General features: G+C 40.9%; 1 long non-coding RNA gene and 1 pseudogene across 1 annotated transcript, besides 4 other annotated features; both read right to left on the bottom strand.

The window, feature by feature from the left end:
• Window positions 1-18,369: 18,369 nt before the first annotated feature.
• Window positions 18,370-27,611, bottom strand: LOC105376080 (uncharacterized). Its single transcript, XR_929925.3, has 3 exons — window positions 27,295-27,611; window positions 26,253-26,425; window positions 18,370-21,572 (listed from the first exon to the last, which is right to left on the bottom strand). It is a non-coding gene; the product is annotated as an uncharacterized LOC105376080 (long non-coding RNA).
• Window positions 28,332-28,626: an enhancer, noted in NCBI's record as "tiled region #9116; K562 Activating DNase unmatched - State 8:EnhW". NCBI's record gives its function as "activates a minimal TATA promoter and a strong SV40 promoter by Sharpr-MPRA in K562 cells {active_cell/tissue: K562}" and the evidence as "EXISTENCE:reporter gene assay evidence [ECO:0000049][PMID:27701403]".
• Window positions 31,972-32,071: an enhancer, noted in NCBI's record as "active region_28459". NCBI's record gives its function as "activates an Ori minimal core promoter by ATAC-STARR-seq in GM12878 lymphoblastoid cells {active_cell/tissue: GM12878}" and the evidence as "EXISTENCE:reporter gene assay evidence [ECO:0000049][PMID:35858748]".
• LOC100289351 (ribosomal protein S12 pseudogene) lies at window positions 34,581-35,396 on the bottom strand (annotated as a pseudogene).
• Window positions 50,096-50,867: an enhancer, noted in NCBI's record as "OCT4-NANOG hESC enhancer chr9:75069728-75070499 (GRCh37/hg19 assembly coordinates)". NCBI's record gives its function as "activates a minimal SCP1, AML or CMV promoter by ChIP-STARR-seq in naive H9 embryonic stem cells {active_cell/tissue: H9 hESC(naive)}" and the evidence as "EXISTENCE:reporter gene assay evidence [ECO:0000049][PMID:30033119]".
• Window positions 61,227-61,486: an enhancer, noted in NCBI's record as "active region_28458". NCBI's record gives its function as "activates an Ori minimal core promoter by ATAC-STARR-seq in GM12878 lymphoblastoid cells {active_cell/tissue: GM12878}" and the evidence as "EXISTENCE:reporter gene assay evidence [ECO:0000049][PMID:35858748]".

Below are 72,089 nucleotides of genomic sequence, written 5' to 3'. Positions count from 1 at the left end.
ACTTTATGAGAAGTTCAGTCTCTTTGGGTTCAAACTCATAAAAATATCAATGTCGTCTGATGTTACTTCCTGGGCTAGAGAGATTCCTGATATGAGAAATTTTGATCACTCATAACTAAACAAAATTCCTAGATTTTTAAGATTTCCCCATTTATACTTAGACCCAATTTATAGTCAACAAACATTTATGAAGCACTAATTACTGCCATACCCTGTGCTTGAAACTAGAGGATACAGTAACATCATTTCTACTTTCAAAGAACTCAGTCCAGAGTAGGAAATGAATAAATAAACAAATGACTTTAATATAATATATTCAGATTATGATGAGGATAAGCAGAGTGTTATGGGGACCCAGTGAAAAGGCAAGTTGGTAGGTTTGGGGCACAGGGCTTAGAAAAGGCTTCTAACAGATTCACTGATAAAGCCAGAAGCAGGATTGATTTCTGACCATATGCAGCATCAAAGGAGAGTGCCCACATCTCAAAACCCAAAATCACTACAGAAGCAAAAACAAAACACACCAGCAAGACAAATGCTAGGTATTTTTCATTCAATAGGTACCCTGGGAATAGAACCAAGTTTATTGATGTTAAGCTATTTGATTAAACATACATCAACTCAATAACGCCAGTTTATTCAATATCACTTTAAAACATGTCCAGAGAGGGTTTGCAAAGGTGCTGGCAAGGAGGTGCTGTGGCAACAGGAGGTGAGAGGGGACTTTTTGGGTACACAGCTCTTCGTCAGTCGAAGGTCTGCTTCTCCACCCCTTTGTTTTTTTTCTGTATGCAAAACATGGAGCTCTTGTCCCCCTCTGATTTCCTCACAGGTACATATAGCCCTGTTGAGCTTTTGGGGTGCTACATCAAATCTTGGGTTCCCTCTTCAGCTTTATGCTCCAGTCATGGATTAGCCCATACCCACATGATTCAGGCTACTCCATTTCTTCCTTGATCACTCACACACTAGGAGCACAGGACAAAAGAGTGCTGCCCAGCTTCTCCCATCTCACCCTTACCCCACTCCTGCTCACAGGCCCCACAAGGCCACCTCGGGACATCAGATCCCAGCTGATGCCAAGTGGCCACAGATCATGTGTAACTGGGCATTTTACTCACAATCTCACACTTGAGAAATGCATCAATTTCTCAAATACTTCTGTGTGCATAGGAACATAACAACAAGTTGTTATCTACCAAGGTATTTCAAAGGAAGAAAATTTAAAACAGGCTTATAGGCAAACCCCTATGCTGAGAACAATATCTTGGATGTAGTACCTCCCTTAAAATGTTTCTTATTGATTTATGCAGACAAACAGTATCCTGCACAGTTTCTGGGCAACATAGACATGTTGACTACTTACAGACTTTTTTGTGCATAAATTTGGGTAGTTAAATTACAAAAAAGCATTGGGGAAGGCAGGCCACTGAGAATGAGAGTGGGAAATAGCGCACTGCTAGATGTGTTTTACATATATTCCTTCCATGCTGTTTTTCTCTGATTATTACAAGCAGGGAAAAATTAAATCTGTCACACTAGGTGCTTCGTTACCCAAGGGCAGAAAAGAGGTCTATGCATATTTGTCCAATACAAAATATGTTCCCAGGAACCTTCTATTTATTCATTCATGGACTTAGCAAGCATGTTCTCAACACCTCAGGTATATATTTGATACTAATTTGTTATTTCCAAGTTCCAAGAAAAAAAAAACAAGTTGCTTCAAAGAGAAGGAATAACTAATTAAATAACTATCAGTAATGACCGCAGACTTAATTACATAATATCTAAAAACTGCCATGCAAAATCAGAGCTCAATTTTAAAATAAGCATTATGAATCACATTGATGATTGGCATTAGAGAAACAATCACTCAGAGAAGTAGGGAAATCAGCTCTTCTCTTGGACTCGGGTTCAACCTGAATCCATGTTTACCAAGGCATTGACAAAAGTGAGGGATGATTTAATTTTTTTTTTTTTTTGAGACGGAGTCTTGCTCTGTTGCCCAGGCTAGAGTGCCGTAGCACAATCTCAGCTCACTGCAACCTCTGCCTCCCGAATTCAAGCAATTCTTCTGCCTCAGCCTCCCAAGTAGCTGGGATTACAGGCGCCCGCCACCGCACCCAGCTAATTTTTGTATTTTTAGTAGGGATGGGGTTTCACCATCCTGACCTCGTGATCCACCTGCCTCAGCCTCCCAAAGTGCTGGGATTACAGGCACGAGCCACCACGCCCAGCTAAAATATTTAATATTTTTAATGGAGGTTTCTGCTCAGTTTTTAGGATACATACACATGGTGGTGCACATACTGTAAACTGAGTGAAGCAAACAGAAGAACTATTCCATCTGGATAAATTAAGATGGGATAAGCCAGGTACAGTGGCTCATGCCTGTAATCCCATGACTTTGGGAGGCCAAAGCTGGCGGATCACTTGAGGTCAAGAGTTCGAGACCAGGCTGGCCAACATGGTTTAACCACATCTCTACTAAAAGTACAAAACTTAACAGGGCCTGGTGGCATGCACCTGTGGTCCCAGCTACTCAGGAAGTTGAGGCACGAGAATTGCTTGAACCCAGGAGACAGAGATTGCAGTGAGCCGAGATCAAGATTGTGTCACTCTACTCCAGCCTGGGTGACAGAGTGAGACTCCATCTCAAAAAAAAAAAAAGACAGAAAGAAAGAAAGGATAGGCAGGTGCTAGTAGCCTAAGAAGCTACATCCCTAAGATGATGAGAGGGTAAACACCACAGAAAAGGCCTGATTCGTAACACGAAGTCTGACCAAAAGTAAAAGGACTCGCCTTACCTTTCCATCAGCAAAGCAAAAGCTGCAGCCATAACAGGTGCAATGGGTACTTCCCAATCACTTGTCCCAGTTTTCCCTGTCTGGAGAAAGAATCAACCTCTTGTTTTTTGTTGAAGAGAGTAGTATTTCTACACTTGAAGTCTAATTTTGCTGTCAGCAAGAAGGGATGTGACTATTTTATAGTCAGAAATAATATCTCAGAGTTTATGGGTACTCTGTTAAGGGGGTAGATTCATGAAGAGCTCCTGGGATGAAGTCAGATGATACTTAGTTAATATCAAGTCTGACATAGCTGGGAGAATACAAATAATCTCCTTTACTTCTCTGAGCCTCAGTTTCCTCCTCTCTGTAAGAAGGCATTTAAATAACAGAATAATAAAGATGTTTAGCTGTGGAGTCAGACAGATCTAGGTCCTAGCCCTGGTTCTGCCACTTGCTAGTCGGATATTCTTGGATGAGTTATTTAACCTCCCTGAGTCTTATTTTACTGATATGTATCATAGGGACAAAAATTAAAGCACCCTCTTCAAAGTATCTTTCAATAAGAAAGGCATTATTGGCTGGGCACGGTGGCTCACACCTGTAATCCCAGGAATTTGGGAGGCCAAGGCGGGTGGATCACGTGAGGTCAGAAGTTCGAGACCAACCTGGCCAACATGGCACAACCCTGTCTCTACTAAAAATACAAAAAATTATCTGGGTATGGTGGCACATGCCTGTAATACCAGCTACTTGGGAGGCTGAGGCAGAAGAATTGCTTGAACCAGGAGACGGAGGTTGCAGTAAGCTGAGATCGCGCCACTGCACTCCAGCATGGGCAACAAGAGTGAAACTGTCTCAAAAAAGAAAGAAAGAAAGAGAGAGAGAGAGAAAGAAAGAAAGAATGAAAGATAGATTACTATTGTAAGCATTAAGCATTATAAATCTACATATGACGCTTAGTATAGCGCCAGGCTCAGAATCAGCAAGATAGGCCAGGTGTGGTGGCTCGCGCCTGTAATCCCAGCAGTTTGGGAGGCCAAGGTGGGTGGATCACCTGAGGTCGGGAGTTCAAAACCAGCCTGGCCAGCAAGGTGAAACCCCCTCTCTACGAAAAACACAAAAATTAGCCGGGCGCGGTGGCAGGTGCCTGTAATCCCAGCTACTTGGGAAGCTGAGGCAGGAGAATTGCTTGAACCTGGGAGGTTGAGGTTGCAGTGAGCTGAGATCGCACCATTGCACTCCAGCCTGGACAACACAGAGAGACCCTGTCTCAAAAAAAAAATAAGAATCAGCAAGATAATTATCCTTCCTGCTCCCACAACACTACTGCTATCTTACTACACTTCTACTCCTACCTTACGTCACTACTACCACCTTCTCACACTAATATTACCATACTACACTACTGCTACCTTACTACACCTCTACTACTCTTACTATACTTACACTACCTCCTACTATACCACTACTATTATCTTATGACATAACTACTGTCATGCCCACTACTACTACCTTACTACACTAATACTCCCTTACTACACTTCTACTAGCTTACTTCATGACTATTACTTCCTTATCACACTACTACTATCATACCACATGACTACTACCATGCTACATTTTTACTTTTTTTTTTTTTTTGAGACAGAGTCTCGCTCTGTCGCTCAGGCTGGAGTACACTGGCATTATTTCAGCAACCTCCATCTCCTGGGTTCAAGTGATTCTCCTGCCTCAGCCTCCCGAGTAGCTGATATTAGAGGTACGCCCCACCATGCCCAGCTAATTTTCATATTTTTAGTAGAGACGGGGTTTCACCATGTTGGCCAGGCTGGTCTTGAACTCCTGACCTCAAGCAATCCACCCACCTCGGCTGGGATTACAGGTGTGAGCCACCGCGCCAGTCCCATTTTTACTATTCTTAATACACTTCTACTACTACCTAACTACCCTATTGCTATTATCCTGTAACACTACTACTACCATACCACACTGCTACTACCTCACTACATCTTTATTACTGTTTTACCAGACTTCCACTGCTACCTTACTACATTACTACCTTAAGATACTACAGCCATAGCTACAGTGCTACCTACTGTAACCACCGTATTATGCAAAATGTGTATTAGTTTTCCAGGGCTGCCGCAACAAAATATCACAGATTGGGTGGCTTAAACAACAGAAGTTTATTTTCTCACAGTTCTGGAAGCTGCCTGAGATCAAGGTATAAGCAGGTTTGGTTTCTTCTCCCATCTCCTTGGCTTGATGATGGTTGTCTTCTCACTGTGTCCTCACTTGGTCAGGATCCTCCAGAGAAATAGAGCCAATAGGATGAGCATATATACAGAAAGAGATTTATTTAAAGGAATTGGCTCATGCAGTTGTGGAGGCTTGGCAAGTCCAAAATCTAATGGTGAAGGCCAGCAGCCTGGAGACTCAGGAAAGAGTTGCATTTCTAGTCCAAAGGCAGTCTGCTGATGAACCAAGAAGAGTTAATGTTGCAGTTGAAATCCAAAGGCAGTTGGCTGGCAGAATTTCTTCTTGCTTGGGAAAAGTCAGCTTTTTGTTCCTTTTATTTTTATTTTTATTTTTTTGAGACCAAGTCTCGCTCTGTCACCCAGGCTAGAGTGCAGTCACAATCTGAGCTCACTGCAACCTTCACCTCCCGGGTTCATGCCAGTATCCTGCCTCCACCTCCCAAGTAGCTGGGATTACAGGCATGTGCCACCACACAGGGCTAACCTTTGTATTTTTAGTAGAGATGGGGTTTCACCGTGTTGGCCAGGATGGTCTCGAACTCCCGACCTCAGGTGATCCACCTGCCTCAGCCTCCCAAAGTGCTGGGATTACAGGCATGAGCCACTGTGCCCGGCCAGCATTTTGTTCTATTCAGGCCTTCAACTGATTGAATGAGGCCCACCCATGTTATGGAGGGTAATCTGCTTAACTCAAAATTCACCCATTTGAATGTAAATCTCATCTAAAAATATTCTCACAGAAAAACCCAGATGAATATTTCACCAAATATCTGGGCATCATGGCTCAGCCAAATTGACTGATAAAATTAGCCATCACACATGGTCTTTCCTCTGTACACCTGCATCCTGGTGTCTCTCTGTGTGTCCACATTTTCTTTTTTTCTTTTTTTTTGAGATGGAGTTTCGCTCTTTCACACAGGCTGGAGTGCAGTGGCTCAATCTCAGCTCACTGCAACCTCTGCCTTCCGTTTTCAAGAGAGTCTCCTGCCTCAGCCTCCTGAGTTGCTGGGATTACAGGTGCCCGCCACCATGCCCATTTAATTTTTGTATTTTTAGTAGAGACGGGGTTTCACCATGTTGGCCAGACTGGTCTCAAACTCCTGACCTTGTGATCTGCTGGCCTCAGCCTCCCAAAGTGCTGGGACTACAGGCGTGAGCCACCGCACCTGGCCAAATTTTCTCTTTTTATAAGGAAACCAGTCAGATTGGATTAGAGCCCACTCTAACGGCCTCATTTTAACTTAGTCACCCTTAAAGGCCTTTTCTCCAAATACAATCACATACTGAGGCATTAGGGCTACAACATATGAATTTTGGGAGGAAATAATGGAACCCATAACACTGACTTCTACTACACTCTACTAGCACTACTTTCTCACTACTACCATTGCACTGTACTACCGTTACTACTACTACTCATCATCTTTCTATTACTAATACTTCCATAAAGTTCCTTCAAGTTGCAATTTCCTGTGTTTCTACAAAATAGATTGTATACAGTTGGCACCATAAAGCTCGGAGTTTCTTTTTTTATTTCTTTTATTATTTTTAAAATATTTATTTATTTATTTATTTTTGTTAAGACAGAGTTTCGTTCTTCTTGCCTAGGCTGGAGTGCAATGGCGTGAACTTGGCTCACTGCCACCTCTGCCTCTCAGGTTCAAGCAATTCTCCTGCCTCAGACTCCCGAGTAGCTGGGATTACAGGCACCCACCACCACATCTAGCTAATTTTTTGTATTTTTAGTAGAGACGGGGTTTCACCATGTTGGTCAGGCTGGTCTCCAACTCCTGACCTCAGGTGAACCACCTACCTCAGCCTCCCAAAGTGCTGGGATTACAGGCGTGAGCCACCTCGCCTGTCCAAAGCTCGGAGTTTCTACCAAGATTGAATGCAGGTTCAGCCAGAGAGTTAGTTCATGGAACACAATTTAGATCACCATTGGACAATATTTCAGGATACAGGAATTTTGGTCAAGGAGGAAATGCCCAACTATAAAGAACTTAGGCCAGGAGGATGGAAAAACTAAGACAACCTACCTAAGAGGAGTTTCAATCTGTAAATGGTTACCAATAAGTGACTTTTCTTGGCCATAGAGCTCAAACATTCTGGAACAAAAGACTCAGCGGCAGTTTTGGTTAGATGTCACGAGGGGTTCATCACTTGAGTGGCTGGTCTGGTTTTCCTCAATAGTAAGAACCTAAGGAATGTTTACCTTTTATTCCTCTTCCAAGCATTAATTATATACTTTTATTTATCAATTTTATGGTAATCCCCAGACAATAATTGAGAAATATTGCCAATGAAGGACTAAGTGGTGAATGAGTGGAAAATACTCTACACATACATACACATTTATACTCATAGGGATTAACAGGCCAGCAAATGATGGCTTTTCTCAGTTTCTTTTTATATTCCATGCAAGTTAAAGTGTACAAAGACAATGAAATTCCCAAAGATGGTGGCGGAGTCATTCTTAAATTTGTGGTTCTCACTGTGCCTTTTTCAGTGCCTTTTACATCATCTTTGTTCAGGAAATATTTGCTGAGTTTAGTAAAGGGCAGATTCCCCAAATTCTGACGATACTAGCTGCACTGCTGCTCTGTTTCTCATTCAAATATATGTATCAAGTTCAGCTACCCTGCCAGCCATCGAACAAAACAAACTCACAACGTGTATGTACCTGAAGACTGAGAGTCTGTAACACGGTGTAAGCAGTTCAAGTAAATCTGACAGTCATTTATTCAGCCTACACTATGTGTAAAGCGCTGCAGGGCTGCTCATCCATTAAGGCAGACAGAGTGTGTACATAAATATCCATAATTCAAGGCAATTTTCTCTATTAATAGAGAAATAAATAATGTACTGGGATGTGGAACATGGCAGAGACAAGGCAGGAAACTGAAACTAGTGCCAGATTGTGGAGCAGTTTGAAGGCTGGGCACCACCCTAATCGCCACTGATAAATCCTTCTGTCGCCATTCGTAAAGGTTGGAAAAATATGGAGACACAAAGCCTGAACGGCCTCATTACCCTAATGGGCACAGCATGGAGTAGCTTGATAGAACTGACACCACTTCCAGGAATAACACCATGTTCGTGATAAAATGCCCAACCTTACTCTCTCCAGAACATTCAGTTATGAACAGTTATACACCAATTACTTTGTATTTTAATCAAAATATAATTGAAACAAGCCAGATTTAAAACTCTTTGATGCCACAGGCAACAAGATAAAAATTATGAAAGTTGAAATAGTTACATAATCCCCCTAAGGCCACCATTCTGTAATTCCAAGGCCAACTCACTTCTCCCTTTCATCTCTTAGACTGACACAAAAAGAGGGGGAAAAAATCAAATGAAAAGAGTTAAAGTGACTCACAAAGAGCTGTGAGAGAGAGAGGAGGAAAGAGAGAAAGTAGAAGCCACACAGGCTTAGGGGAGGGAGGGTTTGGGAGGTGAGTGGATTGGTATGAAGTAGGGGACAGTTGTGCATAAGAAAGTATGGAAGTTGGGCACAGTGGCTCACGACTGTAATCCCAGCACTTTGGGAGGCCGAGGCAGGCGGATCACCTAAGGTCAGGAATTCAAGACCAGCCTGGCCAATATGGTGAAACCCCATCTGTACTAAAAGTACAAAAATTAGCTGGGCATGGTGGCGGGTGCCTGTAGTCCCAGCTACATGGGAGACTGAAGCAGGAGAATCACTTGAACCCGGGAGGCAGAGGTTGCAGTGAGCCAAGATCGTGCCACTGCACTCCAGCCTGAGTGACAGGGCGAGACCCAAAAAAAAAAGAGTGTGGAAGTATTGGGGAAAGGGGAGAAAAGGACATGATGGTTATGATTTGGATCCCTGCTAACGTCCTTTGAGAGATACAAGTAAAGAACAGATTTCTCTTTTAATTTAGGGGAAGAAATGAGATTGGCTATTTCACTGTGCTTCTTGAATGCCAAACTGAAACCTTTGGGACCCCAATTTATTAGGGTTGCAATGAAATCTAAAATATTTTGGTTGATGTGAAATGCAATTAATTTATGCTGGGCATTTCCTAACTATGCAATTAAATTCTGATTTAACCCAGAAAACTATTTTCTTAACCTAGTGATACAATTTCAAGACAATGGATATGAAAATGAAACATTAAGGGGTTTTAATTAGGACAAGGGCTGTGGTTGTTGTCTAACTACCTATTATTTTTCCCAGAAGCAAGCTACTTGAAATATCTAGGTCAGAAATTAAAACCTCTCAGTACCAACTGAATTGTAAATGCAAGCAGTTAATGAAAGCTTCATTCCTTTACAATCTATGGACTGCATTAGCCAGTTAATGTTGATCTTTTAGAGTGCCATTTAAAAATTTTATAGCGAAAAGATATGTGTATGCATGTGTCTATTCATACCAAATAAGTGACTTAAGCTGTCATATGTATCAAATTAATTTAAACATTTAATAACCACAATGTCACTAAAAAACCTGGCTTGCAATTTGTTTATTGTTAATATCTGATATCAGAATTTCTTGGAATCTTGAAGCTATAGCTCAAATAATTTAATCACACACACACACACACACACACACACACACACACACACACAATTATGGCTCAGTGTTCCAGAAAATGTGTACCTTCTCACCTAGTACCAAGTAGAAAATTAAAACTTTCCAAATTAGCTGGGCATGGTGGTGCATGCCTGTAGTCCCAACCACTCAGGAGACTGAGGCAGGAGAATCACTTGAACCCGGGAGGCGGAGGTTGCAGTGAGCCAAGATCGGGCCGCTGCACTACAGCCTAGCAACAGAGCCAGACTTCGTCTCAAAAAAAAACAAAAACAAAAAAACTTCCCTTCCCCCAAAGCAAGCTAAAAGATTAAACACAGGTTGTTAATACTTACAGGTACTAAATATTTGCATCCAGACCCAAGATAGCTCTAAAATAAGCAACTGGTTAAGTGGAAGTATCACACTATCTGCAATAGTAAATACAAGTCCAGAGCCACTGACATCCATAAGATCAATGTGGGAAGGGGAATCTAAAACAGAGGGACAATGGCTCCTAAAAGAAAAAAACCCTGTGTGTAAATTGCTTATCATCATGGCTTATAACATACTAATAGTCATTAGCATGACAACCAGGTAGCAGTTGCTCACTAAGAACGTACCTTCAGATTTATATGCACTTAATGGATATACATATATGGTAAACGTAAGACTGTGGTGTAAAGTCCTTTGCAGGTTTGCTTAAAGGAAGAATTTTATTTTTCAGTTGTATAAAAGCTAAACATAGTTCTAAACACAAGTTCTCTCTATTCTCTGAGGGTTGTGAAATGCACACAGCTCTCTTCTTTTGATAAATATCAATGAAAGTGAAAGAGGTTGAACAGCAATCCCTGATCTTCCTTCCTTATCTCCAGTATATTTCAGTCCCAAGCCACATCCCAAGAAAAGAGAAAGTAGGGGTGGAATGAGGAGAAAAAAAATAGGTCCAGAATCACTCTAGGGCAAAGGTTGATCCTGGCAACACACAGATATATTATTTGGCCCACCTATGTTTTCAGATGGAGAAAATTTACATTTAAATATATCCAGATTTCTGGCCAGATGCAGTGGCTCGCGCCTGTAATCCCAGCACTTTGGGAGGCCGAGGCGGGTGGATCACCTTAGGTCAGGAGTTCGAGACCAGCCTGGCCAACATGGCAATACCCTGTCTCTACTAAAAATACAAAAATTAGCTGGGCGTGGTAGCGGGTGCCTGTAATCCTAGCTACTCGGGAGGCAGAGGCAGGAGAATCGCTTGAACCTGGGAGGTGGAGGTTGCAGTGAGCTGAGACTGTGCTATTGTACTCCAGCCTGGGTGACAGAACAAGACTCTGTCTCAAATAAATAAATAAATAAATAAAAATAACAGAATATCTAAATTCCTTTGCTCACTTCAGCTAGAGTTGAGTACCTCTTGCTACCCATAAATAGGACAGCTGTTCTCTAGTTCACCACAATCTTGAGTTGATCCACTTTAGTCATGTCTGTTACCTGCCAGACCCTATAGGCATGCAGGTTTACCACTCAGGTAATCTCATAAATTACTATATCGCATAAAAGCCTCAGATAAAACTATCTGGAACTTCATGTATTTACAAAAGATGCCTTAAATTCCACAGTTTTCTTTCAGGTATTTTCTGGGGTGGATTGCAAGACATGGAAATTTTTCTTATTTATATTTTTCTCTCTCATAGTTCATACAGCACCTGTCACATAAAAGGCACTCAATAAATGTTGATTGTTACAAACTAAAGGGAGAATGGACCATAATAACACTCACAGAGCTAATCTGCTTTGGACATCTTTGATTTACTCAGAGCCAAATCCATGGATCCAGGATTAGCCTTAAATTGAAAAGGGCCTGGAATGTAAGGGGATTACAGAGGTTGTGTTGCTGTGAAGGTCAAAAGTCAGACCAGTTCTCTGGGAGCAAATTTGTCTACAGTGAAGAAAGGACTTGCCTCAGCATTAGGAGTCCTGGATGCATTGATTACATAAATAAATTCTATTTATTGTCTACTATGTGCTAAGGGCTATGGATAGAAATATGAACATAACAAGGTCCTTTAAGGAGTTCAGAAATCAAATACATAGTTTCCATGAAAGCCATGTGAATGCATGTCATTTGACCTTTTCAAACTCACTAGCAAAAAAAAGGGGGTGGCAAATCTGTTTGTTGGGGCTTACTTCATGATACAGTAAGAAACAACTGAAACAATGGGATTGTAAACCTTGTGAACCGTAAAACATTGGCAACAAGATGGTAGAACTGGATTCTTCCTGCTTTTGTTTCTTAGGATGCTAATATTGCAGTCAAAAAAGTAAGCATGAGACACAACCTGCCCCAAATACAAAGAAAATGTTGCAGTTTTATAGAAAAATGACCTCTGAGAACCTTTTGCATGCCAGTTGGGTTCCTCAAGCAGACAAATGATTTTTTTTTTTAAATCAGGGTTAAGAGGAGAGAGGTGCCGGCATGCTCAAGGTCGCCAACCCCCACCTGTCCATCTCTCCCATATTTTTCTCACCTCAAGCTTAGAGAGGTGAGCATAATTCCAAATATGTTTCCTATAGTTGGGAGTAACACAAGACCGTTGCCTGACTCCCACCAGAGGCATTTAAGGTAGAGAGTGGATGGTCCACCTGGGGAAATCTGGAAGTAAGAGATGGCCTGAGCAGTCACTTTCGTGGTAGATCTAAGGGGAAGCTACTGTATTGGGACTACATTGCTCACTCCAAATTTGCCTGCACAAGAGATACGGGATGTTTCCTGTTGACTAGAGTAAGCTACCTGAGAGAGAGATTGGCCTCTGTTACTCCTGTGTCCTATCAATTCGGGCCACATGGAGGTGTGAGGTGACCTCAGTAGAAAGAGGCTGGGTTCCAGCCAGACTCAGTAGCTCATGCCTGCAGTCCCAGCACTTTAGGAGGCTGAGGTGGGCAGATCACGAGGTCAGGAGTTCGAGACCAGCCTGACCAACCTGGTGAAACCCCGTCTCTACTAAAAACACAAAAATTAGTTGGGTGTGGTGGCTCGCACCTATAATCCCAGCTACTCAGGAGGCTGAGGCAGGAAAATTGCTTGAACCCAGGAGGTGGAGGTTGCAGTGAGCCTAGATCATGCCACTGCACTCCAGCCTGGGTGACAGAGTGAGACTCCATCAAAAAGAAAAAAGGAAGGAAGGAAGGAAGGAGGGAGGGAGGGAGGGAGGAAGGAAAGGAAGGTAGGGAGGGAGGAAGGAAGGAAGGAAGGAAAGAAAGAAAAGAAAGAAAAAGAAAGAAAAGAAAGAAAGAAGGAAAGAAAGAAAGAAAGAAAGAAAGAAAGAAAGAAAGAAAGAAAGAAAGAAAGAAAGAAAGAAAGAGAAAGGGAAAGAAAGAAAGAAGGAAGGAAAGAAAGAAGCCGGGTGCGATGGCTCACGCCTGTAATCCTAGCACTTTGGGAGGCCGAGGCGGGTGGATCACGAGGTCAGAAGATCGAGACCATCCTGCCTAACACGGTGAAACCCCGTCTCTACTAAAAATACAAAAAATTAGCCTGGCGTGATAGCGGGCGCCTGTAGTCCCAGCTACTCGGGAGGCTGAGACAGGAGAATGGAGTGATCCCAGGAGGCGGAGCTTGCAGTGAGCCGAGATCGCGCCACTGCACTCCAGCCTGGGTGACAGAGCGAGACTCCGTCTCAAAAAAAACAAACAAAAAAAAAAAAAGAAAGAAAGAAAAGAAACGAAAGAAGGAAGGAAGGAGAGACAGAAAGCAAAGAAGGAGGGGAGGGGAAGGGAGGGGAGGGAAGGGGAGGGGAGGGAACGGAAGGGAAGGGAAGGGAAGGGAAAAATTTTCCCTGGAGGTAAAAATGAACTACGGGAGAGAGAAGTCCAGCAAGGGAAGAGCCCCTGAAACTGCCACATAGGAGAGAGTCCATTTTTCTTCCATGTCTTTGCAGCCAGGATCTCTAAGGGGGACTGTCTTTAACCATCTGCCAGGTCAGAGAGCCAAAGTTACCTCACCAAGTGACAATGGTTCTATCCCTTTATTTCTCCTCTCCCAACCCTGCTTTTGAGCCTAGGAAAGTGGTGAGCAGGAAGCGAGAAGGAGGAAGAAGAGACAAACTCACCTCTTCTTCTACTGCAGGCTTCAGACTAAAACAGGACATAGCTAGGCGGGGAGAATTGATATCAAGTTGTATTTGGAGTTCTGACCTTGCATGGAGCTGGACAGTGTTAAGACTGAATTAGGTCTGTGTCTGTGACTTAAAATGATTGTAGGACTGCTTTTTACCTGACTAAACAGAAAAGACATGAGAATAGCCCAGATATTCACCCAAGGTCAGGTGAATATTACCTTCCCAACCCCAACTAATACAAAATTAAGGGAGGGTAGAAAGCATACACAAAGATGCATTTGATCAAAATCCACACATCGTGCACCATATTTGCACCATATAAACAAGAGTTATTCTGGTATGAAGTAGTGTTATTTTCTCTTCCTGAAAAGTAGCTTTCATAGCGAACTATTGCTAAAGTTGCCATAATCGTCTTTTTCAACTTTCTTATTTTTAAGATGAAATATAGGTAAAGCCTACTGATAGAATGATAATGTTTATGGATCATGGTGAAGGTCCTGAAGTTGAAGTGAAATCATTTTTGAAGAATTATAAGTAATGAGAGAGATCTAACATGACTGACTCCATCTTGCTTCTAGACTGACTCCATCTTATTTGTAACCTCACAGACTAATCTTTTTTTTTTTTTTTTTGCTTATTCTAGCACTGAAGCCAAGATAAATTTAGTTTATTAAACTTAAACTTAGAGACATAGGAAACTGAACATCTCCTTGTTCACAGATTGAAGCTGCATTTGTAAGACAAGTTTAGAATTATGGGAAGAACTTGAACTTTGCTAAAGAATAGGCATAAACAATGACCTGCCATTGCTTAGCTTGCTTTTCTATTAGTTGCTTACCACTCCAGAGTCACGTAATCAGGGGTTGTAAGATTTATAATTTCCCCAACTACTCCTATAGATAACATCAATATTGTGAAACCTACAGAACTGGTCTTTGAGATCTTTTCCAAATTTAGCATTTTGGTAGACCAAGTGATGCCATCTGGTCCTCAGACCCCCTCTTGGGAACTAACTCAACTACACAAAGGCAGTTTTAAACACCCCCGTGATTTCTTCCCCAGATAATCAATTGTTTCAGTTTCCCAGCCCCTGCTTACCAAAGTACCCTTTAAAAAAAAACCCTAGCCTTGGCTGGGCATGGTGGCTCATGCCTGTAATCCCAACACTTTGGGAGGCCAAGGTGGGTGGATCACTTGAGGTCTGGAGTTCAAGACCAGCCTGGCCAACATGTTGAAACCCTGTCTCTACTCAAAAAAATTAAAAAATTAGCCAATGGTGGCAGGTGCCTGTAATCCCAGCTACATGGGAGGCTCAGGCAGGAGAATCACTTGAACCCAGGAAGCAGAGGTTGCAGTGAGCCAAGATCACACCACTGTACTGCAGCCTAGGCAATAGAGCTAGACTCTGAAAAGAAAAAAACTAGCTTTTTAATTCTCAGGGAAGCAGATTTGAGAAATACCTCCTGTCCTTCCACTTGGCTGGCCCTGCAAATTAAACTCTCTTTGCTGCAATACCTGCCGTTCTTAGTGCATTGGTATTTCTGGGAAGCAGGCAAAAAGAACCTGTCAGGCTGTGACATATGTCAGCTGAAGAGGAGCCTTGAAAACACTTTCATTAGGAAGTTTTGTACCTCCCTAGTAATATTAATTCAGCTGCTCCCCTTGAAATTTTAGGGCTTCTTTCACATTTTGGAAACAAGAGTGGTCGCCCTATCATGCCTCATGCCTCAGTGGTCAAGTTTCTGTGATCTGTCAGTCAAGAGGAATCCTTAGAAGCACCAACTGGCCCTACTTGGCAATGAAATTGAGTGTAGATAGGATAATTATGCTATGCACCTGTGCCTCTCTGCTATCCTAATAAAATCTCAGAAATAATGTCCCCATTTTCCCCACACTACCTTACTCAAGAAATTTCTCACTACCTTACTCAAGAAATTTAAAACTCATATAAGGAAAATGTAAAAGAAAAAGATCTGTGCTTCAAACAAGAATTACTCTCAAGATTCTGCCATTTGGATTATTCCTCATAAATTTCTAATCTGCCCAGCCTGTGATTCATATAGTAGCTGAAATTGAAATCTGTGAAAGAAATTAGGATTACTCCCTTACTTCAGCCTTGAAAAAAATATAGCCTAAAGGAGTTTTGGATGTAGATTTTGTATAGAAAACAGGCATTTAAAAAAAAAAAAAAAAAAGGCCAAGCGCAGTGGCTCACGCCTGTAATCACAGCACTTTGGGAGGCCGAGGCAGGCAGATCAGGAGGTCAGGAGTTCGAGACCAGCCTGACTAACATGGTGAAACCCTATCTCTACTAAAAATACAAAAGTTAGCCACGCGTGGTGGCGTGCGCTTGTAAACCCAGATACATGGGAGGCTGAGGCAGGAGAATCGCTTGAACCCAGAAGGTGGAGGTTGCAGTGAGCTGAGACTGCACCACCGCATTCCAGCCTGGGTGACAGAGTGAGACTGTCTCAAAAACAACAACAACAAAACAAAACTGAGGATTATAAAAGTGGAAAAGGAGAAGGAAATATCCTCCTTCTCTCCAAAGGTGCATTTCTACACTTACAACTCTGATTCCTTTGTTTCTACCTTTCCATTTCCATGCTCCCATACTTCTTTGTAGAACAGCCTAAATGTTGCGGAAAGCACCTTTCTTAGCTTCTGCTGTGTTACCTTGAAGCCACAGTGCTTACCTTTTAGACAGTTATTGCCGCCTTCTTCACCGTGGCTAATTGTCAGGGACAGAGATGTTTAAAAAACAATCACTTTAGTATCATGAAGATCACTGCTAATTAAATTCAACCAGAGTATTTACTGTTTGTTGTCTATTCTTTATCATGCATTTTCTAAGATCTTCTTATCCCTGAGTGAATTATACCAAAAGGCAGCAGATTGTCTGAGCCTCAGGGGAGATTTTTCCCAGTTTGCATTTTTGTTGTTGTTCTTATAGCATTACTCTTGATCATTTGTTAAAGAAAATATTTTTTAAAAAAAATTTACAATGGAAATTTTAAATTTTGAGAGAGTTGATATTTAATTAACACTTACCAAATGGTATTAAGTAAATATATATGCATAAATATGTTATTCATGTCACTGTAGAGACATATTGCATTTAGCCATGCAGGTATACCAACAGGCTTAGAAGAAACTGGGACAATAAATTGAAACAAGCACTTTATCAGAACATTTGAGCAGCTGTTTACATAATATTATATGCTTAAAAGAAACATTAAAGCATGGGCCATGCTCCTAGAAACCATAACATTTAGTTGAATAGATCTGAATATTTTGGATCTCATGGACCAATAGTTTTTTGGGAAAGGAAGAATGGGAGGGACAGACAAAACAAAGAATGTCAATTTTTTATTGTTTTACTAAATAATAAAAATGGTTAACTGTATTAGTCAGGATTCTCTTAGAGAGTCAGAACTAATAGGCTATAGATACATATATATATATATATATATGAGATATATATATATATGAGATATATATATATATATGAGATATATATATATAAAAAGAGGAGTTTATTAAGTATTAATTTACATGATCACAAGGTCCCACAATAGGCTGTCTGCAAGCTGAGGAGCAAGGAGAGCCAGTCCAAGTCTCAAAACTGAAGAACTTGGCATCCAATGTTCGAGGGCAGGAAGCATCCAGCACAGGGGAACGATGTAGCCTGGGAAGCTAGACCCATCTCTCCTTTTCACATTTTTCTGCCTGCTTTATATTCACTGGCAGCTGATTAGATTGTGTCCACCAGATTAAGGATGGGTCTGCCTTCCCCAGCTCACTGACTCAAATGTTAATCTCTTGGCAACACCCTCACAGACACACCCAGGATCAATACTTTGTATCCTTCAATCAAGTTGACACTTAGTATTAAACAACACAAGTCTACCCCTTGTCAACTTGAACCCATACAAATCTCCTGAGATCATACATAATCTTCAAATAAAGACAATAATGAGCGAGCTCATAATTACACCTAACATAATACAACTGTCCTTTGTACAACCAGAAATGCACCAATCCCAAACCCAAAATACTATTACATAAAGTTAGCAATACTTAAATGCTGATATGAAGTCAATAAGTCTTATGTCACGTGATAAAGGAAAAGGAAATAAAATGAAGATATTTTCTTAGTGCAAGTGTGTACATGCACAAACATGTTTTTAACAAAAGAAGGAGGAAATACTCATGACAATTACCGTCCTCGTTTCTGCAGCTGGTCACATGGTCATAGCTAGTATTGATGCCTACCTTCTTCTACTACCCATCCTGTATTCCCTTTGCCTTCAGCAAGCACCTCAGCAGGTAGTGGCTTTTTTCCTGGTGGAGTGACCCGAACCTTCATTCCTGAGGGGTCTAGGTCATTTGTAGTCCTGCCTGGATTGGACTGTTGTAGTGTCTCATTGACATTAATCACAAGGCATAGCAATACTAAGAGATGCCATAATGGATCTTTTGTATTCCATGTGTACTCTTCTTTACCTCTGTTGTGGAGTAGTAGACTGATTTCATCTTGGTAGTAAGGGTCAATCACCCCAGCCAACACTGTAACTCCCTTCTTAGCCTGTTGACTTAAAGGTAGGAGGAGCCCAAAGTGTCCAGGTGGCAATCTTAACTTCTGGTTTAATGGAATCGTTGTTGTGTCTCCTGGTGGCAGCGTTCTTTCCTCTGGAACTAAGACCTCTAGGCCAGCAGAACATAATGTCATGGGAACAGGTAGCAAAAATTTTGCTGGTGGATAACTAGGGGTGATGTTGAGTGGTGCCACCTCCACTTCCATCCCCTGATTCCTGGACCTGTGAATCCTGGCTATGGGAGAAACAGTACCATATATTGGACACTAATTCAGAGCATACATGGCCTTCTGGATAACTTTGCCCCCACTCTGCAAAGTATTGTCACCTAGTTGGCATTGTAATGGTGACTTCAAAAAGCCATTCCACCATTCTATCAATCCAGCTGCTTCAGGATGATGGGGAACATGGTAAGATCAGTGAATTCCATGAACATGAGCCAAAAAAAAACCCAAACAATCTTCATTCAGCCAATTTAAGGGGGTGGAGGTAAGAGAAGAGTGAGCACAAAGAATGAGGACACAGAAAAAAAAAAAAAAACGAAGAGACATAGAGAAAGAGGCTGCAGCTGTTCTGGCATATTAACAGAAAAGTTCCCAAATACACCAGGACATCAGACTGCCCTTGGGCTCACAAATCTTCAGGGTCAAAAAGACAGACACATAATGCCATAATGAACAATGTGAGCAGTCATTGCTCCTAAGAAGCTTCCATTCTAGTGGTAGAAAATGTAGGTCAAAATCAGGCAGGGAAGTTCCTTGAATTTCAAGCTTAGAAATTTTGACATTATATTCTGGCTAATGAGCAATCAGCAGTGTTTTACTACATGTTACTCGAAGTTTCTTAGTAGACTCACAGAGGGGTATTTATTCATTGGCTCCCAGGTTTGAAATAAACCAACCATAACTCTCAGGTTAGTAATGGTGCTTCTGTGAATAGGAGGGGAAAAAAAATCCCCCATCCAATGAATACAAAGGGGCAGTCCAGGGTAATGTGTATTTATTTCCTTTTCCAAGAACTCAAGGCACATTTTCAGCCCTCAGCTCAGTTTAGTTTTCCCAGTCTGGTCAGTAACATGATATCAAGGTGTTTGTGTGTGTGTGTGTGTGTGTGTGTGTGTTTGAGACAGAGAGAGAGAGAGAGATTGGGAAAGGGGCAGGGTGAGAAGAAAGTACAGTTCAGTGGTTACTAATGGATCACTAAATTTTTCCCCCATGTAAAGATTTTTTAGCCTCTCTTTCTTGTATCTTATGTCATGTCTTGGCATTCAGTCAGCACTCCCAGAGGCAGGCCCATTAACTCTTTCAAGCCTCTAGAGTACTATTCATACCATTCAGTGCATTCCGGTACTGCACTAAGCATACCATGCAAGAATGCTATTTAGTTCAATGCACTCGTGATACATAAAGCAATTCCCTGAAGGCCTGAAAGAGTTAACCTACATCTCTCTCTGAACATTTGGCTTAGTGCAAGGGATTGACTGAGAAACTGGGGACAATAGAGCCCAGTGTCTCATTAACTGGCATAGAATTCCATTGACATAAGAAGAAATAGACAATATCATCTTTAATACAAGTGGAAAAACTGAGAACCCCAAGAAGTTTTTGCCTACAGTCACACAATAAGCTGGTCTCACAGGCAAGACCATTTCCAGGTCTCCAAATGTTCTGCCTGGAGCTCTGCCTAGGTTTCCTTTAAACCCAAACTCATGCAGGGATGGAGCAGATGAAAGTGTGTGAGAGGGCAGAGGTTAACACAAGAGTCCTGTGGGCCCATGTCTTACAAACGCAAATGCTGGATTATTCTGTTATAAATCCTTCTTGGGAGGAAATTTATTATTATTATTATTATTACTCTGTTGCCCAGGCTGGAGTGCAGTAGCACAATCTCAGCTCACTATAACCTCTGCCTCCCAGGTTCAAGCGATTCTCCTGCCTCAGCCTTCCGAGTAGCTAGGACCACAGGCACGCACCACCAGTCCTGGTTAATGTTTGTATTTTTAGTAGAGACGGGTTTTCACTATGTTGGCCAGGCTGGTCTCGAACTCCTGACCTCAAGTGATCTGCCTACTTTGGTCTCCCAAAATGCTAAGATTACAGGCGCGAGCCACCGCGCCCGGCCAGAAATGAAATTTTAAGTAAAACCTGTAAAATCATCCCTTCCAGATTTCCTTCGGACAGTGGTATAGTCACCTCCAACCACACCAGACCCAGCAACCTTTCTGCATTTTACCTCAATTCCCATCAACATGTTTGCAACTTCCCATAGTTTGTTTTCATCTCTTTCTAGTAGGGGTTGAAAAAGTATCTTGAGAATGGAGAGATGGGGCCAGAGCATACACTCTCCTGATAGCTCAACAGAAAGCATTGCATGAGGCTGGGCAAGCCTGCTTGGGGTGCCCCTGGGATGCTGCACAGCTAATTTGCACAGTGGCACTGCATTTAGATTCCTTATGAGGCGAGTCTCAAGTTTAAAGCGCTCTGTGGCTGGAGAAGGGGCTGGAAATAAAGAAGGTGGTGATATTTCCAGGATTTTGCAATAGAACTGTGACCAAACCCTTTCATGCTAAAGTTCAAAATAATATGCATTGGAGCTGGAAGTGAACTTAGATATCACCTGGTCAAACCCTCATCTTGTCACCAAGAAAACCGAGGTAGACAAGGGAAGTGACCTATCTCGGGCCACACAAGTCATTAATAGCACAGTTGGTGGGTAAGGTATTTTAAGCCATAAGGAATGAAAGAGAAGTTCATGGTTACATCAGATAATAAGGATTGATTTTAAGGACACACAGGGGTAGCAGATGTCAGCGGTAACATGACCAAACCTCACCAAGCACTAAACACTGCAGGCACATAAGGTGAATTTATACCCAATCTACTTCTTTTGCTCTGGCAGATACTCCTTAAATGTAGGTATCTGTCTGCCTGCTTCAGTCCTTTGCTGTTATGGGCACTAACTACTTTCTGCCTTGCTTTTACTGCTATTGTTTACATGCATTCATATGTTTCCACTTTCCTTTTCTCTGTTTCTTAATTCCTGCTTGCCAGAGCTTCTGCTTCCTGTGGATGCTTTCTGGCTTATTTTCTGTGTGTCTTTTCCCTTCTGTCCATCTTCCAAGGGTTGACTTCTCTTGAATGGATTTACATTCGAGTTCCTGGAGGGAGGATCTGATGGGTTCATGTAGCAACTCTGCAGTAGTGCTACAGAGCTCTTCCTCCAGATCTCAGCGTTATTACAGATGATGGCTTTATTCAGGGAGGTGTCTATCCCTGGTCAAACAGAATAGGACAGACAGATAAAGTTGAATGTCATCTTTCCTCAGAATGGGGCTTTGAGCATGGAAACCACGTTAAGCATAATAGATTTCTCCCCAGATTAGTACTTTGGACTAGATCCCACATCTCCTCAGTTCTAGTATAGCATACAGTAGTGAGTAAGAAAATATTTCTGAAGCACAAATGACTGGGTTTTAATCATATGACCATTACTTCTAGCAAGTTATGCTTTAGATTATGCTCTGAGATAGCAAGTTATACAACTGAACATTCCTTATCTATAACATAGATTATCATATCACCTGTCGTATAGAGTAAGGGAGGACTGGGATTATTTACATAAAGTGTTTAGGAGAGTATCTGACCCATAAGTACCCCATAAATGTTAGATGTTTTATTATATTGTTTTCTTTGCACAGCACCTGTGATGATTTTAAAGTATGTCTAAAAATTCTTTGATATTTTTCCCATAAACGATGCAGTCTAATTCTCCTGCTTTGAGTATGGCCCACATTAGTGACTTGCTTCTTACAAGCAAAATACAACAAAAGTTATGCTGTATGACTTTTAAGGCTAGGTCAGACAAGATGATATTGCTTCTGCATTGTTGGGATTCTTGCCTTTGGAACCCAGACACCATGATGTGAGGAAGCTCAAAACCCATGGAGAGGCCACATATAGGTGTTCTGACCAACAGCCCTAGCTAAGGTCTCAGCCAACAACCAGCATCAATCACTAGCTATGAAGCAATGAGCCTTCAGATAATCCCAGCCCCAGGCTTCAAGTTTTCCAACTGACGTTCCAGATGTCATGGTGCAGACCCACTCCAAACTTTGTTTGAAATCCTGACCCACAGGATCTGTGAACAATTACTGACGGTTGATTTACACCATTTAATTTGGGGGGAATTTAGGCAGCCATGGCCTTTTATTTCTTCATCCGTATGAGAGTACTGTTTGTGGGGACCTTGACAGGATTCAGGAAACATCAGATTTTCTCTAAAGCTTGGCTTCTACACTGCAGTGTTTCTTCACTAGTGTGTTAGGCCGTTCTTGCATTGCTATAGAGAAATACCTAAGACTAGGCAATTTATAACAAAAGAGGTTTAATTGACTCATGGTTTGGCAGGCTGTACAGGAGGCATAGTGACATCTGCTTCTGGGAAGGCCTCAGGAAGCTTCCAATCATGGTGGAAGTCAAAGAGGGAGCAAGACACATCGCATGGCGAAGGCAGGAGCAAGGGAGGGAGAGAACAAGGTGCCACACACTTTTAAACAAGCAGATCTTGGGAGAATTCACTCACTATCATGACGACAATACCAACGGGATGTTGCTAAACCATTCACAAGAAATCTGCCCCTATGACCCAAATACCTCCCACCAGGCCCCACCTCCAACGCTGGCGATTACATTTCGATTTGAGATTCAGATAGGGACAGATATACAATCTATATCAACTAGGGAGTGGATTATAATGCCCAGGACTTTTAAAAATGCATAGCCCCCAGACATGCTGGCTTAGCACCAATTCTATGGGACTTATACATGTATAATTTGAAAATGTTCATTATTTAACTTCAACAAATCTTCACTGGGAGAGATCATTTACATACCTAGTCCTTACGCTGAATTTGGAGGGCAAGAGCTGATGACTTTCATTCACATTCATTAGTGCTCTATAAGAATCTATGTATGCCTGGCTTTCCTGCCAGGTGTCCTTTTGGGAAGACCATACTTCCTGTCTGTGAATGAATTAGAAGGATATTTGGTATTTCTGGTGTGTAGGCATCTTCTGATGGAATCCAGGTTAGGAATGGCAGACACCAAGCTATGATCTTCAACAGTGAATTCTCAATATATTAAGAAAAACCCATTTAAGTTTTCCCTTCAAAATCTGGAGAGCCGGTAACAAGACAAGGTTGTTCACTCTCATCATTTCTACAAGGTACTGGATGGTCGAGCCAGGGCAGTTAGGCAAGAAAAAGAAATAAAAAGCATTCAGATTGGAAAGAAAGTAAAACTATCTCTATTTGCAGATGACATAAACTTACATATAAAATTCAGAGAGTTTTGCAAGGCATCTTTTGGGCCCAGAAAACCAAAAAGAATTTCTATCTCCCTCCCACACTCACTAGAACAGAGATTCTCAAACTTTGCTATACAAGAGAGCTGTTAATCTTCCAACTATGCCCAGCTTCCAGAGACTGTGTTATCTGATGTACTGGGCTGCGAAATTTCATTTTAAGAAGCACCCCTAAGAAATCCAATGCAGGTGAATTTTAGATAACTTTGTAAAATGCAAAACAAAATCTTTCAAAATTGTTTAGCTCAATGATTTAGAGTATAATGCCTAGAACTTTATTGCCTGGGTTTGATTCTTGACTCTTCTACTTGCTAGCTGTGTGACCTTGAGCGCGGCACTTACCTTTACTGTGCCTCAGTTTCTCCAAATGTAGAATGGGGTTAATGATAGTGCACCTGCCTCACAGGTTTACTGCATGCGTTAAATACAATAATGTCTGTGAAACAGTTAGACTAAAAATTGTTCTAATTGTTCTTACTGTCACTTATTTGCTGTAGGGGAACTACCTGGTTATCCCTGGAAGCTATACCTTGCCTGTAGACACTATAGCAAAATGCAATGACTCTAATAAATGTAGGAAAACCACATGAACTCTGTTCATGCTCTTCTCTACTGACGTTCACATGCCCTCTCTGAAAAGCTATGGCAAAGAGACACATTCTGTTAGAAATCAAATGAAAACATGGGTCAGCCGATCCTTCCACAGTTCAAATCCCTCTCTGCCTTAATGATCATGGCTAATCTGCAGTGTGATTATCATATTTGGCATATTACCAGAGGTTTCTTTTTTCCATTATTTTGATTTATGCCATTAGTGAATCTGGTTTTCCATGCTCTGTTTTGTTTTACAGTACATTTCACCAAGAGTTCACTTCCAAATGCAAACATGAGGACTAATGCTCCATTTATGACTCATAAAATGTACTACTCCATTCCCCCCATTCACTAGCATGATAGCAAATCTTTAACAGATTGCCTTGCGCATAGGGAGGCAGCTCCCAGTGCTCACATAAATAATTTATTCTGATCAACACTTGCTCAAATTAATGGAAATGATAATGTACAGAAAGTGTTTTCCTGTGTTTCCAAGTCTATTCCCCAAGGCAACATTATTTGTATTCCTAGATATGCAGGAAACTGACCTGACGGTTCCCAGTTCAAAAATCACAGGTAGAGGCCTTGTTTTCGGAATTTCCTTACTCAGCTAAGAACAGAGTTTTCTTACAGTGTAAGGTCTATTACATACTAGATACTACGAAGTGACAGCGTGCTGGCAGCCCTCGCAGCCCTCCCTCGCTCTTGGCGCCTCTTTGGCCTCAGTGCCCACTCTGCCACGCTGGAAGAGCCCTTCAGCCCACCACTGCACTGTGGGAGCCCCTTTCTGGGCTGGCCAAGGCCGGAGCCGGCTCCCTCAGCTTGCCGGGAGGTGTGGAGGGAAAGGCGCGGGCGGGAACTGGGGCTGTGCGTGGAACTTGCGGGCCAGCGCGAGTTCCGGGTGGGCGTGGGCTCGGCAGGCCCCACACTGGGAGTGGCCAGCCGGCCCCGCTGGCCCCGGGCAGTGAGGGGCTTAGCACCTGGGCCAGCAGCTGCTGTGCTCAACTTCTCCCCGGGCCTTAGCTGCCTCCCCGAGGGGCAGGGCTCGGGACCTGCAGCCCGCCATGCCTGAGCCTTCCCCGCCCCCTACTCCATGGGCTCCTGTGCAGCCTGAGCCTCCCTGATGAGTGCCGCCCCCTGCTCCACGGCGCCCAGTCCCATCGACCACCCAAGGGCTGAGGAGTGCGGGCGCAGGGCGCGGGACTGGCAGGCAGCTCCACCTGCAGCCCTGGTGCGGGATCCACTGGGTGAAACCAGCTGGGCTCCTGACTCTGGTGGGCACTTGGAGAAACTTTATGTCTAGCTAAGGGATTGTAAATACACCAGTCGGCACTCTGTATCTAGCTCAAGGTTTGTAAACACACCAATCAGCACCCTGTGTCTAGCTCAGGGTTTGTGAATGCACCAATCGACACTCTGTATCTAGCTACTCTGGTGGGGACTTGGAGAACCTTTGTGTGGACACTCTGCATCTAGCTAATCTAGCTGGGACGTGGAGAACCTTTGTGTCTAGCTCAGGGATTGTAAACGCACCAATCAGCACCCTGTCAAAACAGACCACTTGGCTCTCTGTAAAATGGACCAATCAGCAGGGTGTGGGTGGGGGCAGATAAAAGAATAAAAGCAGGCCGCCCAGCCAACGTGGCAACCCACTCGGGTCCCCTTCCACAAGGTGGAAGCTTTGTTCTTTTGCTCTTTGCAATAAATCTTGCTGCTGCTCACTCGTTGGATCCACACTGCCTTTATGAGCTGTAACACTCACCAGGAAGGTCTGCAGCTTCACTCCTGAAGCCAGCGAGACCATGAACCCACCGGGAGGAACGAACAACTCCAGACGCGCCGCCTTAAGAGCTGTAACACTCAGGGCGAAAGTCCACAGCTTCACTCCTGAGCCAGCGAGACCACGAACCCCACCAGAAGGAAGAAACTCCGAACACATCCGAACATCAGAAGGAACAAACTCCGGACGTGCCGCTTTTAAGAACTGTAACACTCACCGCAAGGGTCCGCGGCTTCATTCTTGAAGTCAGTGAGACCAAGAACCCACCAATTCCGGACGCAATATTGTTATACTTTAGTGACAAGAGGGCAGAAATAGCTCTTATTGTATAATGCTGCTGTAATTTTTCTAAATCAGCCAACAACTATGGTTTCCTGAAGTAGCAAAAACCTGAAAAACAAAAAAAAAAAAGATGAAGCATTTCAGAGAGAATGAATCGGAGTGGGCTGGTGATTCATGCATCCTCAGGAAGAGAGTTGGACAGGACCTCTTAAACATCTTTCAACCCTGTATTTTGTTTTTCTACAATTCTACTCAAACACCAATTTATACTCAAATATTAGTTGCACCTCAGAAAGAAACAAGTTGTTTTACCCTCTCCTGCCCCCACAATTCCCCAGTGTTTTGGCTTTAAACTTTCCTCTAGAAAACTGATCAAACATGAACACAAGTTAAATTTAAGCCACTTTATTCATGTAATTCTTTGAAGCCCATAACAGTTATAGAGTGCGTTTGGGTAGCATTAAAGAAAAACTCCTCCGGCTGGGTGCGGTGGCTCACGCCTGTAATCACAGCACTTTGGGCGGCCGAGGTTTGGTGGATCACAAGGTCAGGAGATCGAGACCATCCTGGCTAACACAGTAAAACCCCGTCTCTACTAATAATACAAAAAAAAATTAGCCGGACGTGGTGGCGGGTGCCTGTAATCCCAGCTACTCGGGAGGCTGAGGCAGGAGAAAGGTGTGAACCCTGGAGGCAGAGCTTGCAGTGAGCTGAGATCGCGCCACTGCACTCCACCCTGGGCGACAGAGCGAGACTCAGTCTCAAAAAAAAAAAAGAAAGAAAAACTCCAAAGCAAATATATCTCTGGAGTTCAAGTCAGCATTTCACCTAGAGTGTAAGACAACACTATTTATTCTTTGGAGTGACAAGAAAGGATATATCTTTGACCTTAAATGACCTATTCTTGATCCCTGGTAAACATGAAAGGCTGGCAGCTAGGTATTTGTGTACTAAACTCCACCCCCTCATCCACATACCTTGTTTGGAGGAACTCAGAAGCACTTCCTGTTTGGGATCATGACTCAGGGCCAGAAATTGCTCCTTAGGCAGAGTTAGAGCAACAATATCTGCTAGTGGGACTGGCTCCTCCTAAAAGTCTTCTTTGAATCCCTCCACCCCCATTCTTCAAAGCCCAGATACTTAGAAACAAAACCTAGGAAGAGAGCAGCAGGAAAGCTGAGGGTCATCGTCAGAGGCAAAGCTCTTCCGTGTACCATGTATTGCCATTCCAGTTCACCTCCCTGCAGACCATTTCTGGGTTCCTGGCTTCCCTTCTCTCGCACAGATAATGTCCTGGGGGCAGGAGGAGTGTATCAAACACAGGATTACAGTTCTTTGAAGTAGTGACATCCGTTACAGATCTAAAGTCAAGTTTACAGGGCTGTCAGTAAGGGAAAAGGAACTTTGTGAGCTGAACTTTCTAAAATTAATCCACTTAAAAGCTACATAGCAATAGAGGCATAAGCAGGAGATACCCACTCCATCTCGAAGGAGACTTTTCCCAGTTGCAGAATTACCTGGTTAATTAATTCAGGCACCATAATAATTGAACTAATTTAAAGCCAGAATATCCATCATGGAACAGAAATAGATCTGCTGTTTTTATCAAGGTGATTACCAGGACAATTGCCAGACCTCTTAGTTTTGCTCCATGAAAGCCAAGCCAAGCCTGCTGGTTTACATACACTTTTACATATACACATGCCTTTGTATTAATAAATGAGAGTCCTCTGAGGACAATATTCACAGTCAGAAACTTCCCTCCCAGAAGTAAGAATAGGAAAGAAAGCAAAGGCTGTGTTCTCAATCCAGGCCATGGATTTTGTATAAATGAATGGAAACCTAATTTAAAAATCTATGTCCTTTTTGTGCCTACCTTCAGTGAGTTTCTAGAAATTATAATAAAACCCATTTATTGTCAAATAACAAAACAGTACATTGATGAGTGAAAGTTAAGACAGTTGTACAATTTCAAGCTGCTTCCAAGGAGGATGGAAGTTTGGCACATTCCCTCAGGATTTGTGAAGCTGTTCTTGCCTCTTCCAATATGACTCTTCATCCACATGAGCCTGAAGGGGTGGGGCTATTAGAGCTCCTTAACAGGCAGCCTTCTTTTACACCTGGCTGGTGAGCTGGCCTGAGACACCTCCAATATGTCTCTACTGTGAGTCACTATCCATAAAATCAGTGAGTCATCGACCACTTTAGAAAGAAATCCCACAGAGTTTTCTTCAAAGCAAGGGCCTCAAACTCAAATATCTACAGGGGCCAGGTAGGTAATGCATAGCAATGAGGATGAATGAGATAATTGGAAATCATGAACACTGGTTACTTCTGCAGTCTCTCCGTAACTCCAGCCAATCTTTGCATTGAGAGTTTAAGGGTCCCATTTTGCCACATTTTCTCATTTCTAAGAGATTACAGAATTCTGCTTTCTTGTTGTTTGCTGATTTATAAATGTTTGCAATAAATTTGATTTTGCAACATACTATGCTAGGAGGTCAAAACATATCTGTGAGAATAATCACCAATTTGTCATCTGTGGTTTTTAGTATCATCTCTGCACACATAAACACACATGTGTGCATACCCACCCACACACAAACAACCATCAGCCTCAAAAATGATGGATTCTGGGAGTTGAATTTGTCAAACTTCAATCATCCTTGGAAGTAGCTTGAAATATTCCTCATTCCTTTATCAATTTGCTATTTTGTAGATATTTTCCAGTAAAAAGATTTTATTATAATTTGTAGAAACTCATGGTAATAGGAATATAGGACACACATTTTTAAATGAGATTTTTCTTTCATTTACTAAAATATAAAATCCAATAGAGAAAATTCTATGTAAAGACTAAAAATCATACATATACCAAAAAATCGACATATTTCACCAAAAAGTGAATAATTAATGTTTTCTCCTCCAAAATTTTGTTTATTCTCCATAATTGCTAGAGTCAGAGAGTTTGAGTAATAGAGCCAGAAATGACACGCAGAGAGGTCATTTTCCTCACCTGTGTGAGATAAGCAGTAGCAGCAAACAGTTGCCAGGGTGTGTTATCATAGCTCACTGCAGCCACAATCTCCTGGGCTCAAGTGATCCTCCTGCCTCAGCCTCATAAGTATCTGGAACTACAGGCATGTGCCACCAAACCCAGCTAATTTGTTTTTGATTTTAGTAGAGACAGGGTCTTGCTATATTGCCCAGGCTGCTCTCAAACTGCTGAGCTCAAGCAGTCCACCTGCCTTAGCCTCCCGAAGTGTTGGGATTACAGGTGTAAGCCACCACACCCAGTCCAGTTAAAGCCACCACACCCAGTCCAGTTTGGTTTTTTTTTTTTGTTTTTTGTTTTTTTTTTGAGACAGAGTCTCGCTCTTTTCACCCAGGACGGAGTGCAGTGGCGCAATCCCGGCTCACTGCAACCTCTGCCTCCCGGGTTCAAGAGATTCTCCTGCCTCAGCCTCCCATGTAGCTGGGATTACAGGCACCCGCCACCATGCTCAGCTAATTTTTGTGTTATTAGTAGAGATGGGATTTCGCCATGTTGGCCAGGCTGGTCTCAAACTCCTGACCTCGTGATCCACACGCCTTGGCCTCCAAAGTGCTGGGATTACAGACGTGAGCCACTGCACCTGGCCGGCCTAGTTATTTATTTATTTATTTTTTAAAGGTATAGGCCAGGTGTGGTAGCTTATGCCTGTAATCCCAGCACTTTGGGAGGTCGAGGCGGGTGGATCACCTGAGGTCAAGAGTTTGAGACCAGCCTGGCCAACATGGTGAAACCTCGTCTCTACTAATAACACAAAAATTAGCCGAGCATGATGACGGGCGCCTGTAATCCCAGCTACTCGGGAGGCTGAAGCAGGAGAATCTCTTGAACCCAGGAGGCAGAGGTTGCAGTGAGCTGAGATCGTGCCACTGGAGGGAAAAAAAAAAGTATAAATGAGGAAAGAGTAGATGAGTTGGCATATTAAATTAAAACTTTTATGTCATACATTAAAAAAACTGTCAAACCAAAAGAAGTTTTCAATCAAAAAAGCTGTTACTGAACCAGATTATGAAAAAGGGATACTTAAGGTAAAACAGGGACTTCTGAGAACAGGCAAGTAGATTCTGTTCTGATGTTTAATCAGACATAAATATCTACAGAAAATTGTTCTTTAGAAAGAAAAATACATCTACTGTTCAAATACATATTTATTGTGGATTAAGAATGTGTCATACACATACAGGAGATATTCCCTGATGTGTTTATTGTAGAGTTGGGCAGTCACTGTGCGATGATGGTATCTTGTTCCCTGTCTCACCAACAGCAGACTTTATTTTCCTCTGGAGTTTGTTGAAAGGTTTTTCAGTGTTCTGAGAATTGGGAGTCATTATGGAATGCACACTGAAAATACTTGCTTATTCAGAATAAGCTGAAAGTAAAGGGCTATTATTTCCCGTCTGAATCGTTCTAATGGGATGGGTCATCAGTTTCTTTCCAAAATGTTTATATTTAAAATGTTTTCCTTTTTCTCTCACTGAAAACTTCTGTTGCTTAAGAGCAGAGTAACTGTGTTTGCAAACTCCTGATGACCCTGTGTAAGCACCATGATTACAAACTCAAGGCTAGACTTCAATGCTGTATGTTATATCACAAAATAGCTGCTAAAAATCAGACTCTGTTCAGAGTGATTTGGGGAGAGGTCGTTTTGTTTCCAAATTTACCGTTATTATTATTCTATGCATATCCACAAATCAGTTGGCCTTTCCAATTGTGAAGTAGTTACTATTAGCTGTATTTAGAGAATTGAGAACGCACCTCTACTATATGGAGGTGGGCTTTGGAATCTGAAAGACTTGGAATCATGTCCTGCTTCTGCTCCTTAGTAGCTGAATGATCTTTAGCAAATCCTATAACCTCTGTGGGCCTTTGTTTTCCTGTCTTCAAAATGGCATTCAGATCTGCTCTTCAGGGTTGTTGTGAGATTAAAAGAGAAAATTACTGTAAAGCATTAAGCACAGTGGTGAAAATTTAATAATAAATATGTTAGGACAAAAGCAGTTTCAGTTTGTCAGGATGTAAGCCACAGAAACAACTTTCCAAGAGAAGTCAACGAGTAACCTTCAGAGGAAATTATTGAGTTTTTAAAGCTGGTCATTTCCATTTGCTTATGAAAAAATTGTTTGTGCTTACTAGGTTCAAGGAGAATATGTATGAGCAGGGAGGGAAAAGAGAAGGAAGATAGGTCTGGGTAGCTGAATTAGTTCCTTAAAGAATTTAAACTGGTAGTAAACAAGAAGATAAGACTTGCCAGTAAAAGGCCATAAATCAGAACTGAAAGTTATACCTGCTGTAACAGAGATGCAGTCAAAGAGGAATGGCACCTGGGAAGAAGAAGAGATTATTTTGCCTCTGACTTCATTTTTCTTTCATAGTCATGACTCTGAAAACCATAGCAAAGCCCATCCTATAAAATTATCTTTCTCAATTCACATGATTTAGAGAATTTTAGAATTCAAATATATTTTTAAGAGTTTGTGTTTAGAACTTCTACATTTTACAGGTGAAGAAACAAGATGAAGTCAAGTAATCAAGTTAGAGTAAGACCAAACCATGAAGTCATTTATTATGTTCTTCCTGCTTCACATGACCCATGAGTTCTCTTTCTCTGAGTCAACTGGAAATACCCTTTATACATTGCATGTCTCTTCTACCAGAAGAAAACTTGCAAATTGCAAATGAAAAATCTCTACAATAGTTTGGGCTTTAGGCTTTTCCATGGCCTTTTTCCTTCTGCTCTTTTCCACTCTATTTTTTCCTCCAGAGGTTTTCATTTCTACCTAGACTACATGGCTTTCTTCACCTGTTAATCTATTGCCTAATAAACAAACCCAGTTGACCCTGAGCCAGTGGCTTTTTTCTTTCCTTCCTTTCTTCCACCCTTTCTTCCTTCTGTCCTTCTTCCTTCCGTATTTCCATGTGGTTTCCTAAGACACTAGACTTAGACCTAGTATTCCTAGATTGACCAAAGATCCCTGGTGTCCAATTGTGGAAAACGTCGGAAGGAGTTCTAGGCATGGTAGGCATCTCAGCAGGACTTGATGTAGACAGAGACCAGTGAGTAGCAGGATTTGCCTAGTGCCTCAGTTAAAGATTCTGCACCCTTGGTGTAAAACTGAAGAAGGTGGGGAATCCCAAGAATCATTGAGATTGAAACTCCCAACAGTCTATATTGGAGTCAAAATTAAATAGAAAGAAAAAAATAGAGGGGAAGGTAGGAAGGAAAAAAGGAATAAAGGAAGGCAATATTTCTTACATACTTAAGCTATGGGCTGACATTCATGAACACTAAGCTTTATTGACACAGTGATGTAGTAATGATATTTTCTTTATACATCATAAGAAAGATAGTTTTCATTCATAGCTACAGAGTAATCAGAGTAATTATTCTCAGACCAAGTAAAAATTTGATAGCTACCATTACTGAGCATCCACTAGGAACTTTATCTATATCTATATCTGTCTATCTATCTATCTATCTATCTATATATATATATATATATATTTTTTTTTTTTTTTTTTTTTTTTGAGATGGAGTCTCACTCTGTAGCCCAGGCTGGAGCACAGTGGCACGATGTCAGCTCACTGCAACCTCCAGCTCCCGGGTTCACGCCATTCTCCTGCCTCAGCCTCCCAAGTAGCTGGGACTACAGGCGCCTGCCACCATGCCCAGCTAATTTTTTTGTATTTTTAGTAGAGATGGGGTTTCACCATGTTAGCCAGGATAGTCTCGATCTCCTGACCTCGTGATCTGCCTGCTTCAGCCTCCCAAAGTGCTGGGATTACAGGCGTGAGCCACCGCGCCCAGCCTATCTACATTATTTTATTTTATCTCATCATCACGATGACTTTATAATCTTGGTTTTGTTATCTTTATTCTAGAGATGAAAACAACGGGCTCAGAAAGTTCAAGTAATTTGCCCAAGATTACACAGAAAGTAAGTGGCAGAACCGGGATTAGGAACCATGTGTCAAATGCCACACCTATGTTCTGTCTCCTAATCTGCCCTGTGGCCTGGGACTGTGCACTAGTCAAGACACAGTGACTAGAAATCTTATCGGAAGTTGGGATATTTCGGTTTAACTCAATACTTATTCTCATTGTTCTCCTGGCTTTCCCAAAGATTGACTTTCATGCACCTTTTATTCACATTTGTGTCTCCTATTGAGCAAATTCACTATCTAACCTTGGCCACAATCCCCTTTCAGCTCTTGGCCTCCTGTCAACACACTTCTATCATTTGACACCCCCATCTTCACATCCCTCATCCTCATCCATCCCCATCCCCTACTCTGACCATCCTGGGTCTGCTTTTGTTATGCCTGTCTGACACTGAGTTGATAGGGCCACTGTGTGACTCAAAGGAAATAGTAAGTGTCGAGGCAGCCATTCAGAGATTAAGATGGCTACAGGCTGCAGTAACCTGGGAAAGTTTCTGGAGAAGGAAGTTTGATGGGAAGAGATCATTAGATTAAGTGGAAAAGAGGAAGAAGACCATTATTTTTGGAAAGAAGTGGGTGAAAAACACTGGAAAATAAAAATGCAGACATTAAGTAGTCTACACTGGGAGAAGAAGATAATTGATCTTGATTATAGCAGGAGATTACTTTGGAAAAGTTAGTGGATGGCTTGATTTTTTTTTTTTTTTTTTTTTTTTTTTTGAGACAGAGTCTCCAACTGCCGCCTGGGCTGGAGTGCAACGGCGTGATCTTGGCTCACTGCAACCTCAGCCTCCTGGGGCTTGAATGTTTTAAAAGTTAAATTTACCTCAAATGTTGTATAGTATGTTTAGGAATAGAAAAGAATGAAGGCAAAAAATAATAATAATAATAATTGTCACTGCAAAATAGACAGGATCCAAAATGACCCCGTGGATCTAAGCTATAATAACTAAGACAATGACAATAACCACTAAAAGACACAGGAAATTCAAGAGGCAGACACTGGTTACAGACAAAGAACATGACTTTTCATTTAGCCATGATGTGCCTGGGGTAATTTGGTAATGTTCCAGTGAAACCACCATGCAAGAAGTTAGAACTGCATGACCAGAATTGGTAAAATTGGTCTAGGTGAAATTATCCATACAAAGGCGAGCTTTATTTCCATAAAAACAGATGAACTACCCAAAGGAATAGCAAAGACAAGATCAGAATTTATCAACACAACTATGGCTGCATTTATAGCCACAACAATTTGTGTGTGTGTATGTGTGAGAGCCAAAGTTTTATGTGTTCATTTATTGCATTTGAAGGACCCTTCGATAACATCCTTGGCTGAGACTCCTTGCCATAGTCCTTAACTACTACACAATTGCAACCAACCACTTTAAGGGGCTTCTTCTCTCTGTCAATTTTACAGAGGCCTACCCATTCCCCTAGTTTCTTATCTTTTCTTTCTTTCTTTTTTTTTTTTTTTTGAGACAGCATCTTGCTCTGTTGCCAGGCCGGAGTGCAGTGGCACAATCTCGGTTCACTGCAACCTCCGCCTTCCGGGTTCAAGTGATTCCGCTGCCTTAGCCTCCTGAGTAGCTGGCACTACAGGCATGCATGACCACGCCTGGCTAATTTTTTGTATTTTAGTAAAGACGGGGTTTCACCATGTTGGCCAGGTTGGTCTCAATCTCCTGACCTCATGATCCGCCTGCCTCAGCCTCCCAAAGTGCTGGGATTACAGGCGTGAGCCACTGCGCCCGGCATTCCCCTAGTTTCTTATTGTCATCAGCCTTAATTGGGTTCATTTGCTGTTCAGCACAAAGGGCATCCACCAACTTGACATGCACAGACTCATCACAGTTGGATGTAAGCAGACAAAGATGGGCTTGGCACTTGTGTAAGGCTTTGGCAGCTTCATGAATTCCACATGCTAGGCCACCATGGATGAGGGCGGTTTTCAGCACCTCTTGAAAAGCAGTATTAATGTCCATTACACCTCCAGCAATCCACAGCTATGGCGGTGGATTACAGGTGAAGTCAAATCTTGAATGCACTGCAGCCTCCACCTCCATGTGACTCAGTGGCAAGGTAAGAAGCCATGATTATTTATTGATGATTTATATATTCCAGAGATCAGAGTAGATAAAATTAATGTTTTCATTTCTAGAACAGACAAGCACACTTGGTTATTTTTTTAAAAAGTTAAAAAAATTATTAATTGTGGTAAAATGCACATATAAAATTTGCCATCTTAACCATTTTTAAGTGCACACTTCAGTGGTATAAAGTACATACAAACATCACCAACATCCATCTCCGGGAGGCAATTCATCTTGCAAAATTGAAACTCTATACCAATTAAATAACTCTCCATTCCTTCCTCACATCCCTCCATCCATAGCAACCCCCATTCTATTTTTTCTTTCTTTCTCTTTCTTTCTTTTTTTTTTTTTTTTGAGATGGAGATTCCCTCTATCGCCCATGCTGGAGTGCAGTGGCTCGATCATGGCTCACTGCAACCTCTGCCTCCTGGGTTCAAGCAATTGTCCTGCCTCAGCCTCCCAAATAGCTGGGATTACAGGCGTGTGCCACCATGCCTGGCTGACTTTTTGTATTTTTAATAGAGACGAGGTTTCGCCATGTTGGCCAGGCTGGTCTTGAACTCCTGACCTCAGGTGATCCACCCGCTTCGGCCTCCCACAGTGCTGGGATTACAGGCGTGAGCCACTGTGCCTGGCCCCACAATCCAGTTTTAGAACATGTTCATCACCTCAAAAATATAACTTTGTCAGTTTATGGTCATCCCTTGCTACCATCCCCAGCCCCAGGTCATAACTGATCTGTCTACTTCTCTATAGATTTGCCTGCACTCGATCAAATTTTACAAGTTATTTTTAAACTATCTTTTTAAAAAACTAGTATTTCATAGAATTATAGGGGGAAAAGTATGTCTTATAATCTCCTGTCAGTTTTTGTGTGTTTTTAACAAATCTCTGTTCACAGATCCATCATTTCAGCATCATGTTTTGTTTTTATTTTAGTCTTTGTCAAAAGAAAATTTGAAAACTGATCTTGTTGGTAAATGACACACTTAAATATGTTATTAGAATGTTATTTATTCCTTAGAGTTGTATCTCTTATCACTGACTAATTTCCTTCTAAAATAAGGCATGACATTTCCACTAAGGCACCCAGGTGAGTTATGTGCCTGTCCTAATCAACAGCCACCTGTCATGATCTAAACAGGTTTCCAGGTTGTTTATATTCTCTCTTCCTCCCTCCCTAACCCAGCACTGAACCTCTTACTGTTCAGTGCTGATCACATGTACTCCACACACACTACCACCTGTACTGAGTGGAATTCAGAAGCCTCAACTGAGCCTTAAATACACTGTAAGTGAATTCCTTAAGGCTTTGGCATGTGGAGGCCCACACCCATGGTTTCACACTGGGTTCCTTCCAAAGCAAGGTTTAAAAAAGAACAATGTGAAAGGTAAAATACACACACACACACACACACACACACACACACACACACAGAAATTTTAAAAAATAAGAAAGTGTTTTGTTAGGTCTTGATAAACAAATAATGTCTCTGATACCCAAGTACCTGAAACAATATAAAGACAGATTTTATCCCTGATTTTCTGAGGTGATGAGGTCAAATTCTGAGCTATAGGTTTACTAAATAGGTCAACTTCAGATTAAGAGCTTTGTGTTCAGCTGTTCCACGTGACGTGTATATGCTTTAGTGAGTTTCAGTTGAGGATGATGCCTTTAATAGAGTGAAACCACTTAATTTTAGTGTTAAGATTAAGACTTGAATCATACTGTGCCAAAGCAAGATAACAATGTAGGAGGGTATTATTACAGAGCAGGTTATGTTTGTGGCTTGACAATGTACCCCACACCCCTATCATCTCTGTGTGTTCAACTCAAAGGATGCTAAGTAGGGAATGAACACATTTGTCTAGAAACCAAGGAGTCTCTAGGAAAATAAAATGCTCAACCCCCAACTCTAATGAGTTTCACCATTTTAAATGGTCTCGACTGAGATCAGTGGACAGGGAAGGGCCCCAAGGATATGCTTCCGAAGGAGGAACCAACCCATCGTAAGAGAGGGGTCAATGAGTCAGTAGTCTGGTCTCGCCACAATTACCTAAATAATTCCCAGGAGAGTTCTGGACACAGTGTGTAGCTGAGATAAGCTGGCCTAGGTTCTCCGGCACTATGGATATGCTTTGATGAGGAGCTATGCCTGTTAATATGACAAACAATCTTATTGAGTTCCAGGCATAAAATGATAGGAGCAATCATAGCCAAGTATAACCCTATGGGGAGATTTCTCTACCTCCCTCCCCTCCACACTGATCCTGAGGAATTACTGCCAAACCATCGCAGTGACAGGATATCAGGAGGCTGTAAAGCCCTGTGAGTTTGGCTTCTTCAGTTTTCTCTCTGTGAGGCCCTTGGCAGCAAACTTGGCAATGTTTCCTCTCTGGACTGTCTACCAGGACTTTTTTTTTAAGAAGAGCTAAAAAAAATTTATAAAGGTTAAACATTGTGACATAGGTTTTCTTTATGTTTAGGTCATAACTAGAAAGGAAACTCTACACTTTGCAAAAGAGCAATTAACAATAGCACAAATTCTTATTCTATGCATCTTTGAGTAGCAGAGTGACCTGCAGGTGATAATTTAACTTGTATTGGAATTTTTGCTATATATTAAAAAGTCTCCTATCCATGGAGTGGATAACTTGTTAAAAAGGAATAAAAGCTATTCTACCCCCAACCCCAGGAAAGGGCAGTGGACCGAGTCTTGTGTTTCTAAAGCCCAAGCCCTTCTAATGGCCCTTTAAGTTTCACTGTGGGAAGAAAGAACAGAGGGTACCATTTCTATTTTAGAAGGATGAAGAAGGAAAGAAACCCAGACCTTGAGGAAATTCTAGAATTCAAAAAAGGAATAGTGATTGTCCTTTCTGAGACAGGGAGATACCTGGACGTGCTTTGGTTTGGTGAATGACAGTAGAGGGGCATGGCTGTGCAGAGGGTTCTGAACTGTCAGAGAGCAAGTTGTATTATGCTTTTATGCCACTCTCCTTCAAAGTCCATGCTACTCAGCAGCAAACTGTATAAGTTGACATGTTGCTAATCCCTGATGCCACAGGGCCAGAGGTACAATAGAAAATTTGTGACCCCAGCAGATCCCAGTGAAAGCAGCAGTGAACAGGGATTCACCAGGGCCCTTAGTCACTTGAGAATGGAACCTGGCACACTATGTGTGGGTGCACAAGTCCCTAGGAATCCAAATAACCCAGGCGAAGGGGTTGGGAGGTCAGGAGTGTGATCATGGAATTTCCTTAATTCTGCAGGTAGAGCCTAGAGCCATTTCCATTTTAATCTGAAAGTAAGAAATATGCCATGCAGTTCATCACAGAGTGCAAAACACCTCCTACTTGTTAAATAGTTGGTTCTCCCCCTCTTGTTTTTCTTTTTTGGCTTCTAACACACTAAGCACACATATTTATTATATAAACCATAATGTTCATAATTGGGGTTTCACAAATATGTTGGCATTTTTTTCATCAATTATTTATTCAGTCAGCATCTGATAAAGAGAAACAGACAAACTACTGGGGCCCACCTACCCTGGAGTAGGTACTTAACATAATGAAGTCAGTTAAATTCTGCATTTAAGACATTAACAGTGAGCTGTGGCAATACAGCATAGTGAAGGCCTAACCCAGGCAGGAGCTTCCTAAAAGAGGTAACATTTGACTTGAATCCTGTTGCATGGGAAAGAGTTTACTCTTTCTTTCATATCCATTCTTTCAGTGAAGACACCACCAGCCAATGCAAGTCTCTACCAGAAGCATATCTGTGAATTCCCCTTCCCCTTATTCAGACAGGCACCATCTCAATCTCATCTTTCCTAGCTCTTCAAAACTCTTTTGACCCCATTTATTTCAAGTGCCACATTAAGGTAAGAGTTTCAGCTGGGACTGGAATTTCTTACTCAAGGTAGCAACCCATTCATCACCTTTAGTTCTTCTATCTCTTCCCAATTTCATGTACCTGCCCCCACCTCCCACAGAGTTAACCAGCCAGATCCACAGTGATGGGTCTCTTGAGCGAAACAGAAGAATCAAACATTTGTAGGTAGAGAAAGGGATCTGATAGGAAATACTTGTAGGTCTGTCACATTCCTGGAACCCATTCATTCTACCCTTTTTTATTATGACTGCTAAACAGTCACAATTTAACTCAACCCATATTCATTGAATATTCCTGGTAGATACTTTGGGCAGTGAAAGATGAGAAAGCTGGGAGCTATTAGAGTATAGTGGCTTAGAACATAGGCTCTGAAGCCAGGTTTAGGTTTAAATTCTAGATTATCCAACCCAGAGACTCTCACGTTTCCCGCCAACCTCCTTCCTCCAAACCAAGAAGGATGGGTCACTACACCACTGTTTAGGAGCTGCTACTTCTAATGAGAATGTAGCATACTCCTAACAGTGAAAAAATATATTAAGAACTGCTAAGATGATTCACCTAAAAGGCCCAATACATGCCTGGCACATTGTAAGTATAAACAAATGACTGCTTTAGGTAAAGGAAATATAAATAGAAAATGTGGGTGTGTAGCTGCTTTTTCCTGTCTGGGATTTACTGGCTAGTATGAGTGTCGTACACATGTTATACTAGTTACACACATTTAAGACTCATGTCTTCTTCATCCTTATGCAAAAACACTTTACTACAATACCAGTTAATGATTTCTCATTTATAAAACTGTTCCAAGTCTTGTACATCTCAAAAAGTTAATTTTCCTCTATTTTTTCCTTCTAAATTCCCCCAAGCTATTAATTTTCAATATGAAGTTGCCATAATTAAACTTTTTCTTAAAGAAGAAATAAACCTCTTTAGTCATGAGAACAGAGCTCAGTCCACATCAGAGGCAGTTATTGTGAATTCCTCCCTAAATTATTCAAACTGAGCATATGTCCAATTCAAACTGCTTTCACTCAAAAATGAAATCCTTACAGGACGATAGAGAGTAAACATGAGAAGTATACCCCTGCTATTTTTTGCCTCCCCTACAAATTGTTTCCATCCGTGTCTGAAGTGCCAGTCTGTTTTCATGAATTTTAATTAAAACTGGCACCAGATTGCTGCTGGGGATAAGGGTTGGACTGGGAGGGAATGGAAGCATTTTGACATCTGCCGAACTCCGGATAAGCTGTGAGGTTTGCACTTGAGATTGGCTTCCTGAATGCAAGGAGGAAGCTAGTGAGAGACCAGACTTTCTGGCCGGTCTAGTAGCAGACATCAACCTCTGAGGTTTTCTCGATGGACAAATACAAAAGGCATAACTTCTGCAGTATGCTGAAATTGACGGAGAAAAAAGAGAACTGCTAGAATCAGATATGAACTTGATCTAATGAAGAAATCCTATGACGTAATGAAGAAGAATTGAAGAGAGCTTTCGCCAATGCCAGTGGTACTGTTAGAGACTATGGTTGTTCCCAGACAGGAAAAATCTTGAAGAGATGTGACCTTTGAGATGTGAAATTACGTATCTCTTTTGGCCAGAAAAGACATAGAGGAGGCATCTGATTTAGCAAAACTTGTAGTATGAAAGTTGCCTCTTTGCAGCTCAACAAATACCAAATACATTTACATTGTTGGGGCAGAATAGAATTTTTTCTTAAAAGAATTCACTTCTTGCCCTGACATAAAGTAAACAAAGTCAATATCATTAAAGTCAGTCCTCCCTTGACACCAGGAAAACTGTGCCATCCCCAAACATACCCAGCATCTGTGAAATCTGTAATCATACAATGATTTCCCCAGAACAAAAGCAAATAGACAGTAGCAAGGGTGTTAGTTAGCTAGATGGCTATGGAAGGTACTGCACAAAGCAAATTTAATCAATAATAGCTCTAGTATTTAAATAGCCAGAAATAAGGATAAACAATATGAATGTGGAAAATGTAAATATACAAGCAAGCATGTGCCAATATGAAATACGCATGGCTACAGAAGTGCATGTAGAGGAGTAATGGTGATTTGTGTCACTCTGCCCAGGCCTTCAGCAGGTCAAGGGGAGTTCAGTCAAAGGAAAGGTCAGGCAGCAATAAATCCAAGATATCCCAGTAGGAAGGTTGCATCCATACATCATTGTCTAAATCAGTGGCTTCTAAATTTTTTGACCTATCCACCTATAAGTAAAACAAAATTTAAGCATACACTTTCAATTTGTGTGTGTGTGTGTGTGTATATATATGCACACACATGTACTATACATAGTATATACATGTGTGTAGTATTATGTGATAGTATATGCATGTACTATTATACTAGCATATAATATAGATAAAAATATACAAAGAGACAATTTTTAAATTTTTATTTCAGGTTTGAGGATACATATAAAGGCTTGTTACATATATAAACACATGTCATGGGGGTTTATTGTACACATTATTTCATGACCCAGATATTAAGTCCAGTACCCAGTAGTTGTCGTTTCTGCTCCTCTCCTTCCTCCCACCCTCCCTCTCAAGTACACCCCAGTGTCTGTTGTTTCCTTCTTTGTGTTCATAGGTTTTTATCATTTAGCTCCCATTTATAAGTGAGAACATGTGATATTTGGTTTTCTGTTCCAAAATAGACATTTTTAAAGGATGAAATCAAGATAACCCAGTGGTTTGTTTTACTTCTATCTTATTAATTTACAAAGACATCTTTCTGTTTTCACTTTTAAAAATCATTAAGACTACTAAAATGTGTAAACAGTGTGATTTAATATACTTAATTATGTTTTAAAATCTTTGTGATTCAGTCTGGCATTATGTTTATTATTTCTGGATTTAATCTTAATGATTGTCATAACAAAAAAGTTAATTCCTAATGATACAAGGATGTGATAAAAAAAAAAGACCTCATTATCTTGCCTACTAAATCATGGTACTTATTTTTTAATGTAATCCTCCAATTATGCAAAAGTTTTTGTTTAAAGTTGACACAGTATTCAACTAGGGTGAGGCCTACAATGATAGAGGTAGTAAATCCATATTTCATAATTCTCTTGATCATTTCAAAATTCATTAGAATGTATAAATTCATCTTTTACCTCTTCTTTGGCTGCTGAATAACTAGTTCCATAGGATTAAGGGAACTTTCAACTCTGCCACTTTTTTCCATTATCAAGCAGTGCATTAATTATTATCTTCAATCTTAGACACTTTTGCAGGAATCTTTTATATCTATTTGTCTATTTTGTGAAGTCAGTAATGAAATCCCTAAATCCACTTAGCCAGGTATATGCAAACTTCAGTATGTGTTAACACAATGAAATCAAGCAAAAGAGAACTCTATAGCCAATTCTTTGGGGTTGGATTCACAGACTACTGCCAATCTGTGTATTAAATATTAGTAAAGCTTAATTTCTTCTCTCTACATATTAATGTAAAACCATAAATTATAATATCTTTCTCCACACATCAACGAATGGTCTTCTTCACACCCTGGTGAGCATGTCCTCCACTTGAATGTCTCTCCATAAAAAGCCTGTCTTCTTTCTCCCTGCAGAGTAGGTGAATGCGTGTTTTATGGCCCATGGATTAGTTCTGGGGGTGGAGTTACAGGTTAACAATTGCTTAACATTTCCCATGATTTTGGATTCTGAATTAATTTCTTCTGTGGAGAGTCCAACCAAGAAATATCATCATTCATTCATTCCATAGGTAATGTGCATGGCTGTGTTTCAATAAAACTTTATTTATGAAAATAGGTAGTCAGAAGGATTTGACTTGTGACCCAGAGTTTGCCAATTCCTCGTCTAGACAATTGGTTTACTTCCCCTATCTGATTTGACTATGGTGATATGGGTCTATGGAATTTTACTTATCTGACTCTTGAGTCATACTGTTTTCTTTTACTTGAATAAGTAAGAAAATTCAGAAAAGCTAGTCCGTTTCCTGATGCATATTTTTATACTTTACTTTTTCAGATACTCACTTTACCTTCTGTCCCCAGATGCACTGACAAAATGAGTTAATCCCTTATTTCTTTTTCTTTTTTGAGACAGAGTTTCACTCTTGTTGCCCGGGCTGGAGTGCAATGGCATGTTCTCGGCTCACTGCAACCTCTGCCTCCCGAGTTCAAGCAATTCTCCTCCCTCAGCCTCCCGAGTAGTTGGGATTATAGGCATGTGCCACCACACCCAGCTAATTTTGTATTTTTAGTAGAGATGGGGTTTCTCCATGTTGGTCAGGCTGGTCTCAAGCTCCTGACCTCAGGTGATCCACCTGCCTTGGCCTCCCAAAGTGCTGGGATTACAGGAATGAGCCTCTGTCCCCGGCCTAATCCTTTATTCCTTACAAAATTAATTTGACATAGAGTCAAAGGAATAACTTAAAGACATAACGTGGCCTGTGAAAGAACAAAAGTCTCCTTGACCAATATCTTCTGGCTGGAAACTTCAGGATGAATCTTGTTTGTTTTTGTAGGTGATAACATGTATGTCAAATACTACAGGGGCAGGAGAAGCAGAATATGGCTTTCAGAAAGAGAGTTAACTTCAACTGTAATAGGTAAAAAGCTACCTACTAATGACTACAATGTGCTACTGGCACATTGTATCATTCCCTTGTCGGTGTGTTCTAAGATATAGTCTACCTCAATTCTTATCCAGTGTTTCTCAAACTTGAGTGCCTATAGGCTTTACTTTGGAAGTAAGTTAAAATGCTGATTGTTTGTAGGTTTTCTGGGATTGGGATTCAGGGATCTGTCACCAAACACTTCTGGGGATTCTGGTGGGGCCAGCCAATAGAACACATACTTGCTGAAAAGAACAAAGTAAATTTCCTGAGTTCAAAATCTCTGTAAGGCAGAACTGAAGATTGATGAAAATATGTCTGAAGCTCCTAAATCAGAACTTGGCAGATAGTACATGCTCATTAGATCTAAATGATTTTATAATTAATATTATTGTATAATTATTATGTTATACATAAAGAGAACTATATATTCCGTCCTATGAAAATGGGAATCATTTAAATTGCAATTAGGTAAAAAGGGGAAGGAAGGAAATTAATAAATCTTCAATACCAAAAATGAATGCACTATAAGAGGGTCAGAAACTACAAGAGTTAAAATGAAAGGTCATAAACTGCTGAATCATTAGGTAATCATTAAACCAAACTAGAGACAAGTAATGAAGGAAAGGGGGAAAACTCCTTAATAGCTATTTGCCCATATGTCACAAAATTGAAGCAAAGATATGTTTATTATCTGGATCATCTGGGCCTTATCCACAGTTCTCTGATTCTCTTTGCCTGAGTAAACCTGAATCTGAGGCTATAAAATTGAGAAAGTAATGGGACTTAGGGAAAAGGGAGATTTTCAAACTGTGATTGAAGTCAAAGAGCCATTTCAGTCTAACAAGATCATTGCTCTTCTCAATAAATCCCCAGAGATTGATGGTTTTGCTTAGCCCCTGGCAAAGAATATCTTGAACTGTTTTCAGGCCAGGCCTGAAATGCATTCACTTGTTCATTCGTTCATTAAATCAATATTTAATGACGTGCCAAATACTGTTCTAAGCACTTGGGATGCATAAGTGAACAAAATAGATAAAGATCCCTGCCCTCAAAGAAATTACAAAGAAAGGCAGATAAGAAAAAATAAACACAATGAATAAATAAGCTATATAATATAAAAAGAAAAAGGAGCAGAGTATAGGAGAATGTGGGAGTGTAAGTCGTGGTCAAGGCAGCCCTCCGTGGGAAAGTGAGATTTTAGCAAAGACCTGAGAGGGTGAGGGAGCAGAAGCCAGGCAAGCAGCTGTGGGCAACGGAGACTTCCCGGCAAAAGGAACAACCAAGGTCACAGGACCAGAGAGTGCAGGACTTATACTTATTCTTATTCTTATTATTTTTACATAAAGAGAGCTATATACAGTCTCACTGTCATCCAGGCTGGAGTGCAGTGGTGCGATCTAGGCTCACTGCAACCTCCACCTCCTGGGTTCAAGTGATTCTCCTGTCTCAGCCTCCCAAGTAGCTGAGATTACAGGCTTGTGCCACCATATTTGGCTAATTTTTGTATTTTTAGTAGAGATGGGGTTTCACTGTGTTAGCCAGGCTGGTCTCGAACACCTGACCTCAGGTGATCTGCCGCCTCAGCCTCCTAGAGTGCTGGGATTACAGGCGTGAGCCAGGACTTATTTTTAAAGAATATTAAGAAGGCCAGGCATGGTGGCTCACACCTATAATCCCAGCGCTTTGGGAGGCTGAGGCGGGCAAGGTCAGGAGTTTGAGACCAGCCTGGCTAACATGGTAAAACCCCATCTCTACTAAAAATACAAAAAATTAGTCGGGCATGGTGGCAGGTGCCTGTAATTCCAGCTACATGGGAGGCTGAGGCAGGAGAATCACTTGAACCCGGGAGACGGAGGTTGCAGTGAGCTGAGAGGGTGCCACTGCACTCCAGTCTGGGCAACAGAGCAAGACTCTGTCTCAAAAAAAAAAAAAAAAAGAGAATATTAAGGAGACTAGTGCAGCTGGAGGAGAGTGAATAATAAGAAATGAGAGCAGAGAAGTAACTCAGGGCCCCAGATCATTGTAGGGCCTTACAGGCCATTCACTGTAAGAACTTTGGCTTTTACTCTGAGTGAAATGAGAAGACTTTATATGGTTTTGAGTACAGGAGTGACATGGCTACTTTAGGCTTTAATTAGCTCAATCTTGCTGCTGTGTGGACAGTAAGCTATAGAAGAACAAGTGTAGATCATGCCTGCGGTAATCAGGCTGCATAGCTTATTGACCTCAGCAACAGTGCTTTATACATAGGGGCACTTGGGAGCTCCACTGAAAATACTGATCTCTGCCTGTGCTTGATTGCTGACCCTTAACTGAAGGTTCTGCTTGCTGCTCAGTTTTGACCTCTGGCCACCATGAAATCTAATTACATGGTCCCAGCCATCCTGTTGTTCTCTCAAGTTTGCATTAGCTACCCTCAAAAGGTGCACAAAGTTCACTCTTTTTCATCCAGCAAATTCCAGAGCCCATCACTATATTAAAAATTAGTTGGAAAATAGAAGCACTTGAAACCTACTTTAAGAGATAAGAATAAGTATCATATCATATTTTTAGTTTCTACAATATGCCAGGTGCTGTACTTTATGTATATTAACAGTTAATCCTCTTAACTCAGAGAGCTAGTATTATTATGGTAATGTCTCAATGCTAGAAACCATATCTTGAAGATACAAAGTAATTTGTAAGAAGAGAAGGCAAAATTCAAACCCAGAAAATGATACTACTACCCTATAATACGCAATCAGCTTTGAAATGTTTATACCTCAAATGCCTGGTTTTAAAAAACTGTTTTCCACACTCTTCATTAGTATAGTTTATCCTGTTAAAACTGTATTAAGAGAACAAAGGAAATGTTAGCCTGGCCCTGACTTCAATATGACAAATTAAATTCCCTGTAATCAAATACAGTCAGGATTGGTAGTTAGTTGGTTAATCCAAAAAAAAAGTTAAAGTGAGAAAAGTTAAGAAATTATACAAGTATAGCTGAATAGTATATTTTGGCATCAATTATTTCTCTCTGCATTCATTCATCAATCTTTCGTTGTAGAACATTTTCTTACAGTTTGATTGGAGTTCTATTGCTTTCTCACATAAAAGCGTCATCTTTGATCTCCAGTTTCAGTTTCTTTAAAGTGGAATAAGAAAATAAGGTCAGCTGTGAAGAAATATAAAAATAGACTTCTCTAGATATTTATCAGTATTTTCTAGCTTTTTATGATGTCTTCTTCACACCTGATTATATTACATGCTTATAGACTCATCCCAAGCATTAGTTTCTCATAGAAACAGCTCTTTTTTTTTTCTCACACTTATATTACTTTGGCTTTTACACTATTTAACAAATGATGTAATTTCAATAATAAATATAACTGAGATAAACAGATCTGGGAACAAACTCAGCTGACTCTTGGTAAACATAAAACTCAACCAATAGGGGAAGGAATGGATGAATGTACTAGAATAATCATCTGGCTGCTAGCTTTCTGCAAAAAGCATTGTCCAAGTTTTACAGAGACAATGGAGAGCATGGATTACTCTAGTGGATTGGTTAAATGGATGTTGATTAACTGAGCACCTATGGTATAGATTATTGGATGCCAAGTAATGAATCTTATCTGGAATTGTACGACATAGGAACTGGAGTGAACAATAACAAAAGTAGCTAGTATAACCCAATCATTTAACAAATGAGAAAATGCAGCCCTCTAGAGTTAGAATATCTTCCCAAGATTACTTCATTAGTAAGGAAAGGAACAGATTTCATGCTCTCTGTTCAATGTTCCGTCCTATACTGGCGAATTCCATTCTGCCACTATTGGATAAAGTGCCTTGAAGGACCTAATTTTCTCTTTTCCCTCACCTGTTTTCAAGTGCAGTGCAAAGAATTTCTCTTATCTGAGACTAACGTTTTTATTACCTAAATAAAAAAATTAGAAATGTTTTACTTTGAAGTTTTCATACAAAAAAAAAGACTAGTTTGTTTTTCATTTCAATGTCAATTTTATATAAGTCTCTTCCGAAAAATGAAAACTTAGAACTAATATTTTTCTATAAACATGGCCCATTGAATTCACAGGGACTCACATTTGGGCATTGGTCAGAAACTAGAAAATAGCTTGAGAGAAAAAAAAATGACTGAAATACTATAAAGACTGAAAAAATAAACAAGAAACCAAACTTGCAGCTGACTTTTCCAGATATTTTGCCAAGATGGCTAAGGTCATTGGTAACTACTCTATTCTCATGTAACACCATCAAAAATATCTGCCATAGAAATAGATCAGAAATTGTAATATTTACTTTGCAAAAAGTACAAGGCTTGTGTGGTGTGTACTCGTGTATATTTATAAAAATGGGTCAAAATATAATGTAATAAAAGTCTAAAAATGGAACTGGAGAATTAGAACCAGATTCCATATTCTCCTATTGGTTTATTTTTCTTATCTATTTTCTTTCTACTGGAAACATATCTACTAAAAAATTAATTTGGCATCAGTAATGTGTACCAGTATTAACTCCACTTTCAACTTGGGCCTCAGCCTTCTGACAATAATGAACTACTTTTTTTTTTTTTTGAGAGGGAGTCTAGCTCTGTCGCCAGGCTGGAGTGCAGTAGTGTGATCATGGCTCACTGCAACCTCCGCCTCCCAGGTTCAAGCAATTCTCCTGCCTCAGCCTCCCAAGTGGCTGGGACTACAGGCATGCCCCACCACACCTACCAAATTTTTGTATTTTTAGTAGAGACTGGGTTTCACTGCGCTGGCCAGGATGGTCTCGATCTATTGACCTTGTGATTGCCCACATCAGCCTCCCAAAGTGCTGGGATTACAGGCGTGAGCCACTGCTCCTGGCCAATAATGAACTACTTTTAAGCCCTACATGTCATGATTACTTCCACCAAAGAGGAGTGGTGGGTGCTTAACATCCCCTGAGGAGGAGCATCACTGCTCCCTTCTTGCTGGAAATCTTCACCCCACCCCAGAAGGATCAGACTGGTACTGCCTTGGGGAATCACTTGGGTAATTGGTCTACGTGAACTTTTAAATATTTACTCCAAAACTTCCATATATTCCATTGGTTTATTTTCAAACCTTTTTGATTTTGTTTCCTCACATATACTTTTCCTTCATTTTATCATTAAATATTGGGATCCCACAGAGTTCCAGACCTGACCCATTGTTCTTCCTCATCACCTATTCTACATGACTTCATTCCCTCTCAGAATTTTTGCTAGCACTTGCTAGGGGTTCCCAAATCTATGAATCCAGCACAGCCTCTCACCAGTAAATGAGAGTCATGTCAAATCCCCACAAAACAGCTCTAGATTTTTACCATTCAATTTGGATGTTTATCATGTGTGTAATTACAGAGTCTTAAGACAATGCAGCTATACACGGTAGCTCACGCTTGTAATCCCAGCACTTTGGGAGGCCGAGGCAGGTGGATCACCTGAGGTCGGGAGTTCGAGACCAGCCTGGCCAACATGATGAAACCCCGTCTCTACTAAAAATAGAAAATTTAGCCGGGTGTGGTGGCAGGTGCCTGTAATCCCAGCTACTCGGGAGGCTGAGGCAGGAGAATCGCTTGAACCCAGGAGGCAGATGTCACAGTGAGCCGAGATCATGCCATTGCACTCCAGCCTGGGCTGCAGAGCAAGACTCTGTCTCAAAAAAAAAAAAAAAACAATGCAGTCTTACTCAAATTAATAATTCACTGTTCTTCATAATAGCATGCTAACAAATTAATTAACTAATAGCTTTTCCTGGTCACTACACAACCACCACCACCACCACTACCACCAGCAGCCCTGGCTCTATCATACCTTTTTTCTCCTAAGCCTCTTTGCAGATTTATAGTCACAATCTCATATGTTGAAATTCCTAACTTGGGAAATATTGTCAACATACAACTCCACAAAGGCACCACAGATTACATGTGCTTTAGGAATACAAAAACAAAAACCAAGAAAAAAAATCAAAACAAAAAAAAATGCAAGAACCAATACTGAGTATCCAAGTGCATAGTCTCATTTGACTTCACGTGTTTATTTGCATCTTTATTCCCCAGAACTAAGAAATGAGGAAGGGGAGTGGGGAGCAAAAACAATTCTTTGAGAAAAAGTTCCAGAAATAAAACTGTAGGTAGGAGATCGGGTAGGAAAAGAGGTGAAAAAAGTGCCGCATTTTCCACTTAGACTAATTAAATCTAATCACAGCTGCCAACTAACTGTTGCATTGTGGGTATATAAAGTCAGCTTAAAGCCTTCATTCCTGATTAAATCAGTACAAGCAGTCCTAATGGCACTAATGATAAAGCAAGCCCCATTAGACTGTTAAAATATAACAGGGATCCACTTTCACAGATCATTGTATTTCTGTGTAGCAAGAGCCTGCCACTCTGCCAAGTGCCCCAGTAATCATTCTCTCTTTCTTGATCTTTTGCAACTTTCCCCAGGGCTTGCAGTAAATTTGAGGTAGAACAATGAAGTCTTTCATGTGGAAGAAAAGAGAGAGAAAAGAAAAAAACCCTCTGGAGGCAATGGTCTCTCTTTCCTTTTCTACATCACTGTGAGCATACTAAAAGAAACAAAAGGAAAGGATCAACCCCCTTTCCACTAGTCAAAAGGTATTTCAGAAATAAAGGAAGAATCCTTGAGAATGGCTTTGTGTTTGTCTGTCTTCCAATTGACTGCCACCGATGGTATGTGTTAAACCTTTTCAGTGTCAGGAATCCAAGCCCAGAACAAACAACCAAAGCACAGACTCAGGTTGTCTTCTACAAAGCAATGAATGACATTTTGCTAGGATGACCAAGAGCCCTTGGCATTATAGAGAAGTCTATAAGAAAAAATGCTGGCACCATGGAGCGGTTTGAATGTTTAGACAGACAAGTGTAGATGAACCTCCTAAACTTGATTGTATTGTTTACAAAATAATTCAATAAGATGAAGAGTGAGATCTTGAAACTTATATTTAACTTCAGAGTCAAGAAGGAAGCCAAGTAAAATAGAGAGCTTTGGAAGATCAGAACCTATATTATGTCTAGATCTCAACTATTTCCTTTTCTTCAGTAGAAAGCAAAAGAAAAGCCAGAATGTTTAGAAGTAGAACCAGTACATCCATAAGATCTAATCAGTACATTGTTTGTAATCCACAAACTACTCAAGAGGCAAAGGACACAGGAGTCGCTGCTTCTGCTTTTTTTTTTTTAATAGATTGTCAACAGTAGACCTTTTAGTCCAATATGTCCTGCCTTAATATAGTGTTAAAAATTATTTCAAAATAGTGTTCCTTTATATTTTATAATACTTTACAAACTGAAAAAGGAAGGGGCCTAACAGGATGTATTCTTCATAAACTCGCTTTATCCTGACTTCAACACAGGTAGGTATTATCTCCACTATTAGTGAGCCAGTATGAGTGATAGCAACTCAATTATATAAATGAGGAGTCAGAGCATTGGAGAAGCTACAAGGATTAGACAAGAGTCTTATACTTTGGAAGTAATAAAGCCCAGAAATGAAACCTAGTTGTTCATCTAGCATTATGTTACCACATGAACAAATTATATTTAAATAACGTAGAAAGCTACCTTTTATAAGAGACAAGCAGACAGTTTTAATCCTGTTTAACTCATCATATACCAAAGCAAAAGCATTTGTCTAAGAACATTCAGCCTCATAATCAACATTAGCCAAATGCATTTAGAATGAAGGACCAATGCTGCATGAATGTGTACTCATTGATGAAGTTAATTATTAACATCTTCATCTGTTAAAGCAGAACCATACTGGCACCAGCAGGGACCCCAGCTGAACCCCGCTCTTCTAATACTTCAAGTGGTAACAGCACCACCAATTTTAATTGGTAACAACAACACCAATTTTAATATTGCTGATTTACATGTCATGATAAATGCGTCTGGCTGTACTTCCCTGGAGGCTTATTTAGAAGTGAAAACAAAGGCACTATTTATTTATTTATTTATTTATTTATTTATTTATTTATTTTTATTTTATTTTTAATTATTTTTATACTTTAAGTTTTAGAGTATATGTGCACAATGTGCAGGTTAGTTACATATGTATACATGTGCCATGCTGGTGTGCTGCACCCATTAACTCGTCATTTAGCACTAGGTATATCTCCTATATGCTATCCCTCCCCGCTCCGCCCACCCCACAACAGTCCCCAGAGTGTGATGTTCCCCTTCCTGTGTCCATGTGTTCTCATTGTTCAATTCCCACCTATGAGTGAGAATATGCGGTGTTTGGTTTTTTGTTCTTGCAATAGTTTACTGAGAATGATGATTTCCAATTTCATCCATGTCCCTACAAAGGACATGAACTCATCATTTTTTACGGCTGCATAGTATTCCATGGTGTATATGTGCCACTTTTTCTTAATCCAGTCTATCATTGTTGGACATTTGGGTTGGTTCCAAGTCTTTGCTATTGTGAATAGAGCTGCAATAAACATACGTGTGCATGTGTCTTTATAGCAGCATGATTTATAGTCCTTTGGGTATATACCCAGTAATGGGATGGCTGGGTCAAATGGTATTTCTAGTTCTAGATCCCTGAGGAATCGCCACACTGACTTCCACAATAGTTGAACTAATTTACAGTCCCACCAACAGTGTAAAAGTGTTCCTATTTCTCCACATCCTCTCCAGCACCTTTTGTTTCCTGACTTTTTAATGATTGCCATTCTAACTGGTGTGAGATGGTATCTCATTGTGGTTTTGATTTGCATTTCTCTGATGGCCAGTGATGGTGAGCATTTTTTCATGTGTTTTTTGGCTGCATAAATGTCTTCTTTTGAGAAGTGTCTGTTCATGTCCTTCGCCCACTTTTTGATGGGGTTGTTTGTTTTTTTCTTGTAAATTTATTTGAGTTAATTGTAGATTCTGGATATTAGCCCTTTGTCAGATGAGTAGGTTGAGAAAATTTTCTCCCATTTTGTAAGTTGCCTGTTCACTCTGATGGTAGTTTCTTTTGCTGTGCAGAAGCTCTTTAGTTTAATTAGATCCCATTTGTCAATTTTGGCTTTTGTTGCCATTGCTTTTGGTGTTTTAGACATGAAGTCCTTGCCCATGCCTATGTCCTGAATGGTAATGCCTAGGTTTTCTTCTAGGGTTTTTATGGTTTTAGGTCTAACGTTTAAGTCTTTAATCCATCTTGAATTGATTTTTGTATAAGGTGTAAGGAAGGGATCCAGTTTCAGCTTTCTACATATGACTAGCCAGTTTTCCCAGCACCATTTATTAAATAGGGAATCCTTTCCCCATTGCTTGTTTTTCTCAGGTTTGTCAAAGATCAGATTGTTGTAGATATGCGGCATTATTTTTGAGGGCTCTGTTCTGTTCCATTGATCTATATCTCTGTTTTGGTACCAGTACCATGCTGTTTTGGTTACTGTAGCCTTGTAGTATAGTTTGAAGTCAGGTAGCGTGATGCCTCCAGCTTTGTTCTTTTGGCTTAGGATTGACTTGGCAATGCGGGCTCTTTTTTGGTTCCGTATGAACTTTAAAGTAGCTTTTTCCAATTCTGTGAAGAAAGTCATTGGTAGCTTGATGGGGATGGCATTGAATCTATAAATTACCTTGGGCAGTATGGCCATTTTCACGATATTGATTCTTCCTACCCATGGGCATGGAATGTTCTTCCATTTGTTTGTATCCTCTTTTATTTCCTTGAGCAGTGGTTTGTAGTTCTCCTTAAAGAGGTCCTTCACATCCCTTGTAAGTTGGATTCCTAGGTATTTTATTCTCTTTGTAGCAATTGTGAATGGGAGTTCACTCATGATTTGGGTCTCTGTTTGTCTGTTATTGGTGTATAAGAATGCTTGTTATTTTTGCACATTGATTTTGTATCCTGAGACTTTGCTGAAGTTGCTTATCAGCTTAAGGAGATTTTGGGCTGAGACAATGGGGTTTTCTAGATATACAATCATGTCATCTGCAAACAGGGACAATTTGACTTCCTCTTTTCCTAATTGAATACCCTTTATTTCCTTCTTCTGCCTGATTGCCCTGGCCAGAACTTCCAACACTATGTTGAATAGGAGTGGTGAGAGAGGGCATCCCTGTCTTGTGCCAGTTTTCAAAGGGAATGCTTCCAGTTTTTGCCCATTCAGTATGATATTGGCTGTGGGTTTGTCATAGATAGCTCTTATTATTTTGAGATACGTCCCATCAATACCTAATTTATTGAGAGTTTTTAGCATGAAGGGTTGTTGAATTTTGTCAAAGGCCTTTTCTGCATCTGTTGAGATAATCATGTGTTTTTTGTCTTTGGTTCTGTTTATATGCTGGATTACATTTATTGATTTGCGTATATTGAACCAGCCTTGCATCCCAGGGATGAAGCCCACTTGATCATGGTGGATAAGCTTTTTGATGTGCTGCTGGATTCGGTTTGCCAGTATTTTATTGAGGATTTTTGCATCAATGTTCATCAGGGATATTGGTCTAAAATTCTCTTTTTTGGTTGTGTCTCTGCCCGGCTTTGGTATCAGGTTGATGCTGGCCTCATAAAATGAGTTAGGGAGGATTCCCTCTTTTTCTATTGATTGGAATAGTTTCAGAAGGAATGGTACCAATTCCTCCTTGTACCTCTGGTAGAATTCGGCTGTGAATCCATCTGGTCCTGGACTCTTTTTGGTTGGTAAGCTATTGACTATTGCCACAATTTCAGAGCCTGTTATTGGTCTATTCAGAGATTCAACTTCTTCCTGGTTTAGTCTTGGGAGGGTGTATGTGTCGAGGAATTTATCCATTTCTTCTAGATTTTCTAGTTTATTTATGTAGAGGTGTTTGTAGTATTCTCTGATGGTAGTTTGTATTTCTGTGGGATCGGTGGTGATATCCCCTTTATCATTTTTTATTGCGTCTATTTGATTCTTCTCTCTTTTCTTCTTTATTAATCTTGCTAGTGGTCTATCAATTTTGTTGATCCTTTCAAAAAACCAGCTCCTGGATTCATTAATTTTTTGAAGGGTTTTTTGTGTCTCTATTTCCTTCAGTTCTGCTATGATTTTAGTTATTTCTTGACAAAGGCACTATTTATGAAGATTCTCTACATTCTTAACTTAGTTGGAAAAGCGGAAAGTCACCAGAGAGAGAGTTACATTTGGGTCATGGTGCATAATATCTTTGGTATACTATGAGTGTTCAATCACCCTTAAGGCACAACAAAATGAAGATTTTCTGATTTCTATATATTTTAATTTAACTAATATTTATTGAGTAGTTGGTATCCAGAATGCATTTTAAGACTTTGAAAATGGTCCAGGCATGGTGGCTCATGCCTATAATCCCAGCACTTTGAGAGACTGAGGCGGATGGATCACCTGAGGTCAGGAGTTTGAGACCAGTCTAACCAATATGGTAAAACTCAGTCTCTACTAAAATATAAAAATTAGTTGGGCGTGGTGACATGCACCTGTAGTCCCAGCTGCTCGGGAGGCTGAGGCAGGAGAATTGCTTGAATCCAGGAGGCAGAGTTTGCAGTGAGCCGAGATCATGCCACTGCACTCCAGACTGGGCAACAGAGTGAGACTCCATCTCAAAAAAAAAAAAAAAAAGACTGTGAAAATGAATAATATGACAACCTAGATCTGGCATAAAAATATATGTCTATATACCAGCTACATATATGTGTGTGTGTGTATATATATATATATATATATGTATGCCTTAACAAGACCCACCCAGCCTTAGCAAGACGCACTCATGCCTTCAGAGATTCCAATATAAAGATGTGTGTGTGTGTGTATATATATATACATATATATATCTCTATCTTCTTCCTCCCAAAGTCACTAAAATTATATCAGGGAGATAAAAATTTATAAACAAGATTTGGAAAAAGATGAACAGTGGGTTCAATGGAACAATCTAACTTTGCTCCCATCAGAAACCACTATAAAATCACTGTAAAGGGACAGATAGACAGACAGATATAGATATGCTTTTAAAGATATATACCCAAAAAGAAATGAAGATAATATAACAGCACAAAATTTGGGAAGTCAGGAAAGCAGTCATATGAGTGTTAACTAAAGAGCCTTGCAGACCCAAGAAAGAAATGAGGAAAGCTGAAAACTGACCACATCTTCACTTCTAAATTGCCAAAAGTCTCAGAAATCAGCAGTTTCAGATACCTCTGGAACAGGAGATTAAGGGGGATGGGGAGCCAAAATAAGAAAAATTGACTGGAAGATTTAAAAAAAGCAATTGGAAGCTGGGAATGGTGGCTCACATCGTAAATTCCAGTGCTTTGGGAGGCTGAAGCAGGAGGTTGCTTAGGCTCATGAGTTTGAGATCAGCCTGGGCAACATAGCGAGATCCCATCTCTATATAAAAGTAAAGTAATAAATAAAATAAAACTAAAAAACAATTGTATCCCCCTCCCTAGATTCTATTCGTGTCACTGAGTCAATTCCCTTTCAACACAACGGCATAAGTCTAGAAAGTTTAAACAGAGACTCAACTGAGAGGGAAGCCATGTCATAATTGAGGGTGTGAGTGCCAGCCTGAAAATGTGTGGGCTACCTGATTCCTAGCAGATAGGCCCTACTCTTCAGACATAAGATTAGAAGATATCTCTCTAGAGAATCAGCAGAAGTGGAAAGACTTAATGTAATATTTGGGGTTCCCCCGAGAGTCGCCCAGCCAAATTGTCCTACAAGGAAACTCAGCCTTAACAAGACCTACTCATACCCTCAAAGATTCCAATCAGAAATTGGATTCCCACACCCTGAATCATGGACAGTCAGACAAAGATTACCAGAATCTGAGGAAAATTTCTAATGTGGAACATACAGGCAAGAAAAAACTATACAAAATACTTAGAGAAAAATGACTAAACAGAGAGAAGGCTTCACAAAAATTCTCATTAATATCCCCAGAGAGAGGATTTTCATTCATACAGATTGCTAACAACTAAGTAGCATTTATGAAAAAAGAACAAGATGGTATAAAATATAAGACATTCAGAGAGCAAAGTAACTCTTGGAAAATAAAATTTGATAGCAGAGAGGAAAGAAAGTCAGTAGATGTTGTCAGAAAGGATGATAATGAAATCTTCAAAAACAATTATAAGATTGAGGGATCCCAGAATGAATGTGGAATGTGACAAAACAATCTATTATAAATGTGTGAAACAACCTCACTGAAAGAAGGGGTGGGATACTGACCGAAATTGTATTGGAAATGTATGGAGTCTATAAGACTTTTTTTTTTTTTTTTTTTTTTCCGAGATGGAATCTCACTCTGTCGCCCAGGTTGGAGTGTGCAGTGGTGCAATCTCAGCTCACTGCAACCTCTGCCTCCTGGTTCCAGCGATTCTCCTGCCTCAGCCTCCCAAGTAGCTGGGATTACAGGAATGCGCCACCACACTTGGCTAATTTTTGTATTTTTTAGTAGAGACGGGGTTTCACCATATTGGCCAGGCTGATCTCGAACTCCTGACCCCATGATCTGCCCACTTCAGGCTCCCACAGTGCTGGGATTACAGGGGTGAGCCACCGCGCCCAGCCTGGAGTCTGTAAGACTAAAGGTAAAAGAAACTACACAAGCACTGAACTCTAGTTGATAAAGTTATTCTCATGAGGGCACCAGTTAACAATTTCAATGTCATGATACATGTATATTGGAAATGAACAATCAAGTAAGTGGATGTGGGATGCTATGAGCCAGGATTCTCACTCTTGGAGTGTGAGTTTACATATAAGAAAAAGAAGCAGCTAGAATAATTTGTGTAATATATTAGAGCTGAAAACATCCATCTGAACTCAGGTTTTGCTTAATATGGATACCAATGTTACATATACAAATATTAAGAGATATATGTATATATGAGTTGGTATATACACATCTATTGTTTGCTCTGCCAGCCGAGAGGCCCTAGATGCAACAATATTCTGTTAGCGACAAACACATCTAGTGCTCAGATCTTGGTTTCTAATACCACTTTCTAGTAAAAGTAACTGGGTCTTCTTGGAGAAATGTCCGATTCTAGGATTGGGAAAGGAAACATACAAGGTAAGCCTGAAGTATTTTATAGTGCCAGAAAGTAAAAAATAATGCCCCCAAATAAATAAATAAATAAATAAATAAACCCATAATGTTGAAGGTATTCAAAAAGATCAAAGGATCTGACTTAAAAAACCCCTAATGGTCAAAGCTGGAATAATTCCAGCAACAAAATAAATGAAGTAGTATTAGATTATAACCCAGAGTATAAAATAAATATTTATGATACATGCTGTTATAAATAAATAATTGAATAAATAAATAAGGAAGAGAAAAGAGAAAAATCTCCCATGCAGGAGAATTTCAAATAATTTATGCAGATAAAGAGGTAGAGCATAACTCCCCACCTAAGTATGAGGGGGAAGGGGAAGTGCCACACACTTTTAAATGACCAGATATCATGAGAACTCACGGTCACCAAGACACCACCGAGCTGTGAGGAATCTGCCCTCATGACCCAAACACCTCCCACCAGGCCCCCTCTCCAGTATTGGGGGTTACATTTAAACATGAGATTTGGATGGGGACAAATATCCAAATTATATCATACACTTTTAGACAAATTTAGATAATGACACCAAAATAATTAAAATCCCAAGCTATTAAGAATTAGACATAATTTTCTCCATGTGGGGAGGAATGAGGCAGCTGCTTATTTTTTACCATTTGAAATCTTTAACTAACAAGGGTATGTATTACTTTTAAAAAGATAAAAGTGGCCGGGCGCGGTGGCTCACGCCTGTAATCCCAGCACATTGGGAGGCCAAGGCAGGTGGATCACCTGATGTCAGGAGTTCGAGGTCAGCCTGACCAACATGGAGAAACCCCGTCTCTACTAAAAATACAAAATTAGCTGAGTGTGGTGGCAGCTGCCTATAATCCCAGCTACTCAGGAGGCTGAGGCAGGAGAAGTGCTTGAGCTCGGGAGGCAGAGGTTGCAGTGAGCCAAGATTGTGCCACTGCACTCCAGCCTGGATGACAGAGCGAGAGTCCATCTAAAAAAAATAGATAAAAAGATAAAAGTTGGCTGGGCACAGTGGCTTAAGCCTGTAATCTCAGCACTTTGGGAGGCCAAGGCGGGTGGATCACCTGAAGTCAGGAGTTCAAGACCAGCCTGGCCAACATGGTAATACCCCTTCTCTACTAAAAATACAAAAATGAGCCAGGTGCGGTGGCAGGCGCCTGTAATCCCAGCTACTCAGAAGGCTGAGGCAGGAGAATTGCTTCAACACAGCAGGCGGAGGTTGCAGTGAGCCGAGATTGCACCATTGCACTCCAGCCTGGGCGACAGAGTGAGACTCTGCCTTAAAAAAAAAAAAAAAAAAAAAAAAAAAAGATGAAAGTTATCTTGTAATGACTAAGATGCCATTTCTGTCATGAGGAATCTTGTAATCTGTACAGAAAACTGGTTATAAAAGGGGGATGAAAGGAGAGAAAGAAGTAGGGAGGTGACAAAATCTTTATTGAATGTCTACTTTGTGCTATGCATTTTGCTGGATAAATCACATACATCATCTCATTTAATCCTTCTACTGTTGCAGTGACTCCCCCCCCTTTTACTCTGAACAATGAAGGCTTGAAAAGGTTAGCTAATTTATTCAAGAGCACAAAACTTCTCCATGCCAGAGGAAGGAATCAAACCCAGGTCTATCAAAGTCTTAATTTATGTACTTCCTCATATAGAAGGCAGTCATCTAAGTGCTAAAGATATTTGGATATCAGCAAGATTTTTAAGATAGACACTGCTCTCTTGCTAGACAAAGTTGTAGTAAAGGACAGGGTTACCTTACAGATCTAGGACACAGCAGGATAAGTCAAGCTCCAACCCCTTGGTGAGACCTTCTCCAGAGAAGCAGACCGCTGAGGGACAGTTTTTGATGTCTGTGTCCTATCTAACATATACAAAACTCTTAACAGCTGGAGAGATGAATGATTCATCTAAACCCATCCCAGGAGTCCTGAAATCTTCCCCTTTGTTGCAGTGAGACACATTAACTGGAGGAGAGATGGCCTCCTGCAAATCTCCATCACAGTCAACCCTCCCATCTTCTTGTTCCACTTCCCTGTCACTCACCTATGAGATTTGGAGATAGGCTAATTTGGTCACATTATTCCTCAGCTGGTCCCTTTTGGAGAAATCTTTTTAGGTATTTTGGTCACCAACTTATTCCCTTCCTTAAAGTAATTTTTGTTAAATTCTCACCACCCTCTTAACTTTTAATTCCTCTTCCTCTTTTCCTCCTCCTCCTCCCTTTCTTTCCTCTTCCTCTTTCTCTTTCTCTTCCTTTTCTCTCTTTCTCTCAGTTGATAACTGTGCCTACCACACCTCCAGGAAACATAAACCATCAATTTTATAACCTAAAATCCAATCAACCTCCATACACATCCATTCTTCCGTTCCTCCCATGACAGAAGAAGAGGAGCCCTTCTAGGCAAAGCTAATTCTGCTGCTTTTGTCCTTATCCTGTTTACTCCTGCTTATCCTGGAGTCTGTGCCGTCTTTTATTGTCTCTCCTCTGCCTTTTCACTCCTCCTTCTCCATGAGCATCTTTCCCTTACTATAAAACATAACTAACTTGCTCCCACTGATGAATATCTTTTCTTTCTTCTTAATTCCACTTTATTTCCCAGGTGTCTGTGGAGCGTGTGCTATGTGCCAGACACTGTGCTGGGTGATGAGAATACTTTGGGAAATGAAACATCCAAACCCTGGCTTCAGGGAGCTTACAGTCTAGTGAGAGAGCAGATGATAAGTAGGCATCTAAATATAAATTTATAAATTTCCACAAATAGGGCACAGTGCTAGAGAGTAAACAGGGAGTCCTCTAAGTTAGGGTAGCCAGGAAAAAGCTCTTATCATTCCATCACTTCCATTACTGGAGTGCAGACTGTTATCTCTCACCTGGGTTCTAATGAATTCTTAACTGGATTCTCTGCTTACAAATTCCCTTTTTTGGTCCTTTTCACGTATTACTACCATAGTTCAGTGTCTAAAGCAGATCCAAACTTGTCATTCCTCTATTTGTGCCTTCAGTAGTTTCTCAATACCTGCAAGCCCAGATACTTGAGCCCAACATTTTAAAACACCTAGATGAGTAAACAGACTAGAGATTGCTCTATAAACAGAGACCAGTGCTGTGAGCAATGTTTGGTGCTGATGTTAATCTCCAGAACTCCCCTGGGCTTGTTATTTTTGACAGCCATTCTCTATTTTGATTTGTCTTCTTTAACAAAACAAAACCAAATGAAGAATGAAGAGCATCCAATGGAGGACCTAGAGCAATTGCATTCTCTCCTATGACTACTAAGTAGTTCTAAGAAACAGGTTAGGCTGTGGAACCTGCAAAGTGGAGAAGAAAGTGGCTGAAACTCTGGAGAAAGAAAAGGCCACACAGTTGACTGCTGCAGGAGACCAAATTTGACATTCTTCTTTAAAATGCTATTAGGAAAACTGGTCAACTAAAACAAAAAGAAACTAAATTTCATGAATTTCTCATTTGGTGAAATGGGCTTTTGTGAATTGGCCATTGAGTGAGTTTTCTTCAAGAGTCTAGGGGAATTTGACATTCTGACTATTTGACAGACTCCACCAGGGGGAAGTGAGTTATATGAGTCAAGATTAATGGCATGGGCAGAGGAGCTTCTGTCCCACTTCCTTTTTAGTAGCTGAGAGCATACTGTGTCTCTTGTTGCCTCTCTGTCAGCTTGTGGATAGCAAAGTGTGGGCCTAAACTTCACGCTTCCAATACGCCGCCAAAGAGAACATGGAACTTGATTGAGGGCCTGATTAGGAGCTTGATAGAAGATGTCTTGACAAAAAAGATGAGATGACCTGTTAGTGGTGAGCCAGAGATGGTTCACCGGGTCAGAGACCTGCCTATTAAATTATAAGAAACTTTGCAAGCCAGTTGTTAAACACAGCAATACTTAAAAACAAAGATATTTCAACTTACATTTAAATTAATTCTATTAAAAATAAAGACAAGAAATATTCAAAATTGTCACTCCATAGTTATTAGACTACATTTTACATATTATCTATGTTCTTGAGCTTATATGTATCTATTGTATCTGTAAGGCAGATCTTTTTCCAACTTCACATTTGGTGACACCACACTGGTACCTTGAAATGCCAAGGCAGAAATGTTTGCACCACAAAAGTCTGCAAATACCACAAATCAGGGCTCAAGTGACTCAGAACCAACTGCTAATCATACTGCGGTCTACACTGCAGGGCAGACTTCCTGTTTGAAGAGCTAGGAGAGGTTAGCACAGTGACTCATGCCTGTAATCTCAGCACTTTGAGAGGCCAACTGGGGTGGACCACTTGAGGTCAGGAGTTCGAGGCCAGCCTGGCCAACATAGTGAAACCCCATCTCTATTAAAAATTAAAAAAAAAAAAATTAGCCAGGCATGGTGGCACATGCCTGTAATCCCAGCTACTTAGGAGGCTGACACACGAGAATTGCTTGAACCCAGAAAGTGGAGGTCAAAGTAAATGGCACCACTGCACTCCAGCCTGTGCGACGAAGTGAGACTCTGCCTCAAAAAAAAAGAGCTAGGAAAGTCACACTGGACCTCTGCAGCACTAACAAGGTAAGGTCATGTCAGCAAGGATAAGAATGGTCCATGCATTACACCAGTTACAGGCTTCAGTTCATATGCCAGCAGAACACCCCAAAATTGCACCAGTCCCTCCCAGTGGTCATGAGTCCAGGGAGCAGCGCGGACCAGCCATGACACAGCAGAGACCAACAATGTCAAAAGGATGCCAAGAACTCCCAATGTCCTCTGTCCTGCTGAAGTCGCTTAAGCCTCACATTCAGATGTCATCTTGAAGAGAAACAGAGTGAGCAGAAACCTGAGAGACTGAGCACTTTATCTAAAAGAGATAAAGAATTTACCTAAAGTCATGATTTTCTTTATAAAATTGAATAAAATTCTGGTGAGACTAAAACTGCACTTGTCACCCTTTGGGTTGGGGGTGGTTGAGTGAGGATGATCTTTGCTGACAACAGACCTAGTATATAAAAAAGGAGCCATACTTTGTTGTTGTTGCGTATTTGAAAACAGCGTAAATAACTTTACACTTCTGCTACAGTGGTGATTTTGAACTTTTTTCTCTTTCTGTGACTCTAGCCAAAGAGATAGTGAACTTTTATTAAGGGATAAATACTATTAGTATCTTCCATTTGCAGATAAAGAAATCAAGCCTCAGAAAGTCTCTGTAACTTATACAAGATGACCCAACCAGGAAGAGGATGAGTCAGGTCTTGAAAGGAATGTTGGTATGTCTGCAAGCGTTCCGCCCTGGTTTTACTGCTTGTTATCAACCCTTTTCAGGCCTTTTCTAGGTCCTTTTGGCTGTATAGGTACTTCTGCAAGAACTGAGACAAAACAGGAGAGAGCATCCTCTCAGGGAAGCATCTGGAAGAGGTAACCTGGGGACAAGTCAAGTCAGGAAGACTATTACTTTAGAAACTGACCATGAATACTTTAGGATCTAGGACAAGAAATGAAATGTCACTAGAAAGGAAGTTGAGATCAGAAACTAAGTGCACAAATCATGAAGAAGGTAAATGGGCCACAGGACTGGCAGCTAATAGAGTTAAGAAACTGGGGCAATGACTGAAGTGTGGAGAGAGGTTGGCCTGTGAAGAACTAAATCCAGGAATCCTGAGCAAGTGTTCCTTTCACACAGGGCCCAGTTCATCTTGCCAGAGCAGCAGTAGCCTCATAAAGGAGCCAAACCAGACATGAAAACAGCCTCTCTTCACTCACTCCCTCCCACTGCCCTGCATGCCCCAAGACTGCTATCTCCATCTGACTCTTAGTTGTCTTGAAAAATAAGTATTTTTGTTATTTTATGGAAGTAATTTATGCAGGTAATTTTAGAAATTCAAATATAGAAAGGCTTAAAAGAAAAGCAGAAGTCACCTGTCCCAACCTACTCCTTTTCCAGTCCAACTCTTCATACTTTGCATTCAACTTCCATAAATTTCCAAATGCCCCATCCACTCCCATGGCTCACACAGAATTGCACATGCCAGAACCTGTCCCAGTATTTCTTTTCTGGTTTTATTATCCCAGAGAGATGGGGAGGAGCCCAACACAAAAGTCCCAAAATATAGAGCCTTGGTGAAAACAAATAGATTGAGAGCCAGAGTAGGCACGGGAGGGAAGCAAGGGTGTCCACCCAGGCCCCTTTTGTTTCACTGATTTCCATGGGCGGATGGATGTTTCTCCCCATTGTCTGGGGTGTATTGTATACTTTGCAAGCTCAAGGGAATGAGTCAGCTTCTCGCTCCTCCTTTGCTTCCCATCTACTGATAATGCAGCTCTCTACAACCTGTTGATCTCCATTAATAGTAAGAAGGCCATCAAACACAATTTGAGTTCAAAAACACATTTTTCCGTTTTGGTAGCAGAACTTTCTTCTGAGGTCTAGTGTTGCAGTGGCTCAAGTTTTCCTTTGTCTGCCATCCTAAAGGACATCATTCTTGTATTCACTCATTCAGCAAACATTTGCTAAGTATCCACGCTGGGCCAGGCATGTGATCAGCACAGTGGACACAGTGTAAGTGCACAGTCTGTGCCCTTGTGCTGGAATGATCTAGGAAGAAAGTCAGATAAAAAGGCCACCACAAGTCGGTTTGATGGAAGCTCTCACAGACAAGTTTCCATGGACGCATTAGGATAGGCACTGCACTCCTGATTGAGTGGTCAGGGACAGCTTTCTGGAATGGGGATGTCGAGGTGAGTTTTGAAGGCGAACTATGAGCTAGGGTATCTGTAGAATATCTAGGGGCACTGAGTGTGGCCAGAACAATCTTTCTCTGATCACAGCCCCAAAACTGCTGAGATATTCACAGTACCTGGCCAACATCTGTCAATTTTCTGGATTAACATCCTAAATCTTGACTTTTTAGGCAACGGCACCTGAATCCCAGCAGATATTGGCTGTTATAAGCCATTTCCCCAGTTTGAGAACTCTATCTTTGGTCCCAGGTCTCTGCAGAGCTAAACAAGGCACCTTGTTCCAGCAGCCAGCCCTCCCCTGCTCTTTGGGTCTGCCTGGACTTCTGGTCCAGCTTTGTTGCTTCCCGAAACCCAGTTCCAATATTTGTCACCCAGATGCTTTCTTCCTCTCAGAAGGGTCTGACCTCTTCAAGGCCCTGAAAGAGGAACTAAAGTGCTTCTCACAGCTACATCCCCACTGTTTCAAGAAATTATATGAAGGATAGAGGAAGACACATGGAAGTCTCCGGAACTTTAGCCAGTCCAGGGATTTCACTTCAGTGTTTCATACCTTTATCTAAACACTTGGGTAGCTGTTAAACTGAAATTTGTCCCAGGAAAATAATATTTGGAGCAAATAGATTGCAAAAAAAAAAAAAGGTTTTATTTTGGTGGAAAGAAAGCAATAACACTAAGGGATAGAAAAGTGGAACCAGGACGGGCGTGGTGGCTCACGCCTGTAATCCCAGCACTTCGGGAGGCCGAGGCCGGCGGATCTCAATGTCAAGAGGTTGAGACCATCCTGGCCTACATGGTGAACCTCCATCTCTACTAAAAATACAAAAACTAGCCAGCGTGGTGACGGGTGCCTGTAGTCCCAGCTACTTGGGAGGCTGAGGCAGGAGAATCACTTGAACTTGGGAGGCAGAGGTTGCAGTGAACCAAGATCATGCCATTGCACTCCAGCCTGGATGACAGAGCAAGACTCTGTCAAAAAAAAAAAAAAAGAAGAAGAAGAAAGAAAAGAAAAGTGGAACCATTGAGGAGAGGAAACAATTCAGGTCTGAAGGGCTGACAGGTTGAAATTTCACAAGTTTGCTCAGGATTAGACCTGTTTGAAAGAAACAAGGAGAGAAACAAGGTAGGAAAAGAAGCAGGGGAAGAAGGAATAATAAGGGCACTATTAGAAGGAATGACTGAGCTGGGGCTGAGCCATAAGCAAGTAGGAGGAGATAAAATGCTAAAACTAGAACCACATAGATGGACAATTTTATAGGAAACATACATTAAAATAAGTACTGAAAACAGGCAAAGGAGAACAAGATAGCAAAGCTTGAGTGATACCATACTTGGTTCTTAGAGAATCATTTTGGCTTCACCTGATTGCAGAAAAGTCCAGCCAAAGACCCATCAAATATGCTGTTTCCTGTTGTCATCTATATGCAACTTCTAGCTCATTACATCCCTAACATGGCTTCCCCAGTAGGGAACACACTTGTACCTGGGGCAAGAGTTGCTCCTCTTAACTTGTGATGTGCAGGGCGGGTTGAGTTCTGCTAAATTTCAAAGCTAAAATTTTCGAAGCTAAAATTAAATTTCTTCTGCCCACTTTGTAAATTCCTTCTGAGTTACTTCTCTACCCCTCCCTGACTCATTTTCTGAGAGTAAATAGTCAAATGAACAGAGTCCAGTTATTTTCCGTGAGTGGGAGAAAGGGATTATAGCAACTCCGAGAAATCATTAGTCAAAATTAATGCATAGCATGAAAAATGTTACACACATGCACAGGTACATACACTTACATTCACACTTGCCACCTCCAAGAGCCTCTATCTTCACTAACAATCTGCTAAAAAGGCCAATCAAATTTTAGCCTAGATGAGGACATGTACTTTCAATTTGTCTATTTGGTACACATGGATGGCTCTTTTCTGCATATTTTTTCAATAGAGTGCCCAACAGGGAATTGTAGCTTAGTATCTTAGAGATCAACTCACTGGTGGGAAAATGGTCTGGTCAAATTGTTCACCCACTATTGAGAAGTGGATCTTTCCAATGTAGAAAAAATATCAAAGAGGGAATTTTCTACCCATGTGTATCTCTTGACAAAACTAGAGAAAAAAAGGTTACTGTGCACTAGGAGTTTAGAATAAACCTGGTGAGAACACACAAAGGAATTTCGTGAAGCACCATTGGGGACTACTTACAGGCCTTAATTGAAAGTAGTACATTTAGAAAACCATGTTACCCTGAAAACATTATTTATTTTTCTCTATGAGCTTTGGAAAGTATTGATTTGTAAATATGGGTTTCTTTGCCCACTGAGTCTTTTGGAAACATGTTCTGGTTATCTTTATGAGCCCAACCTTTCTTCCTGGCTTTATATGGAAATTAATTTCTTTTGGCACCATACTCACTTCTTGATCTAAGGCATATATGAGGTTCAACTACATCTCTTCAGAGCTTTGCAAATACTCATACTGAGTCTTTCTGGAAAAGGAAGAACTTTAACCCCATCTAAGGGAGTCTGGTGAAGAAGAAGGACTGTGGGTCACTCTAGCAAAACATAGTATTCCTTGGTTCAAGAGGGAACTAGTTAAGCCAGAGCATGCTAGGGTAAGCATTGAGGAAGAACTTTTTTTGACAAACGCAATGTCTAACAAATTCTAAAACTGGCTATCAAGGAATATCTGTAAGAGCAAACACTTGAAAGAATTACCCATGTTACATCACCATTTCTTTTAAATTGTTTAAGCAGTAAGAGGTTTATAATGATAAAAGCTCTTAACTATACTAGGGGGGAAAAGCCACACTCACAAATCACTTATATTATGAAGGCTTATTACAAAGTTACATAAGAATATCGGCTCAGGATATCTTGCCATTGCACTCCAGCATGGGCAACAGAGTAAGACTCCGTCTCAAAAAAAAAAAAAGTTATCTGCTGGGTGCAGTGGCTCTCACCTCTAATCCCAGCACTTTGGGAGGTCAAGGTGGGTGGATTGCCTGACCTCAAGAGTTTGAGTCCAGCCTGGCCAACATAGTAAAACCCCATCTCTACTGAAAATACAAAAACTTAGCCAGACATGGTGGCACATGTAGTCCCAGCTACTCAGAGGCTGAGGCATGAAAATCACTTGAACCCAGGAAGCGGAGGTTGCAGTGAGCCGAGGTCATGCCACTGCACTCCAGCCTGGGTGACAGAGCAAGACTCTATCTCCAAAAAAATAAAATTAAATTAAAAAATAAAATGTTAGTTTTAGGCCTGTCACCGTGGCTTACACCTGTAATCCCAGCACTTTGGGAGGCCAGGGCAGGCTGATCTCTGGAGGTCAAGAGTTCGATACCATTCTGGCCAACATGGCAAAATCCTGTCTCGACTAAAAATACAAAAACTAGCCAGGTGTGGTGGCTCACGCCTGTAATCCCAGCTACTTGGGAGGCTGAGGCAGGAGAATTGCTTGATCCCGGAGGCGGAGGTTGCAGTAAGCCGAGATCGTGCCATTGCATTCCAGCCCGGGCAACAGAGCAAGATTCCATCTCAAAAAAAAAGAAAAAAGAATGTGGGCTCAAATAAGAAATTCATCATTAGCCACACTCCTCCTCTAGGTCCTAGGTGTTCCAGTGTTGGGCTGCAGGCTTCTAGGAGCTTCAGAGGAATAACTCAACACTCAAGACTGCAATCCAAGCTTGAATGACCCATATTCTTCTGTTTGACTAACGTCTTTAACTTCCAGAAGAAGGAACTTGGGTGAATTCTGTATCATTCAGTATGCTGTAATCTTGTTATGTAGAAAACAAAGAAAAGCAAAAGCAAAGAATCTTGGTGTAACAAACCACCTTTCTCCATAAACAGACTCCTTGGTTAATCTACTGTGGCTAGGACAGCAGGGTTTGTTTGATTAAGAAACAATGCCATGTGGATTACTGGATTCTGTAGGAAAGAACTGGTTGGGGTCACTTTTCTTAAAAGGCTTCTTTGCCACAAAAATATCCAGTATATAAATAAGATTGAAAAAGAAAAAATAAAAGGAAAGATATATGCAACACATGTTGCAGACTATTAATACCCCCAATATTAAAAATATCTAATAAATAAGAAAAAAAATTGCAATAGAAAAAATGAAGAAATGATATTTGTCTTTTTGAGGGTGGGCTACCCAGCATCTGAATGGCCGTCTAATGCAGGCAAGTATTGGTAGAAAGTAAGCCCCCATTTTCTACTATAGAAGCCAAAGGGGCCAGAGAATCCCCCACTCATCCATTGACTATCCCGTTCAGACATCTGACATAGACTCAGTCAGTCAAGTGCCTCCACCTGGGACTCTGAGTCTTGAGGAATGGTGAAAAGACGGGAGCAAGTGAGAACTTATTCACAGTAGTGTTGAGTGTTCCAAGACAGCAGTGGTAGGTTGTAGACAGGATACCAATGACAACATATTAACTGTCCTCTCTTGTGGTATTAGATGTATTGCATTTCCCAGTGCCTAGCCCTCCTTTACCAAGCCTGGTTCTCCAACCTTCTCATCGATTCTCTAAGCTCTCCCATATCCTTCCAGCAAAATCTGTTTCTACCTAGGTTAACTATAGTTGGTTTTTGTTGCTTATAACTAAGAACCCTGACAAAGAAAATGACTGACAGTTCTCAAATGAAGCAACATATGTGGATAATAAAAGCAGGGAAAGATGTTCAATCCCACAAATAATCAAGAAATAGTAAGTAGAGAATAGGATATGCCTCATCTCTATGTTAGTGAACATTAAAAGAATTGTGAGAATCCAGTGTTGGCAAGAGTGTATGTAGGGAAACAAGCAATCTTAATAAACTGTTTTTTTGATGTTTTGTTTTTTTTTTGAGATGGAGTTTCACTCCTGTTGCCCAGGCTGGAGTGCAATGGTGCGATCTCGGCTCACTGCAACCTCCACCTCCCGGGTTCAAGTAATTCTCCTGCCTCAGCTTCCAGAGTAGCTGGGACTACAGGTGCCCACCAACACACCTGGCTAATATTTTTGTATTGATAGTAGAGACGGGGTTTCACCATATTGGCCAGGCTGGTCTCGAACTCCTGACCTCAGGTGATCCACTTGCCTCAGCCTCCCAAAGTGTTAAGAAACTGTTAACAGGAATGTAAGTTGATGCAACTTTTCCAGGGGGCAGATTGGAAATATATACCAATATTTTAAATGTGTACACCCTTTGATCAGCAATTCCTCAACTAGCATTTATCTTAAAGAGATAATTAGTCAAGGTAGAGCAGCAGTCTTGATATGACAGCAACGTTCATAATTTAAAAATGGAAGCAATTTAAACAGACATCAGTAGAGAGATTGTTAAATTATGATAGACCTTTACAAAAGAATATTATTCAGCACTAAAAAGGCAATTAAAAAGGTTTTATGTATATTTAATGAGAAACATCTGCACAGCATGGAAGAGACGAAAAGCTTTCAGAAGAAAAAGTGTTGCATAATTTCATATTTTAAATGTGGAAGGCAGAATTCTAAGATGTCCCCATGATCTCTGTTCTCTGTTATACTTGTAATTATGTTACATTACTAGAAAATGGATTTTACAATGTAATCAAGATTGCTAACCAGTTGACTTTGAGTTCATCACAAGGGAGATTATCAGGTGAGCTTGACCTAAACCCATGAGCCCTTAGTAGCAGACCTCATAGCAAAAGGGAACATCAGAAATTCAAAGTGCAAAAAGGACTCAGTGTACCTTACTGACTTCAAAATGGAGCGATGGAAGGGACCACATGGAAAGGATCTGATCTCGAAGAGCTGACAACAACCCCCAGCCAACAAGAACATTCATCCTATAACCACAAAATAATTAACAACCTCAAAGAGGCAGGAGGTGGATTTTTTCCCAGAGCCTCCAAATGAGAGCCTGGCTAACACCTTGATTTCAGCCTTGTGAGACTCTAAGCAGGGGACCCAATTGAGTTGGTAGACTTTTGATAATTTCTTATATAGCAATAGAAAGCTATAAACTGAATAGATATATACATATATATATTTCAGTTATTGCTGCCTCTGGGCAACAAAATTGGGAAGGTGATATTTACATTATTTTTTATACCACTCTGGATTGCTTTCTTCTTCTTCACAGATATAGTTAGAAAAATATCAGGCCAGGCACAGTGGCTCATGCCTGTAATCCCAGCATTTTGGGAGGCCGAGGTAGGCAGATCACTTGAGGTCAGGAGTTCAAGACCAGCCTGGCCAACATGATAAAACCCTGTCTCTACTAAAAATACAAAAATTAGCCAGGCGTGGTGGTGCACGCCTGTGATCCCAGCTACTCAGTTGGCTGATGCACAAGAATCGCTTGAACCCAGGAGGCGGAGTTTTCAGTGAGCCAAGATCGTGCCACTGCACTCCAGCCTGGGTGACAGAGCAAGACTCTGTCTCGAAAAAAAAAATTAGAAAAATATATCTTAATATTTCAAAAAATGGAAACCATGTAATATGCCTGGAAGCCACTTGAGCGTCTATGGATTTCTCCTGTAGCCTACACAGGAGAGAAGACTTCCTTCTCCAACATCTGAGACAGGGAAAGTGGGGTATTAGGCCCACTGGGTTTTGGTGGTGGCAGTGGTGGTTTTTCATGCCAGCTTGTAGACATGTCAATTATCAGGCCCCTCCCCACTTACTGGATCAGAATCTGCATTTTAATGGGCTCCCCAGGTGATTTGGGTACATATCAAAGTTTGAAAAGTGTAGCTTTACTTGTCGTGTAATCCTTACCTTCTTCTTAGAAGAAAGTGCTACATCATTTCCATTTTACAGGTGAATAACTCGAGTCTGGGACAGGATAATTTGCCCAAGGTTAGTGAAGCAAAGTCTGATTCCATGAGCTTAGCCAGTCTGCTTCACCGCCTCTCATAGCAGATGTCTGATTTATCACAGTGGAATGTAACTAGAATTCCATAGCCCTCCGTGCTTCGTTTAGCTATGCCGTCCTGGTGTAGGGATGGCCTGAAAGGTGTTTCCCAATTATGAAGAAAAGAATGGGAAAAAATCAGCTGGGTGCTGTGGCTCACACCTGTAATCCCAGCACTTTGGGAAGCCAAGGTGGGCGGATCACCTGAGGTCAGAAGTTCAAGGCCAGCCTGACCAACATGGAGAAACCCCATCTCTACTAAAAATACTAAATTAGCCAGGTCTGGTGGTGCATGCCTGTAATCCCAGCTACTCAGGAGGCTGAGGCAGGACAATCGCTTCAACCCGGGAGGCAGAGGTTGCGGTGAGCCAAGATCGCGCCATTGCACTCCAGCCTGGGCAACAAGAGCAAAAACTCCTTCTCAAAAAAAAAAAAGAATGGGAAAAAATAACATTTTTAAGCTGTGGGAGTACTGAGCCAAAATAGATTTAGAACAAGTCCTTGTAATATCTT

This window comes from Homo sapiens, chromosome 9, assembly GCF_000001405.40.
Source record: "Homo sapiens chromosome 9, GRCh38.p14 Primary Assembly".
Lineage (NCBI taxonomy): Eukaryota > Metazoa > Chordata > Mammalia > Primates > Hominidae > Homo > Homo sapiens.
This window is presented reverse-complemented; position numbering and strand designations above follow the sequence as displayed.